This window comes from Uloborus diversus, chromosome 1, assembly GCF_026930045.1.
Source record: "Uloborus diversus isolate 005 chromosome 1, Udiv.v.3.1, whole genome shotgun sequence".
NCBI lineage: Eukaryota > Metazoa > Arthropoda > Arachnida > Araneae > Uloboridae > Uloborus > Uloborus diversus.
In genome coordinates this window covers 120438080-120508015 of record NC_072731.1, presented here as the reverse complement: position 1 = coordinate 120508015, position 69936 = coordinate 120438080, and the positions used below count along the sequence as shown (strand labels likewise).

At 32.7% G+C, this 69936-nt stretch overlaps 1 protein-coding gene across 1 annotated transcript; it reads left to right on the top strand.

Moving 5' to 3' along the window:
• Nucleotides 1–10138: 10138 nt before the first annotated feature.
• On the top strand, nucleotides 10139–32042 carry LOC129234565 (ectopic P granules protein 5 homolog). The gene is made up of 13 exons (XM_054868589.1): nucleotides 10139–10221; nucleotides 13572–13680; nucleotides 13780–13933; nucleotides 17808–17939; nucleotides 19512–19657; nucleotides 19946–20094; nucleotides 21190–21330; nucleotides 24221–24385; nucleotides 25716–25832; nucleotides 29416–29681; nucleotides 30859–30999; nucleotides 31583–31694; nucleotides 32034–32042. The coding sequence occupies exons 2-13, from the start codon at nucleotides 13617–13619 to the stop codon at nucleotides 32040–32042; spliced, it is 1596 nt and encodes a 531-aa protein (XP_054724564.1). The 5' UTR covers nucleotides 10139–10221; nucleotides 13572–13616.
• Nucleotides 32043–69936: the final 37894 nt, after the last annotated feature.

Here is a 69936-nt window from a genome sequence, read left to right as displayed (position 1 = left end):
AAACCCAGCTCCGTAAGTATTATTTTTTTTAAATAATTGGTACAATGCTTTGTTTACATTAATGAAATATATGTATATTGTGTGAACATGGGCCAAATTCAATAATTCAATAAAACAGTTTGTCCCATTTCCATGGTCATTTGTTTGAAATACGTCTTTTTCTATGAATAATATACTTGCTTCAGCATATTTTCCGCCATGTACAGATGTGAATACTGTAGTGGTAATAATGCAAGTTACGCAGTGATTTTAAAAGTCAAATAGAGGTAGCTATTATAAGCTGCATTTTATAATATTTGACACTTGAAAAGTTTTTGCACTCAAATATTAATTTTCTGATTTAACATACACTTGTTGTATAGATGAATTATTTAAAAAAAATATTTTCTTTTAAAGTTACGAAAAGTGACACATACAAGTACAACAAACTTTGGGAAAATTGGAACTCAATGACGACTTTGTAAACAATATACTTTAATTGAGAAAATTAAACGCAATTAACATTGCTACTAAGGCCGAATGGGAAATTTCAAAGGGTTAAACCCTTTCCATTGGAGCAATAATTAAACAAAAAAATATAACTTTACTTTTAATTTAGTGGAAATAAGCTAATGCGTATGTTTCTGAAACATATCTTACCCCTTTATAGCTGAATAAAATTAAGCTGCAGAAATTTAATAGTGAAAGAACGGTTGAATCAATCTGGCAAAACCAAGCATCTAGAGTAATATTTGTATTTCTTTTATGTAAAATATTAATACCTAAATTAAAGGTAAATGGCTTTACTTTTAATTCAGGTAAAAATCAGAGTTGCTGCATGTTTTCTGTATTATACCTTATTTTTTCACAGCTAAATAAAATTTTAGTTAGAGAAGTTCAATAATGAAAGACTGGTTGAAGAACATATTCATCTGGCAAAGCTAAACATCTTAATATTTTTTTTGTGTGTGTGTAAGGAGATTTTCGATGAATTTTGTCTTATTGCTACACTGTAGTAGTAAAATGTAGTGAGAATAGAAAAAGGCCGAGAAAAGTATTCAGGGCCGTCATTTAAGAGGGAAGGGAAATCAGAAGAGAGCAAAAGCCCGCCAATCCTGATTTTCAAAAAAAAAAAAAAAGATGCATATTTACATATAAGTAAGCATAATTTTTGCGATTTCTCGATAAATTTGCGTTATGTATTCATTCTTTGACACCGCCTGAAAAATTCATAATTTCAGGCCTACGACTTCATTTTTAAGGAATTCCTGTTTAATTCATTGATTGTGATTTTTATTGAATAAACATTACTACAGTACACAAAATGATATTTGTTCACTTCTTTCAAAATGCTAAATTGTGTATAAAATAAAAAGCTTTGCAAAAAGAAGTTATCTGCAAAATTAGTGCATGTTTTTGTCTTCAATAAAGTACTTAATATGTTTTATCAAACATTTTAAAAATTTATATTTGTTTCATTTCTTTATTATTGCTCATTCATTTATTAATGCTTATTTATTTATTTATTTTTTTAAATACAATTTTTAGTTTTTTGTCATTGTCACCAGGGATAGGAATTTCTTTAGAACTAATTCTTTTATATAAAAAAAGTAGTCGAAAACTTTGTACTGCATAGTGAATAAAATATGACAACATATATAAAGTACAAATTGAGAATGGAAAAAGGTTAAAAAACCAGCAAACAGCTGTTTCGGCACTCTAAAATACAAGTGCCATCATCAGTGCATTAAAAACGAAAACAGGTTCACCCGACTAAAACACAGTCGAGGCGAACAATGGAATGAGAGACGAGTTGTAAAAGATATGAGAGCAGTACCGGAAAGGATGACGTCAAGGTTACGTCAGAGCTACAAAGGACAGTTGCACTCAGGAGAAAACGTCACGGACAAAATATAAATCAAATAACGGACTTCCAAACATTAGGAAAAGGGGGAGTGCTAGACAAATCATGGATGATTAAATTAGCATTTTTCCATATGTAATATGACTCCCAAAAATCTAAATCATGAATGGACGAACACTCGTGAATAACTTTGGCGGAAGAAAAAATAAAATTGTGACCAGAGGACTAACAATGTTGAGCAATAGAGGAGCGTTTGAGATCCTGTTTTTTGACGTAATTTTCGTGTTCTTTTATCCGGAATTTGAGGGATCGTCGAGTCTGCTCAATGTAGGCCAATTTGCACTGGCAGGAAACACTGTAAATGCCCCATTTGTCAAGGTTGTGAACAGGGTGTTTAAGCTGTGAAAATTTTAATTTATTAACAGGAGAAAAAGTGACGGAAAAATGAAACTTTTTTAAGATTTTGGCAATGTGTAGACTGATTTTAGGAAAAAAGGGTAAGACAACGGAACTCGAATAGTTCACAGGAGCAAGTGTTTGATTTTTGTTAGTTGATTTAAGTTAGTTTCCTAAAATCAGTCTACAAATTGCCAAAATCTTAAAAAAGTTTCATTTTTCCGTCACTTTTTCTCCTGTTAATAAATTAAAATTTTCACAGCTTAAACACCCTGTTCACAACCTTGACAAATGGGGCATTTACAGTGTTTCCTGCCAGTGCAAATTGGCCTACATTGGGCAGACTCGACGATCCCTCAAATTCCGGATAAAAGAACACGAAAATTACGTCAAAAAACAGGATCTCAAACGCTCCTCTATTGCTCAACATTGTTGGTCCTCTGGTCATAATTTTATTTTTTCTTCCGCCAAAGTTATTCACGAGTGTTCGTCCATTCATGATTTAGATTTTTGGGAGTCATATTACATATGGAAAAATGCTAATTTAATCGTCAATGATTTGTCTAGCACTCCCCCTTTTCCTAATGTTTGGAAGTCTGTTATTTGATTTATTTTTTGTCCGTGACGTTTTCTCCTGAGTGCAACTGTCCTCTGTAGCTTTGACGTAACCTTGACGTCATCGTTTCCGGTACTGCTCTCATATCTTTTACAACTGGTCTCTCATTCCATTGTTCGCCTCGACTGTGTTTTAGTCAGGTGAACCTGTCTTCGTTTTTAATGCACTGATGATGGCACTTGTATTTTAGAGTGCCGAAACAGCTGTTTGCTGGTTTTTTAACCTTTTTCCATTCTCAATTTGTACTTTATATACGTTGTCATATTTTATTCACTAATTCTTTTATAGTTTCTGAGAAATCCTAGTTTCAGGTCTGATTGCTACAAAGAAAAATAGAAATGATGCTTCTTTTAAAAATTGTATTAATTTAATTGTCTAAAAACTGAGTACACATTTTAAAATAGAAATAATGTCGTAACCCACAGGTTGGGAACCGTTGTCTAATTCAGGCCACCTATCTTTATATTCCTTAATTTTACCAAAACTTTTTGCAGAAAGCAGGATTAATTTTCATTTTTTTCTCATTAGCGAACGCATTGCTTCCTTGGTGCTGTGCCACCATGCTGTTTATAAAATCAACGACTCCACTGCTTGAACAAGATATAAAACACATTTTTTAGTCTGATTTCAATGAAATATTTTTTTTTATGAGAAAAAAGAAGTAAAATGTCCTTACTGTAAAATTAAACCCCAAGTAAACAGTTATTTTTATTTAGTAATGTAATAAGCACAGCGCCATCTGTTGCTGGAATTTGTTATTAAAAATGAAATAAACCCGTTAGATTTTGACATTTTTTGTTCTCTGTTTGCAAAAAAATGTGCAAGTTTGGGTGTGAGAACATTGCATTTTCTTGTTAAGGACACTCATGGGATGGTAAATTAAAAAAAATTGTGTAGTTACAAGATATGGTAAACGACTTGACACAATACAGATTTCGTCCTGTGGTCTGAAAGCAACTGTTTCATCAAATAATCGCGATTTAGAATATTGTAGACTGAGATAAAAGTAAAATAAAAAATAAATTTGCAGCAAAAAAAAATAAAAATGACAGATGCAGATTTTGGACATTGGCGGATTTTTGGTCCATGGATTTGTGGCGCTCCACTGCGCCTGCTTAATTCTAATTCAAAATGTAAAAGCACTATTAAAAACTTGAATTTGAATGAAAGATTATGAAATGCAGAGCTAAATTAACATTCATTTGGCTGGAAAAGAAGAGTTAGAATGGGGACAATTGGACAAAGAAACATTTCCATCGTCATGAAGCGATAAGGAGGAAGTATGATAGCCAGTATTCTTCCCTGGAAATTAGTGTAAACAACCCTCCAATATTGAATAAAAGATGATGCAAACCCTGAGGCAAGGAGTAAGGAAGTGATTCTGGGAATTCAGCAGTGACTTATCAGTAGTGTTGTCAAAGTGAAAGGTTCTTGGAGGAACAATCTCTACAATGCCCAGGCCATTTATTTATTTCTTGTGGTAACTGATAATGGATGAAATGCTTTTCTCATAGTCAGCTCAATGGCAATCCGATTTGGAAATACAGGGAGAGGGGCGGATTCGCCATTTTCACTTAGAAGAAAGACATTGTAGGAAAACAAGGGGAGGGGACACGGGCTCTCTTCCTTTTCCATGTAAGAATCAAAAAGGTACCAGTTCATGAAGGAAAAGTTAATCAGGGCGCTGTTTTACCAATAAAGTGGCAAGTTGGGCGCGTTAAAAGAATCAAAGTTCAATTTGGGTGCGGCGCCCTTCTGCCCGAGCCTGGGGGAGGGTTTGATGATGTAGTGAAGGAGCTTTAGCTTTTAGTGTTTTTTTAAGGTTAATAAATGTTTATAATTTTACAAGAGATGTCATTTTTGAACCTTCCCCGCACAGACCCCAAACCAAATTGTTGCATTCCTGCTACTGAAAATAATTATTTATCAACAATTAAGAAATGATTATAATGTATTTCTCTCCTTTTGTAATTTAAATTAAGTAATTTTTATTTATAATAAAATTTTCTGCAATATACTGAAAGAAACTCGTAAAAACTGAGACCCATAATTTAATACAAATTCTCTCATCTATGCTCTAAAAAGATTACAATGTATTTTGCTCCTTTTGTAATTAAAATGAACAAAATCATTTTTGTTCAACCAATGATGATATCTGTGCCAATGATGATAACAATTTCTGAAATATACTGAAAGAAACTCGTAAAATCTGAGGCATGATATTCAAATCCAAATTCATCATAAAGGCTGTAAAACCGTTATGGAGTCATTCCTGTTTTTTCCTATTATCAACTTCCGAATATCTCCGATTTGGATGAAATTTCGTAGAGGTGTAGACGTGACCTTTGAAATTAATGTATGCAAGTTTTCAGCTTCCAAAATCTAAATCCTGAGTATCTAGGATTCCTCAAATAAAGGTCTCCAAAATGGCAGAGCAACTTTGTGAAAGTATTTAAATGCATGACAATTTAAAACAGAACTGCCACTACATATCCGTAGTTATCCTTTTGTAGATGATTCACTCAAATATATATACTGTATATTCAATCATAATAGTCATAGGAATAAATTATCTAGTATTGAATGTTGCTCTTGGCAGTCTCACGGTCACGTATGTGTACTGTGTCACAAAAATGTCAACAAATGCCGGAAATGTCACAAAACTGGACATAATAAATACTAATGAAGAGAAAAAAAACAGCACAAAATGAAAATGTTGTTTGAAGTGAATCAAAAATATTTGAATATTGAATTCTACATCATGAAAATGGCTGCTTCAGAACAATTTACTGTGTGTTTTCCATTATTTTTTTACTTTCGTAATACTTTTTGATTTCTCATTTCTTTCTACATGGGTCAGAATAACCAAAAGACTTTGAAAAATCTTTTCAAAAGAATGAAGAACAAAAAAATCATACAAACGAACAAAAATTTCTGTTATTTACTATACTTAGAAGCAAGTGGCTGCAGCGTCCCCTATAGTTTGTTGGAGTTGCGAATTTACGACCGGCTTGCTTATTCAAGCTCTAAATAGTACAGTGCAATTAGACATAAACCTCAACATCCAAAGTAAAAGTTTCCCGCCAACTCCAAATTGTTGTATACTGTACACATATTGTTTGGTAAAAAGTTACACCGTTTGGAGCGTCAGGTTTCTGGGGAGTGGGAGGGGAAGTTGGTAAATTAGTAGGTTTTATCAGTTTTTCTTATAATATTTAGGAAACTATGGTGTTTAGCGTGAAAAGTGCAGTATACAAGATAATCTACGCTAAATTACGAACAAAACGGTCTGATGCATCATTTTGTTAAGTGAACGATCCCAGAGTTACGGCGGATGTAAACTTCGAAGGTTTTTGCATTTTTAAGACTCTTTGAAAAAATGAGATTTTAACTAATACGTCAATAAAAATAACTAAACAATTTTTTTAAAAAGTAATACTGTACAATCGTGTTTTAATCTAAAAGAAGCTCAGAAGCACCACACGTGGTTAGAAACGTAGAAATACTGGGAACGAGAACCGGTTTACTACAAGCATGAACTGTGATAAAGCACTTGAAGTTGGAGTACTAGCTTTAAAAGAGATCGAGAACAAAACATTCAGTGATAAGAAAGATAAGAAAGTTAGCTGTTTAGTCTCTAGCCTCTATTACCAAATCTATGACAATTAAAAACACCACTGTATATGTATGAGCCTTAATACTCTCTTGCATCGGATGGTGTGTACTGTAAGAAAATGTGGATGACTTTAAGAAATGTTTCAATTTGAATTATGTGCATATCCTCCATCATTGTTCGGCGAATCTGGCTTGATGAGGAAGGGGAGCAAATCTTCAATGGTATCTGTTTTGATTCCAGATTCAAATGAATCATCCCTCACCCTAGGTTTACAGAAAGTGTCCTACATCCTTGATGGAGACAACACTACTTCTTTGTGTTGTCTGGCGAGGCCCGGCTACTTTCAGACAGATTTGCGAGCAACATATAGGTGACATAATTGCTCATTATGGGCTAGCAACTGTTGTTTTTGATGGATACGAGCTAGGAACCACAAAAGATGAAGAACACTTACGCAGATCATGTTCTATCACTAACATTGAAGTGAAAGTTGAAGACTCAATCGATATAACTATCGACTAAAGGGAATTTTTAGCTAATGCTAAGAACAAAATGGGCCTTATTTTTCTCCTTCCACTTGCAAAGAGGTGGTTGCACAGTTCATCAAGCATCGGGTGAAGTTGACATATTAATAGATTTCACAGCGATTGATAAAGTTAAGCATGGAGTTGAAGCTTGTGTGATTGATGATAACACAGACTTACTAGTCTTGTTGACTGTTCACACACCATCAGAAAACAAATTGAAATTGATGGTGCCAAAAAAGGCAATCAACAGGAAAAGGTGTACGCTATTTCGGACATTCAGCGAGGCATTGGAGATATAAAAGGTGTACTCTTAGCAATATACGCCTTCACAGGATATGACTCTGTATCATCCATCTACAAGAAGGGAAAAATTTCACCATATAGGTAAGGCCAACAACGCTCTTCGTACGAAGCTTCTAATCCTTAACGATCCCAAAGATGACTCCAGTGCAGTGGCTGAACCATGAAAGCATTTCCTTCTCGCCATGTTTGGAGCCAAGGTCACTGAAGATCTAGATAGCTTTCGCTACCAGTGTTACTTGCAGGCTATTCCAAAGCAGCCCATACGTTCGTTATTCAAGTTGGCTACACTCCACTCCACTTCAGCAGCTTCCAAGCACGATTCATATAGAACCTACCACCAGGTCCAGCAGTGGATGGATGAGAAAAAGAATCCGCTCCAGTGGGGCTGGAAGAAGATTGGTGAATACCTGAGACCAATTACAACAATGCAGCTCCACAGGAATTTCTTTCCTTCATAGTGTGCGTTGCGTATAGTGTCGAGTGCAGAAATATTGGTCTAAACTGCTCAAGCATGTGCAGTAATTGCTCAGGTCCAGGATGTAATAACATGGACACTAATATCATAGACGAAGATCTAGAAGTGGACGGTGCTATGTTTGAAGAGGACCGAATTGAATACTGATAAATACTTAACATCAATATGTCGCATAAAACGTTCAACATTTAAATTAAATATTAGTATTGAACTTAGTTTTCGAACTCCAAAAAGTTTGATAAAATATGGTTGCAATATACTTCCAAATATGCCTATTTTCTAAAGAAAAAAACTTCAAAAGCTGCACTTATAAAAATGTTACCATTAAAAATAATATAATTACAAATCATAATTGTTATACATATTTATATTTTAAAATCATCTGTGTTGAAAATATATTCATTCTTATTGCGGCATTGTCCAAAGAATGTTCAAGTTTCTCCGTGCCGCAGATTTATATAGCCATGGCCCATGAAAGCCTTTTTTCCCTTAAAAGTAGAGCCCCTTGAGTAGGTGGTGAGGTTGTCGTTCCCTCAAGGGCTTATTACAAACGTGCCACCGGCCCATAAAATCGCAATTTGCTTTTACAAAACACAATTCTTTAAAAAAATTAGTTTCCTTAGTAATAATGAATATTTTTTCCGATAAATCTAAAAAAATATGAAAATTTTCTATTTTTAATCTCTGTAACTCTGGAATTGCTCACTTAAAATAATGCTTAAGACCATTTTGTTCGTAATTTAGTGTAGATTATATTGTATATTCAACTTTTTGTGCTAAACACTAGTTTTTTAAATATTTTCGAAAACCTGATAAAAACTACTAATTTTCCAACTTCTCCCCTCCCTCCCCCAAAACTCGACGCTGAAAATGGTGTAACTTTTTACCAAACAATATGTGAACTGTATAGGACAATTTGGAGTTGGAAGTAAACTTTTACTTTGGATGTTGAGGTTAGGCCTTTTTTAGTCTATTTGCACTGTACTATATGGCGTTTAGCTTAAATTAGCCATAGTTAATTTCCTTTTTGTTAGCACCATTAGAAAGAGTGGATTTCCTCCTACCATAATAAGCTTGTTCAGTCCTGGTGTTCTATCAGATAAGGATTTAAAAAGGCAAAGCTTATGATGGTTTTTTTTTTTTTTGTCAATATCATGAAGTCTGCTGTTACTAAAAGTGTAATTGAGGGGCTGACATGGGAAATATTGTAAGTCACAAAAAGTAAATTTTACAAGGGAAGTAAAAAACGGTTGACTGAGTGTAGTAGACTACATGCAAGTGCCATTGTCTGTCCCTTGTAGGAACTAAATCATTTTGCCGATTTACTTACTGCCATTCACTTTCATGCCATTGGCATGATCGTTTAGTTTTTTCCATGAAAAAATAAAAAACTAGAAAATTTGTGTCTCAGTCATTTCTACATCAGCCCCTCAATTGCTATTATAGTTATATAGCTTACTTTGGTCTATGTGGCATAGCCACTACATGTTTTATAATTGGCAATTCAACGCAAAGATGTCACACCTGTTATTGGGAGATCACCGTCATATTTTTGTTTTTTCTAGAACAAGATATTTGTTCTGTTCCTATCATATTTAATTTGCAAGATAAAATTTTCAAGGCAGAATAAGAAATTGTTTCTGACCAATAAGAGATGCAAACCAGTGCTTTTGCCTTTCCATCCATTATACATTGTATAATAAACTTTTCTCATAAATGACAGATATTTTTTCAAGCTCATTTTGTTATCCTTATCTGAAAAAACATATTCAAAGAAAAAACAGATTCTGATAGGAAAAATCTGTTCTTTTTAATGCCGTTAGTGAAAAAATAAATAAATAAAGGTATCAAATTGAGAGAAAACAAGCTATTTTTAATGGTAAGGGTTTTGATAATTACTTTGGTTAGAATATCTTTTACAGTTTATGCTCTGCAACTGTAAACCATTATAAAACAAGTATTTTGACAATAGAATTAAGAAGGTCAAGCTTTTCAATAACAAAATGATGCATGTGCATTACTCCAGAAGTTAAAGTGTAACTAAAGAGAATGTACAATATTTAACTGATTTTATTATTCTTATGAAATAAGTCTTTTATTTCAATAGAATAAAAAATCTATGTTTTTTATATAGATTAGTCAAAATAAAATTTTATTTAAATTTGAATGCTTTTGAATGATTTAGTGTGATTTTCATCACAATTGCTTGCTCCCCTTTTAACCTCATCATTGCAGTAAGTAGGAAGGAAAATGTTTCTATGACATTTGCTCTCTATTTGACCTTTACAAATAGTCACTCATAAATAGTTTTTTTCCCTTTCTTATTTATTTATTTATTTATTTATTTTCAGTGATCGTGATCATTTTTTGAGAAATGTGAGAGTTAATCAATTCTCTGACTGTTTGGATGCTGCATTCATTGTACTAGACTCAGAAGGAGAGGAGGTATGTTCTTTTCTTAGTAAAATTTTCAATACATTTTCTTATTCATTGTTGTTTAGCTGAAACAAACTAGAGTAATATTATGTAGTAAGTTACCTCCCTAAGCCAGGGCTAAGGCAGAAATACTTAAATACACCGCCAGCTCAGTTATTCCATCCGAGGACTGCAGTTTTGTGCTTTTTAGCACTCATCAGCCTGGAATAGGAACTACCTGAGCTGGAGGGAAAAAACCTCTTAAAGGAGCCAAGAGAGCCAAACAAACTGGTACCTAATGTTGAATTAGCACACCAGACGAGTGACCTGAGGTTCAGCTCAAAGATTGATGGCAAAGCATGGTATTTTGTAGTATTTAAGGCGGTAACTTACTACAAAATGCCATGCTTTGCCATCAATCTTTGAGTTGAACCACACCATTGCTGCGATCACTCATCTGGTGTGCTAATTACACATTAGCTACCAGTATGTTTGGCTCTCTTGACTCCCTTAAGAGGTTTTTCGCCTCCAGCTCAAGTCATTCCTGTTCCGGGCTGATGAGGGCTGAAAAGCACGAAGCAGTCCTCAGACTGCAAAAGCAAATTGCTTTAAAAGCAGTCCATGGATGGAATGACTGAGCTGGCAGTGTATTTGATTACATTAATATTAGCTTGGTAATGGTTACTTTTAAAAATGCCTTATATTTTTCTGGAGCGGATTTTAGGAGCTTTCAAGGTGTAATCATTGAAGATTTTTCAATGGATTTATAAATTTAAAAAAGAAATCACTTTACCTTAAAAACAATTTTTTTCCACTGTAAGTAAATATCAGGGCTGCCACTGTCGACTATAGATGACTATTTTGCCATCATTGTAAAAAACTGACTATTTTAGTGAAAAGGTGGCTTATGTACATAAAAATTCCTTTTGATTTTCCCCCTAGAGTGTAAAATTTAAAAATTTAAATTTTGCTTATGATTTTAACTCTTACTTTTCAGTGGGGGGGGGGATGTTTTACTGCATTTATTTTTTAAAAATCATAAATGAGCATTTTAAAACTCAGGAAACGGAAGTACAAATGATTATAATTTATTTCTCTATTTTGTAATTGAAATTAAGTAATTTTTATTTAACCAATGATGATAAAATTTTCTGAAACGAACCGAAAAAAACTCGTAAAACTTGAGACTCATAACTGAATACAAGTTCTCTCAGCTATGCTCTAAAAATATTGCAATGTATTTCTCTTCTTTTGTAATTAAAATGAATTTATTTTTGTTCAACCGATGATGACATCTGTGCCAATGATGATAAAAATTTCTGAAATATACTGAAAGAAACTCGTAAAATCTGAGGCATGTTATTCAAATCCAAATTCATCATAAAGGCTGTAAAACTGTTATTAAATCATTCCTGTTTTTCATGTTATTCACTTTCAAATATCTTCGATTTGGATGAAATTTCATAGAGGTGTAGACATGACCTTTTAAATTAATTTATGCAAGTTTTCAGCTTCCAAGATCCAAATCCTGAGGATCTAGGATTTCTCAAAACCAGGTCTCCAAAATGGCAAGAGCAACTTTGTGAAAGTAATTGCCCTGTTTATGCTTCTCTTGCAGAAAATTTTATATCACTGTATGCCTGAAACTTAGTTAGCTTAAAGTATAGTAAAACGCCTCCGAATGAGCACCCCTCTTATGCGCATAATTTTAATTCCCTGATTCCAGGGACAATAACATTATTGAACATCTGTCCTGGGGATACCCCTCTATTGTGAACAAAAAAATTTGTCCTGTTAGTGTCCGCATTAGAGGGCTTTTACTGTTCTTCTAGTCGTTAATATTTTCTAGCATTTTTTAAAGTTTAAGCACATTAGTTTTTGTGTAACACATCTAAACTCTTGTCAAAACTTGGTGCTTTTGTTTTTTTCCCTAGTGTGTAAAATTTAAAAATAAAAATTTAAATTTTGCCTGTGATTTAAATTTTTACTTTCCAGGAGGAAGGGGGGCATTTTACTGCATTTATTTTTTTGAAAAGTTAGGTAAAGTGAAGTGTAATAAAAATATTCACAATTAGGAATATTCATATTTTTGTAGGAAAAATTTTGATTTTGTGATCTTAATTCTTGTAATGGGTTAGTTTTTGCAATCACGATTTTTACAAAAAGTTAGCTTTGAATGCTATTATTTTTATGCACTGTTGTTTGCATTCTGAATGAATGTCAATAAAATGTTGCTTTTTAATTTCTTGTAATCTTATTACATTCATTTTTTGAAAATATCCAAATGAGGCATTTTTATTTCCTTTTACACAATCCGTCTTTTGCTGTTGTTTTTCAGACAATGAGAAATTATACCAGAAAATGTTGGTATTTGTTTTGTTATTGTTCCTTTTAAAGGATTGCACTGAATATTGGAGAATGTTTGTTAAAGTCTATTTGTTTTTGTTTAGGGAGAGTTTCTTTATATTTGCCCCCTTTACAGGTCTAGCTCTCTTGCTTACCTATCACACAGCCATTCTATATATTAAAGTATTGCATTAAAACTGATGCTGAATCTATGGTTTGTGAAGCTGACCCATGCAACCTGTTTTGTTCAGTGTTACAAATCGAAAGCCGAGAGGCAAAGTTTCAAATCAAGAACCACCAATGTCACAAATTTGCAACCAATTATTCAGAAATTATGTTCTGGAAATGAGATGCAATTAATAAAATTAACATCTAGTAATTATAACTGCAATCCTTAGTTTGTAATTTTCTTTCCTTTTCCATATGTTCCCATGTTGCTATAAATTTTTTTAAATATTTTGAATTTTTGTATGTGTTCTTGCATGCGAGAATCATTTTAATGCAAGTGACCCTCAGGTAAAAGAGGTTGAGCACCATTGCATTAATATGACATAAATGCTATTCTTTAAAAAAAGGGAGAGTATTTTAGTAACTATCTTCTGTGCATCTGGTTACTGTTTTGGCTACAATTTTCATATTTCAGGCTAATAGAACTATTATTTTTAGTAGCAGAGCTCAGTGGCAGCCCTAAAATTTGTTACAGTAAAAATGATAGTCTAAAATCTACAAATATCTGAAATTTTGAGTAAAATTTTTCAAAATTAATTGGTTGTTTTCTCCTGATGTATTCTAAAAGTGTTTTGTCGTACATTGCTGTTTTACAAAGAAATAAATGTAATATTCTTTCTTTTTTTTTTTTGTTTGTTCTAGTGACTTCTAGGCTCGGTTTATTTTTGAAAAATCTATTAAAATATATGCACTATGTATCTTTTTTCTATTAACCAACTGACGCAATTTTTGATAAGTGTTTCCATTTCACTTTGCTAATTTCTTGAAATTTGTTGATTGCTTGTTTTCTTTTTTCTACTCTTCAGGAAGAATCTCATGAAGTTGTAAAAAATTGGTCTGATGAAGATGTTATGTCACTATTGCAACAGGTTTCAATAACAAGGATATATAATCATATTCTTTTATTAAATGAAGGTATGCAGTAATTATTCTGGAATAATAATAAAATTTAAATGCTCTAAGTTGTGTTCTTGTGTGTTTTTTGTAATGATTGAATTTACATATACGTTATAGGTGGCACTGTTAGTGTGAAACTAATTTCAGAGAGGGACATGTTGAAGTTTTTTGCATATTCTACTGCTCTTATAAATGTTCTTTTCATGGGTCTAGAAAACTACTGCGAAGAAAATACTATTAGCTCTTATGATTATATTTGTCATCTTCTCAGGTTTGTGCTCTGGTTTATTTTCTTTACATTTGATTCCAAAACTTTCATTATTGTGTTTGTTATTTTTAGATTTGTCATGAAACATGTAATTGATTCGCTTTGACAAATGCTTTCATCAATTGAATTTTCAGACGTTTACAAGTTACCATTATTCTTTATATTGTATACTGTTAATGCATAGACTGCAAGTTAAAACTTATTACAGCTTTAAAAAGTTTTTTTAATTATTTTTAAATGAATTATTATCACCCTCCCCATTAGTTATTTGCAATGATTTCAATAAGTGAACTAAAAATATCTTGTGCCAAAAAAATTAATATCTTCAAAAAATATAGTATGGTATGAAACTGTAATGAAACGAAAAGGAGTGTACTTTGAGAGATGCTGGAAATACATCATGAATATAGATAAAGATTGTTAAAATAGGCCCAATAGGCATTTGGTAAATGTTAAATTTGCAGTTATTAAAAGTAATTTTGCTTCCAAGTTGCTGCAAGAGTAAGTAATTGTTATGACTAAATTATCTGCAGTAAAAATTGTGTACCATTTAGAGGGGGGAGGGGGAGGCACTGACAATCATGGGTGGATTTATGGGGAGCAGAGGGGGGCAATGCCCCATCCCCCAGTTTTAGGAGGACTTTATATAGTAACAACACATCTTCCGAAAATTTTTTAAAAAATCATTATTATTTTTCTTTTTTGACTATTTCAGAAGGGCACGGGTGAATTTATAGGAGGGGGGCATAGGGGGTAATGCCCCCAAGTTTTGGGAGGACTTTAAATAGTAACAACACATGCAAAATCTTAAAACAAAAAATCATTTTTATTTTTTTATTTTTTTGAACAGTTCAATGAAAATGAAGAGCATAGTGAATGTCCTTTTCTGATGGGAGAAAAGAAAAAAAAAAGAACATTAAATACAAATAGTACAGCTGTCACTGGGGTGCTGAAAATATGCCTAAATTCACTATTTTGAACTGAGAACCATTTGGGCAAGTATACAAATGAAACTAGGCTAAACGAGCTATGCATTCAGCTGCAACACTTACAATAATTGACGATTATTTTTAAATTAGAACCTAAAATAAAGAAAACCCCCTTCCCCATTTGCGTTAACAGAATGATCTGCTCGTTATGATTTGTTTTCTTTCTTTTTAGAATGTTTGTTTTCAATTTGCTTGATTTCAAAACTAGATATTTTGTGTTGTTACAGACGAAAGATTTTGAGGAACTTTCTGGATTCACACGTCCAGATTGGTAAAATTGTAAAAATCCTTTAACCGTAAAAACTGACGAACTTTCGTAAAAATTACAAAAATCTGCAGGTAATAGGGCCGGATTTGCCTATAAGATAAACAAGCTATAGCTTCGGGCCACTACTTTGAAGTGGTTCACAACAAATTGCATGATTTGTTCCTTAAAAAATGGAAAGTGATTGAAAAAAATAATTTCATCTTCAAGTGCTTGAAAACCTTGAATATTTGGAAAAGAGTGGCTACAAACCTTAAATTTTAAATTTCTAACAAATGGTAGGGGGAGGAATGCCAAAATATATCAAATTTAGCTCCTTGCTACATTGTGCATCAAAAGCGTAAAAATCATGATGCTACGTTTGTAACATGTTACTTGAAATAAATTTTTGTGACTCCCATGTTTCATATCTTGCTATTTATTTAATCCCGAATGCAGTATTTTAGAAATTCTTTTGTATTGATTGCTTTTATCTTGCTTCTACTGCATATTGTTAATCCATTTAACCCAGAAAAAATGATACACAACCTCTATTCCTTTTCGTTTTCTGCACTGCATGTTTTTTTAAGAAAAAGGTTGTTGTAATGAGAGAATTCTATAGTTTATTTTTTCTTTTAAACTTAAAATAGCTGTTTTTTTTTCTTCAAAAGTTTGAATAATACTGCACAACTGTATAATCTAGTACTTAATTTCAGAGACTGGAAAGTGCAAATGAGGTGCCTTAAATTATTAAATGTTCTAAAATCCTTGAAAAGAATTGGAGCAGCATAATCTACTAGGGCTCTTGTACCAAAACACCCAATCTAACCAACCAAACCTTGAAAATAATTAGACAAGTCTTTGAAACTCCTAAGCAAAGTGTGCTTCGATTTTATTTCTTATCAAGTGTATGAATTATGAATTGATCTAATAAGTAGTATGTTACTCTCATGTTACATATTTTCTAAACCTGTACACCATTTCTTTTAAAGTATTAACTTACATCGCAAAGCACATTTAAATCATAAAACTTAAAAAATAAACTATTTGTCTATTTTTTCCCCGAGATTTTTGTCTATCCAATTAACCCTTATAAGGCTTCAAAATGCAGAATTTTATATCCATTTTACAAAATTTCCCCCGGACCCCCTAAAATTGGAGATATTTTTTATCCCACTTAAAAGGGAGCCCTGCGTCATTCTCTTGATGCCAGTCACCTCTCTTAAGGTCAATTCAAAAAGGACAGCATGAAAACACACATTAATGAAAAACGACACACACACAAAAAAAGAGTAAAAGCATGACCATCGCAGGAAAACAGACCAAAAACATGGGGCAATTTAAAGTGTTGCTCAAAAAAAAATCCTGCCCCCCCAGGAACTCAGTCCTAAATCCGCCTATGCTGACAATTGGTAGAAAACCTTTGCCATTGATGTGCACAATTAGGTTAACATACCAAGAGGAGTGATGTTTCCCAAATATATCGGATATTGGTAGGCATGTGTAATTTAAGTTGCATTGTCAAATCAAAAAGAGCTAAATGATTTCTAAGTTGCAAGTTATGGCATTACATCATCGAATGGTAAATTAAATTCTTTCATCTAATTGAATAATTTAGTTATTATCTATTAAGTAACGTTTCAATTCCATCCTCCCCCCTTCCAACTCTGTAATAGCAGCTTCATTAGTGCATAAATCAATTAGCAAAACAAATAGATTATCATCATTTTCAACACAATTAGGTTTACTTTTTACTTTAACATCATTTTCATCAATCACAGTTTCACCTTGTATCAAAACATTCAGTCCAACAATTACATCTCACAAGAACAGTAAAACCAATTATCCGAATCAATTGGGGCTGAACCCTATTCAGGTAGTCAAAAGTTCGGTATATATGAATAATATATAAAAAATTGGATTTTTCGGTAAAAAGTGTCAAATTTAATCAATTACTATATGTATGTTGAAAATGATAGAGAAAAAAAATCTATTTAAAAAACGGAGATTGTCATTAATTAAAAAGAAATGTAGAACTGTTCACTCTGAGCATACTTACAAAAGCTGTACATTAATGTACAACACTTACAAGAATAATATGCACAATAGTACTGTAAATGAAAGTTATTTCTTGATGAACCCCTGGTCAAAGTAAGCTGTTTGACTAATTTTCTGGGGTGAACGATAATAGTGCTCATAGATACAATCATTATTTTGTGAATTGCATTAAGTTGTCGCCTTAATTTTGTTTCCTGAAATTCTGAAAGCTATTCAGGTAATTAGCAATTTGGATAGTCGGAGTTCGGATACTTTGAGTTCTTACTGTACTATCATTGTTTACTACAACAATACATCACACTTTAAATTATCCATCTGAATTTTTCCTTATGTGTTTTTTAAAACACAAAGTTAAGTTTGTAAAAATTTGAAATTTTTTAAATTTTAGTATAAGCTTGAATAGAATTGAATTTATACAACCTGTTCAAATAGGTCTTGCTGGTTTTTCTTAATTTTTTTACCCGTTTATTAATTATTCTTGCACATTCAGTGTATAAATTTGTTGTAAACTTTTCATGTAACACCTGATTAAGCTATTTATTTAATGAGATGAAGGTATTTCATCTGTATATTTTTTTAATTTTAGGCACACAGTTGGCTATGTTTCCGATTATTGGCAGAATTACATCAAGAGTAATGGCAGTATTAAACCAGCTTTTCAAGCAGAGTATGACAGATTCCTTTTCCATGCTGTGTACAAAATCTTTCACTTTCAAAAGTAAGAATAAACCTTTTTTTTTGCCTATGTTTTTTCCCTTTTAGTTCTTTTGAACTTACCTTTTGAAATCACCGATGATGTTGCGCACTAGTAGTTTGTTTGATATGGTTTTAAAAAACACTCCAAAAATGAACTGTAAAATTGAATAGTTGTGAAATCAAATGCATTTTAATAAAAAAAAAAAACTTTTGGAAAACAGTGCTAGCTGTGAGAAGATATTACAACAGGTTACTTTCATAGTAATAAAAATAAATGCTAATGTTCTTATTTATTTCGAGTTCTTTTAAAACATTTGTTGCTCTTTATCTTCTGAGTATTGTACATAGCAAAAAAACTGCAATTTTAGCTGCTTGAATTATGAATTTCTGGAGTAAAACTTTTCTCATGAATTCAGTTTTTTAATTTTAATTTTTTAAAGTGATGAATTTTTAATGATTTTAAATGAATGCTCATATGCATGTTTAGTTATGTATGTAAAACTCCCACTTATCACAATGCTAACATTTTCATGCAAATTGTGCAAAGCTGATGTTTAAAACCACATTGAACAGGTGACTTCAAATATGGGATGAAAGATCACAAGCAAAAGATAATAAAAAAGTAAAATTTGTCCTTACCTTCTCTGAAGGTAAGCAGATTCAATGAAACTTTGCCACTTGTTGAAGTTGCAGAATGATGCAGAAAACTCTTCATTTGAACGTTTTCTTAATTTTTGTACATTAGGATAAAAATTCAGTTTCAACGAAATATTTCGTATAATTTGCCATTTTCAAACAATCATAAAAAAATATTTCTTAGGTTTTCCATTTGATTGTATCCCTGTGTTGTTGTTGTTACTTATGTCACTCGGGAACCCGAGCCTGAGTAGCAATGCTACTCGATTTTAAGGCAGAGGGGTTACGGCTTCCGTTTTAATCTAGCGCCTATTTCTAGGTGGAAGTCAGATATGGCTCATTGTATCCCTGTTGTTCATTCACGTAACACTTTCCAGGGCTTTTGGGTCTAGGTTAGTTATTTGATAATATCAGCCTATCAATGTATTGATACATACATTTAGGATATTCTTATTCAAAATTTAAATGTTTACTTTTGCTATATTTCATCAATTTCTTCTTTTTCTTTTTATGAATCGTTTACCCTTTTGAATTGATAGGTTGGCCTGCATGTACAATTTAGTTTTGGAAAAAAAAAAGTGTGATACAATTTTATTGCCTTTTCAAAAGTAAATTTTGGGGAGTTTTTCCGTCTAGGTCACTTTGTACTTTTTAAAACTTAATTTGGGTGAAGTAGTTGATTTAGTTAAGCAACTTCTTTTCTATGAACAAGTGATAAAATACTGCTCAAAGCATGAAAATATTTATTCTTTCATTTTTGTAAATATGTCTGTGATTGTAATTTTCTTTGTTTTTGTTGTATATTGTGGTGCATACATTAAATTAAATGCAGATGAAAATAAATATAAATTCTTTGCTTCCTAAGTAGAGAACCGTTTCCTCCCTCTTTTGAATGTTGAAATTGTTGTGTATCAACTATGCAGAGAACCCCTTCTAATTTTTATTTATTTTCTGTTAGGCTTGGAATATGGAAGTGCCTTTCAAAATTACCTCTCAACTCTGTGTCAAGAAAAATGTTTTGGAATATATTATGGCTTTTTCATCACTCTGACGGGACTGAAGAGGAAATTTATTCAGCAAAGGATGCAGACAGAAGATTGCTTGGTAAACCAATCATAAATCGGTCTCTTTTTTTGTAAATGAGATAAGTTAAAATATTTCTCAAACCATGAAAATATTCATTCCTTCATTTTATTGGAGATTATCTTTCAAGTCATCTACTCCAAAAGAGTCTTAAGATTCATAGTTTTCATTTTTTATTTGAATATTTTTAGATGTTTTTTTTTTTCTTTTTTTGTTAGGTAGATCAATTTGTATTGCTATATCTGATGTATTAGCTATGATATTTCACTAATATTTGTTTATTTTATATATGTTTTTTTTTTTCGTTAGATGTTTCTGAACAAATGAGATTTTTCCAAATGATGAAGATGTATGAGGAGAAAAATGCTTTTCACATTTTGAATTTGTATGAAAAAATAGCTCTTTCCTGTAATGGTGATGAGGAGATAATCAACTTTTTAATTCATGAGATTTGTGAAGTAAGTTTAATGTTTTTATGAATACCAGTCTAATAATTCTTGATATTAAGAGTTAAGAAAGATAAATTTGTTGTAGATCTAGACTCTTTAGTTTGTTAAAAAGAAAGTACTGCTTGCAAATTTCATTGCTATTCCCTACTATTAATGTTGAATATTCTTACCTAAACATTATCGGTCTTCATTATAGGCTTAGAAAGTATAGCATATCCTAAATTGGAAATTGCAATAATTATTACTGTTACTCTTAAGGTAAACCATTTTTCAGCATACATGTGGTGGCAGCTTATGCTAGTGGTTAAATATAAAAATATGATCTGATTTTTGAAGTATCATGACCTTGTGCTCTTTTTTGCATTTAGCTGTGAGTATGCGTGCCAGACGTCCCAGCTTTTCGAGAAAATCTGGGTGTCTCGGCCAGTTTACTTCATGTCCCGATAAAGCATAAATTTGATTATAAGTGACCATTAAAGTAAAAATAATGAGCTGTGAAGGATTATTTAGGATAATTACTTTGTCGTTTGAAACTTTGACATGTCAAATTAATATCGAGTTAACTTGTGAATATTTTTACAAAAAAATTGAAACCAAAAAGACTTCCAAAAAAAAAAAAAGATCCTTGAAAAGTACATGTAAATACTGTTCAAATATTTATTCTTCATTCAAAGTTTTTCTTCTTACTTAAGTAACTTTAAAATATTAACTTGTAAAAAATGAAATGTTTGAATTTACCTGCTTGTATCCTTTATTATTAACCCTGGTTTGAGTTCATAATTAGTAAACATTTATTCATAGTATTGAGAATGAATTACCTTCTGAAACACTCTAAAAACCAGCCAAGAGTGGGAGTACCCTCTTGGAGAGGGGAGAGGCTGACATTCTGATGTCCCTGCTGAGTGTTTCAGAAATCTGGCAAATTTAGCTATGAGTATCAGAAAAATTACATTAATAATCAAAGCTATATGCTCTTTATCCTGATTTTGAACAAGCAAAAAGTTCCTTTTAAAATCCAAATACTAAAACATTTATTTTTGTGCATTATGAGTCAAATATTTGTTCATTTTACTGCAATTGCTAATGCTGGACTTCCCATTTCAGGTTTCGTTTTTTGAAACCTGTTCAAGAGACAAGTTCTGCAAGGAGGCCATTGTTGCTATATCGCATATAGTAAAGACATATCCTCAACTTGCATCCTTTCTATTGAAAGAATTTGATGGAAAAGATGATGAAGTAAATAGTGTAAGTTTACTTTGTAGCTATCACTTTTTCACTTTTTTAAATGTAATGTTGTGAGAAAAAAATACAGCAAAAAATCCTCTACTGTTGCCATAAAGGAAAAGGATAAGAAGCTATATTAATAAAACAGAAAGTAGACCTTGACATTACTAAGTTACACTTTGAGTATGTTTTGCTTTTAGAAATCTCTAGCTGCAATAATTTGGCCTTTTTAGTATTCATCTTATTCATTTGTCTATTTTTGTAGGATAAGACATTTACTATATGGTATAGTAACAATTGTATTTGGTACTTTAAAATGTGCACATACATGGAAAGGGCATAAATACTACAGTCTAGTGCTGGACGATATAGCGATATACCGCTGAGCACCGGTTTCATAACCATATCATGAAAACCGGTTTTTTGAAAACTGAACCCATGATATATCACGGCCGGCAGTATATCGTAAACGAAACCGGTGTCTTCGAATTTCGAATTCACCTACGCTGGAATCGGATGCACGAAACCGGTTGAATTGCGATCTCTCCGACGGACGTCCGACTTGCCTGAAGATCGGCGATCGGCGATTCCCCTCCGAGACCTGCTGATTCCGAAGACTACGCTCCCCCCCCCCCGCTCTCTCCACCGCATGATCGCTTCCCGTCGCGCCGCGAACGGAGGAGTGTTACGTCATCGGTACATCTGGCATGGACCACGCTTGCGCTGCTTCGAGGGTGGATAGGGGTGGGAGAGGACACGCCTAACGATACCGGTATTTGGTAGCAAGCTTCGTTGTTTCGAATTTTGGAGGATATTCGAAGATTCGAATTTCGAACTTGTCGAAGCTGCTGAAACCGGTTTTTTCACCTTCGCGAGCTTCTCTGAATTTATCACTAAGCTTTTATTTGGAACCGTTCATTTGGTTTTCTGGCGCTTTATTAGTTTTCTTTTCTCTGTTCTCCTTACTTTGTTATCGTTATTGTTACATATTTTAAAATAATTATCGTTGTTTATTGTTCCTGTTGTTCTTTTTTTAACTTTCTTCTTAGTTTATGCTTAGACCGTTTGGTGCAATTTATATCACTATAAGTTATGTGTAGTTAAAACTTATTCTGACAGGGGTACTCACAGGGAGGGGAGGAGGGGGGTATAGCACGACTTGCGCCATCAAAAAAAAATAATTTTGGACCAGGGGGGGGGGATAATTTTTTTATTTATTTAATTTTTTGATTTATTTTTAATTTAAATTATTTATTTTGTTCTGTTTATATTTTATTTTATTTATTTAGTTTGTAGATGTGTGTCATTGGCGTAGCACACAGAACTTTTCTGATAAAATAATAATAATAAATCAATAATATATATAAAAATATTTTAAAAAAATAAATAAAAAGGAGATCTAAAAAATAAAAAAGTGAGGGAGTTGAGAAAACGGGAGGGGGGGGGGGGCGATTGGCACCCCTGTATTCTGATGTGATTGGCATCTGAATAGTATTTTTTAAATTATAGAAATTGTCTATAATAATGCCAAAATCTTTGATGCAAATGATCCCAAGGTGTGTGTTGTAACGCTCTTGTACTGTACCTATAAAGGTTGGGAAATTCTTCAAAACTCTGGTTTCGAATTGAAAAAAGTAATTATTAGTATAATCCTGTAAAAAATGAGGGCCTGATTTTGATATGTATTTCATAAAAGTGTGGGGAAGGGATGCCATAAGTCCTTCTCTATATATATACAGCTGATTATACCGATATATCGATATATCATGATGTTTACTTTCTGATATATCGCGATATGCAAATCCAGATATCATCCTGCCCTACTACAGTCAATGCATTTTATGTATAAGACTAACAAAAGGTATCGGACTCATATAATTATATTAACTAGCATAAAATACTGTTGTTCTGTCAATTTATGTTCTTCTTAAACATTAAATGTGTTTGATATTTTTTAAAAGTCTGCAAAAACTTCACATTGCTTACATACTGATGGAAAACCTTTACAGTCACTCAACTTAAAAAATATCCTTGTTTTAGAATTATTATAAAAATTTCATGTTAAGATTATTTAAAACCACCCTGCGGTTGGGCAGTCCCAAGGTTACATGTTAAATTTTCACGTAAATTGTCTGGAAGGAAGCAGGATATCTTGCACTCCTAAAAGTTATGTATTTGAAAGAGCTTTTTTTTTTTCTGCACAAAATGAGGTCTGCTTTAGGTTTCTTATTTAATTTAAACTTGTATGACTTATAATCCCTTCTAAGCCTAAGTCCTGAACTAAACTTATTCAATATTTGAATTTCTTCATTATTCGCTGCCTAGCAGACAATTTATCTTTTTGTGAACCAAATCAAGTGGTTAAAAATGAAACACACCAAGTCCAAAAGCAGGTTTTTTATTAGAGTATTTCATCAATAAAGCTACTTTGTTTGAGTGTTTAATGAGATAGGGGGAAAAAAAGAATCAGGTAGGACTTGTTGGGGAAACCCTGTTTTGGTGTTATGAAGATTGAGAAGCCATTGATAATTTTGACTAAGTGTGTTTCACTTGTAAACCCATGGTGTAAGATTGCAATGCAATAATCTTCGAAGAGTGGCAAACATCAGTAATCGGGAGCAAAGACCTCTAGTGTGAAAAAAAAGTCTAAAAATTTTAATTTTATTGTAGGAATGGGTTATAGATTTTACACTATCAAAAATGAAAATAATGATTTAGATTTTCTGAAAATCTAAGTTTTATTTCTTTTTCCATGGCTGTAAATAATGAACTTCTGACTAGTTAATAATATTCATGCATTTTATTAATACGAGTTTGTATTGATAAAAATTATATACATTTTAATATCTTATAAAACTGATGTTTTTTCCAGCAATCTGCTTCTTTTTATTAAGTTTGATTTCATTTTTAGTGTGCTCTGAAACTTTTTAAAGAAATAAACTTATTGAGATGGAAACCTGACAAGAAGGACTTAGCAGTACTTTCTGAGTGGTTGCTTTCAAGTACACTTTCTCAACCTCAAAATCATTTGGCTCGACTTATAATTATAAAGTTAAATTGGAATTATGACGCAATGGTAAGTTGTCCAAGAGATCTTCAATAAATTTTAGAGCAGCTTTTTTAAAAATCAATATTATGTTTATTGTTTCAAGTTTGTAAACTTCAGAATTCTAAATTGTAAGTAAACGTAAGTTCAGCATATTACGGACTAAATTATTTATTTTCATTCTTTTTTTTTCAGTTAAATCTGTACTTTTACTTTAGTGCAATGTTAAATGATAATGAAAAGAAGTATAGTGTCAAATAAATTACACTTGCAGTTATTTTTTTGTAATCTATCACATTTTATGTTTTTTTAATCTATCAAATTTTAAATAACAACGCATAGATGAATTCAATTAATACAAGCATGGTCATGTTTAATGGACAATTAATGCAAAGAAGTATATTTTAAAGCAAACTCTGGTTGCTTTAAAAAAAGGACAACAAATTACCAATAGCTTTTGTTTTTTAATGTGAAGTGTACTCTTTCTTTCCTTTTTTTGTTTTTAAATTTCAAGTTATTGCTTGGTTGTGTAAAAAAAAAAAAAAAAAAAAAAAAAAAAAAAAAAAAAAAAAAAAAAAAGAGGCTAAAGTTTTTATTGCTCCTCTTTCAGAAGTTGTAATTTATTTTTTCCTGACATGGTAGATAAATTATGTTTTTTTAAAAATAATGTTAGATGTAGCATGTTTTATTTTATTAATAATTTGCACCATAGGTGTTAAAATAATATAAATGTTTCTACTTTATCGAATCATTTCCCCCATATAGAATAGACCAACCAGTGAATGAAGATCCCTAGAAAATGAACACCTAGTAGTTTTTTGAAAAAAAAAAACTTTTTAGAGCATTTTTTGAATATGAACAGGTAGTAGTAACTTCTTTACAACCAGAAAGAAAATGACTGGAAAATACTGTGATCACTGGTTGGAGTGTTCATTTATTGTGCTGGGGCACTTTTTTCCATTTCTCCCCCCCCCCCCCTCCCTTCCAAAAAAAAAAAAGACCTGATACAGAATTATAAAAACTCTCCCAATTTTTCAGAAATAATTACATACATCATCTAAAATGTTTTTACCAACATGTGCCAAATGCCATACTTTTTAACCATGCTATGAATTTTTTTAATGAAATTGCACTTAAGTGTTCATTCACTGGTTTGTCTACCTTATCTGTTCAGAGTTGCACTTTACACCAGTCCAATGGTATTATAATAGCTGCTGGATGCCATGATTTTTTAAATGTTATGGTAGTTGTGTAGATTCAGAACCTTAGGTTCGAGCTGTTTTGACTTACTTTGAAATTACATGTAAAAGTATTTCTTTATGAAATACTTCTAGAAAAATTTTTGTGTTTTTATTTTTAGGGATCTCTAATTTTACCTCTACAGATGCATCAAGAGGTTGCCGTTCTTCTCGTAAAGGCTTATTTAAAATTTGACGCTGATGGAAACAGATGGATAGTATCTAGAGGTTTAGATCAGGTAGAGTACTCTTTCTTAAACTCCATATGTCTAAGCATATTATTAAGGTATAGCTGAGGTTAAGGTTTGTTTAGTGACCTAGAACAAATATGTTTTAATGTAACAGATTTAAAGACAAAAAAAAAAAAAAAAAAAAAACTATTTCTTTGTACCTATGGTAAAAAATCATTGTGTGATATTTAAACACTTTTTCTTAAACTCCGTTTGTGCTAGCATATTAATAAGGTATAGTTGAGATTAAGGTTTATTTAGTGACCAAGAGCAAAATTGTTTTAATCTAACAGATTTAAAGAAAAAATATGTACAGTACAAAATTTCCAAGAAAAGAGATGAAAAACGTCAAGCAATTGTCCCTCAAACTGGTGTTACTACAAAAATTGCCAAAGAAAAACGACTATTAAAACTTGCTTCTGTGCAAAAATTTCGACATATCAAGGGTTTCGAAAAATAAATTTCGAGAGAACTATGGAAAAGACAAAGGGTTTTTTTTATAGAAAATGCATAGGAACTTTTTTTTTGAGACATCATGGGTTTCGAGATATCAAGGTTTGACTGTATTTCTTTGTACATATTTAATGATGAAAAATCATTGTGTGACACATTGTTGGCCACAACTTAAACCTTTTTAAATGTATTTTTATTTATTTATTTATTTCAAGGAAGCACACAGAGAAACTTAAGTGCATATCATATTAATTATGAGTTCATTTCATTTGATTGTATGATAAACCTATGTTGGAAGAATAAGTTGCAAAGCATTAATTTATCAAGCACTGATGTGTTTTAATACTTTAGATGCTTCTTTATATGAAAAAGGAGTCACATTTTACCCTAAATCCAGTCTTTCTAACGTCAACAGCAAGAGTGTGTGTAATCCATAAATTTTGGGTTAACAACATATTCTAAAACCAAAAAAATATTTAAAACAAAAACTTTAGAGATTTTTTTTCATGGTTTTTATATGCATATCCAAAAATTTCACACTATCTTCAAAAAAATTTACTTGAGTGCATTATCACCCCCTGGTGAGCAGTAACATTTTCTTTAAATAGGCGAAGAATGTTGTCTTTCCATGTGAACTAGAAAAAAAAAAAGTTAAACAAAATTGAGAAGTTCATGTTTTGAAATTTTTATAGTTAATATTATTTTTAGATGTAATTATTACAATAAAACCCCCCTCTAATGCGGACACTTAACGGGACAATTTTGTTTGTCCACAATAGAGGGGTGTCCGCAGGACAGGGGTTTAATAAAGTTATTTGCATTGGAACAGGGATGCCCACAGGGGGGGGAGGGATTATAGCGCAAGTTGCGCCATAAAAATTTTTGGGCGGGATTTTTTTTCTGAAGTTTTGAATTTCTTTAGAACATGAAATTTTTTATTTTTGGAAGGAAAAAATATTTAAACTTATTCAACAAGAAATAAATGCATAAGTAATACTTTTTTCACGTACTCTTTCCAAAATTTAATTCCCGTGTCTCTTTTCAATAAAAGGAACATCAGAGACGGGATGGAGTTGGTGCCCATTTCAAAGCTTGATCAGACAGTTTGCTTTCTATTTAATTTATTATAAATCTTCCGGAAGTAGCACAATTCTGCATGATGAATACGTGTGACAGTGATGAGAGGGAGAGCGATCAAAAATGACTAAAATAAAAAGTTTTCTCCTCTTAACTTATTGTTTGTGATAATTCTGATCACTATGCACTGGTCTTTCATTGATTCATTTGCCCTTGACAGTCGTTAAGAACTAGTTTTGAAGTTTGAGAATAACATATTTTTAATCCCTCTAATCAACAATTACTATAGTTTTTTTGTAAACTAGTTGATGTTTATGTAGAATTTTTCATTTTACTTTACTATCATCTTCTCTACCATTTTTAAACTGATTGGTTCACTTTATCGTTAGATGATTTTTATTTAAACTTTCAGTGATGTTGGTTTTCGCTGATGGAAGCATAGAAGGTATCTGATATGCATAGAAGGATATTTAATTCGTTAAAATTCTTGAGTTCTGATTTTCCATGTGTGCTGAAAAGCTGAATCCATTTTTAAGGATTTCCGAAGAATAGCTGTCACAGGGTATCTGTGTGCTATCCATCGTTTTTGACTATGTAACTTCAATTTTGGAAAACTTTCAGGAGAGCGCCCTTCACTGTAATGCCCGAATAACACCATCTTTATCATCAAGAATCATCTAAAACTGAGTTTCTAGAACTGCATTGAAAAATTTATAAGAGAGAGCCCCTCTCTCCTTAACACAATCAAAGGCAATTCTAGAATAGCGTTTTTGGAGTATCAATTTCGAAAAACTGCCTGTTGAATGGCACTGGAACTCACCTTCCACTAACATTATTAAGATCTATCAAATCTGCGTTTTCACATAAAGCTGCAAATTCAAAAATTTAAGTGGAGTGCCCCTCTCCCTTCCCCCACTCTTTCAACATTATTTAAGATCGTCTTAAATTTCATTTTCAGGGTTTCAATTTCGAGAACATTCCGGGAGGGCTTCCGAAGACTCTTTTCCTTAAAGTCACTACGATAAAAAAAAAAGGTCGGCTACAATTGTAATTTTAGAGGATCAATTTCAGAAAACTGCCTGTCCCCTAACCATAGATAGCCTAAAATAGGGTTTTTAAGACTTTTGTCGCGAAAATTTTCGGGGGGCGAGCGCCCGAATCTCTTTTTTTCCCCTTGCATTACCACAGATAGTCAAAAACTGCGTCTAAGAACTACAATTTTAAAAACTTATTGGAGGAGAGCCCCCGAACCTGCCCCTCTCCCTAACACAACGGTAGACTATCTACAATTGTGTTTTTGCAGTTCCAATATTGAAAAATTACCGGAAAGAGGCCATCGAACCTTTTATCCCCCAAGCATCACCAGAGATCGTCTAAAACTGGTTTTAAAACTACAATCTCGAAACTTTTCCGGGGGAGACACCCCCCGACTCCCTAGCTAAGTGACTATTGTATTTCCATTTCAAGGTTCATATTGCATACATCTAGTAATGACTTCATCCCTAAACAGAAAGTTGAATCCATTTTCCCTGTAATTATTCATACGTTTGGAAAAAAAAAAGATGCAGCAAAACTCGGGTCTCCAAAACTTGTTTACTCAAGGTCAATGTTGTAAATTTTGTTAAGGCGAAACAATGCAATAATATTTAAGTTCAAATGGTATTTGTCAGCGCTACCCCGCCCCCTCCCGTGAATTCGAAGAAAGTACACATTTTAAAAACTGATGTTTAACCCCATTCGAAAGCGAGAAAATTTTTGGGAGGGGGGGGATTTGCGCCATTGGGCTTGGGGGGGGGATGGGCACCCCTGCATTGGAATCGGGGAATTAAAAAAGTCCATATAAAAGGGGTCTCCGTTAGGAGGGGTTTTAATGTATTTTAGAATCAATGATTGTTGGGGGGAGGGGGTTGCATAATATTGAAAAATTCTCAGTTAGCGCACTGTGTGGGCTTCCCCCACACCCCCAGAGAATATGCGGTACATTGTTTATTATTATTATTATTATTTATTTATTAATTTTTTTTTTTGGTTATTTGTTTCACTTTTTTCATTTCTTTCATAGATGCTTCAGTTTGCATCCATTGAAACTCATGTGAAGGAAGATGAAGGCTTTATTCATTGGGTGTGGGAAACATTGTTCTCTTTGAAACTGCATGTTTTAGACAAAACTTTCCCTTCTTGGGTACAGATATATGATGGCTTCATAGATACTGGCAACATTCCAGATCTTCTTGAAGATGTTTTTCTAACACCTCTGCAACATGCATTTGAAGCTAAGCATCCTGCTGCATGCTATGTTGTTCTTGCAATGACACGTATTGGTCATAGGTAAGTACATTAATATTGTTGTTTGGCTTTCAATGTTATAATGATATCAAATCTGCTAAGCTCTGCTTATATTTGCATGTCTTGCTTTATAGGTGACATGTTTGATTGTAACACCTATTTCTTAAGTTTTCAGTTTGAAGTGACAGATTGGCCACTAAATTTGTTAACCAATGAAACTGGAATAGATTCTTTTAACTGTAAAAGCGAATAGAATTTTTCAATTCCTTGTTCCAACATTTGAAAAAAATCTCTGAAGTCGAGTCAGATAAAAAAGCTCAGAAAATAAATTGCATAATTTTTCTAGGAAACTTAATTATCATTGTAAATAGAGATTTATGTGCTTTAGTGCAGTAGAACTCTGATTATCCAAACTCCTATTATTCGAACAACTTTCAAACTTTCAGAAAAAAAAATTAAGATGAACGTACTGGGATTTGCAAACTAATGATTGCTTATGCGCTGTACTCTCCAGGAGGCTAGCCGACCAGTTTATTTTGCAAGCAATGACCTTTCTTTCGAGTATGGTATGTAGTAATATTCAGCACTTGAAAGTATGCTTAACGTGTAAAAGTGTTGCCTTTTCATTTGAGTAATTAAAAGCTCTTTTTCTTTGAAAAATAGTTTTTTTTCTTCCTCCCACTTTCAACATACATACAATAGTCAAATGAAATTGACCCCTGTTTTACGAAAAATCCAGTGATCTGAATTTATGATTATCCAAGTGGGGTTCGGCCCCAATTGATTTGATAATTAAAGCTCTACTGTATTTTCATTAATTTTGTAATTAAACCACTAACACAGCCAGAAATACCTTCTAGAGGGTTTTTTAAATCAAAAATACCTTCTGGTGTAGGTTTTTTTGATGAAAAACACCTGCTGGAAGGTATTTTTTTGGTGAAAATACTTTTTGAAGAGGAGTTTTTGATAAAAAATATCTTCTGAAGGGATTGATTTGATCAAAACAGCCCTTTCATATGCATAAACTACTGTATTAGAATTTGTAATTATGTTAAAACCAATGGCTCTGGTGGGGGTGGGGGTGTTTCACCCCCAAACCCTTAGCTCCACCACTGAATTAAACACTTCATAAAAGCTGTCAAATAGCTGTTGATGGAAAATGTATCTAATTTTTCAAATACATTTCATTTAGTCAAAACTATTCTCTTTCTCAACATAGTGTTGAAGACTTGATGAAACAAGGCTTACAGTGCTTATCAATTCTGGTGCAGCATCAACAATACCCAGCAGCTATTCGTTCATTGTATTATATGCTTCCATTTTTTGTAAAAAAGTCTGATCATTTGCTGTTGGAAACAGAGTAAGTGGCTTTTTTCCACTTTTTGTTAACAATAAAATTGTCATAAATTTGAATTAAGCACATTGTTAATAAATATTGCGTTGTTCAGTTTGATTGAAAATGCATTACTTATTGTTTCTGAATGATTAAAAGTTTTTTGTAACTTAATTGTATTTTATGAAGTTTTAATTAGTGTATGTATCTTCTCACATGAATTTTTTGAATAATGTTTCTCAAATTGGTTATTTTTTTTTTTTTTTTTTGTAAATGATTTTTTTTTTGAACATCTAAGCTCCAAAGAAAGTTTACTGTTTGGACATAATTTTGTCTGTGTTAAGTTGATATTAGTAAAAAGCAAATATTATTCATCAGTGCTTTAAATAAGTGGCAGTACTGTTAATATGATTAATATGGTTGTCCCAAACTTGTTTTTTTAAATATTCATGAATCAGATTGGAGCTATTCCATAATTGGTTTATATTGTTGACTCTGCTGTGTTTTACTTTGTTTTTATTAACTTTTGATAACGAAACTCTTTAACGAAAATGCAATGAGTTATGGTTAAATTTTTCTTATGTTTTATTAAATTTAGAATTAATTTCAGGTTTTTAAAATCTATGAATTATCTCATAACAGCTGATATGAGTGTGTTGTCAAGTATTACCGGTGGTGCTGTGAAGGGTATTGTACTTCAGAAATTAGCTGCTATGATTAAGGTTTGTTAAATCCATGACAGTAATTAGTGTTTATTTAGTTCTGTCAAAAACATCAAAATTTTATTTCAAACAATTTCTTTACTGCAGTGCATGTTGAATGATGTGTAAAAAATATTTTAAAGTGCTTTGATTTAGTTGTGCAATAAAACTTTAGTAAAATTTGTTGAATGCTTAAAAATATTTGAAAGAAAAAAAGGTAATTTGAAACAATATGCACTACTTTAGTTCTGCAATTGATGCAACAGTTATAGGAAAACCAGAAAATGGATTACATAAAAATGTTGTTAAATTAGTAAACGGTATAAAAATTGCAATGATAAATTCATTTTTCTCAAGCAGCTGAATTAAACTAACCGAAGTATGTTTAATTTCTTTTATTATGAAGGAGATTAAATGCTTGATTTGATCCAAGCCCCTCCCTCCTGTTTCTGCGCCAAGTAAATTTGGCAATGGTATTAATTCATCAATATCTATCTTTTTCGTTTTTTCTATACCTATTTTCAGTTGCGTTTTGTGTCTTTAACCTTTTTATGCCAAAATTGTTGTACTTAAAGATGTTACATAAAATAGATACAGCAAACCGTCCGGCGGAAGCGACTACGCTGTAGTAACACATCCAATTAGCGAGCAAAATGAACTTTGGCCGATAAGCAATTGAGATTAAAAAGCACGGTACATCTAGGACAAAAAGGAAATCCCATATCCTGTACGAAAAAGGATTCAACTCCTCAGCAGAAAAACAACACAGTTAAAAAACACGATACACCTAGGACAAAAAGGAAATCCCGCACTCCGTATGAAAAATTTAACTATAGAAAAGCTAACGTTTGAGAAAAGGAAAAAAACCTCTAGAATTAAAAAAAATATACCTCCTCCCCCCCTTCTGATGTCAAATAATCAGTAATCATATTTTTAAATTAAAATGCATGAACACCCTTTAAAAACCTAAATGCAAAATAAACAAATAATCCGCAACTCCATTTTTTTATCGCCAAATTCCCCAAGCGACTTTCAAATCAAAAAGAAAATCAATTAACATTTGTACAATGAATTTTTACAAAAGTGACAACAGCGCAATAACAAATCAAGAATCCACTGGTTCTACTATTAGAATGTAACTATACGGAAGATGACGTCACTTCGGAAACAAAAATGAAGTTTAGCCTTGAAAATTGGCTCAATTATGATCGCAATTAGAATCGCTTATATCTCCTCTTCTAATTAATCGAGAGAAATAGAACAAACATCATCTTGTTCGGAAAGGAAAGTTCTTTCCAACGACATATAATGTTAGAGGGTGGGGGGGATTTTTTACCCCTAATTAGGCAAAAAATGAAATTTCAACTTAATTAGTTAATTATTAAAAAACTAATTAGAAAGTTAGAGAATTTGGGCTTCGACCCCCGGTTGTACATTCAAATTTTGTGCCAAGTTTCAGGGCTGTAGGTGCTATGGGGTCTTCTGACCATCGGGTACATACAAAGAAAGAAAGAAACAAAGAAACACCGTCACCTTTATAAATATAGATTAATACCTGTTATAAAACAGCCGATGGAATGCTTGGCACAATCTTTTCTAGTACATCAAATATAATTCATCTCAGAATTAATAAAGTAATGTTTTAGATTATAATCTGTTTTAGATTTAGACCTCGACATCAAATACTTGCAAAGCAAACTAATTGATGTCAACTTCTGTGGTAACTATGATAGGATGATGCAATGTCTTAATATAAATGCCTCTTCTAAATCTGATACTGTTTTTGTCTAGTTCATTCAATACAAATGTGTAAGGGATCATCTATGTGTGGATTTTGTAATAAAAGTAGTTTTACATATTTAAGCTTGCACTTACTTTGGTCTGAACAAAACTACCACTTTTTTTTTTTCATATATAAATCTGGATGAGCCTTAATTTTAGAATAGTTTCTAAAAAATAGTTATTTTTCTTATAAACTTGAAACAAATTCCATCTTGTATACTTTTTACAGACTTGAAAAAGATAAAGTTTGCAAAACTGCAGGTTATTCCTCCATTAAATATTGGCACACTTATAAAAAAATAAAATGAGAAAAGTCGAATCTTAAAAAATATGCATCTAAATTTGCAGAATCATTTTCCATAATATTTTTGTGTTTAAAATGAAAAGTGATTGAATAGTCCCATGTCTACATACAGTAAACAGAGTCATTTTTATTTTATTATTCGACAAGATTATAGTTATGTATTAAATATTGTATTTAAATGTAGTTGGGGTTGAGTGAGTGACTTGTATTTTTTTTTTCTTCTTTTAATACATCTTTACTGATTCTTTGCAGCACCAAATTTTACAAGCTTGGAATCTAACTGTTGAATGCGCTGTTCCTCTCATAAGCCTGTGGATTAAAATCCTTTTAAAGTTGTCTGCACCTGACAAGAGCTCTTCTTTTACATTCAAAGATTCTGCTAAGCAAGTGTATTTCCTTTTGGATGTGGTTGCAAAGATATCATTCATGGATTACTACGCTAGAAATAGTACTTTGGATCTAATATACTCTTTTGGAAAAGTGAGTATTCTTAAAAAATTTAAAATTTACTATGTTGTTTTCAATATTTCTCATAAATTTTGTAGCATATTTTCATAAAATATTGTGCTGTACACCAACAGAGATTTTGAAAGGCAGAGGCATTAAAGAGCTTACCCCATGGTGTTACACATTTTAGGGCCGTTGTAACAGATTTGTGTGTGTTTATAGTTCAAAGGAGATTGTTACAAATCTAACTGAAGTATTTTTGAGGAGGATAGAGTTAAAATATTGAGAAAGCAAGAAAAAATATTGTTGACCCTGTAAAAGTCTGGAATTAAGTCATTAAAAATCAGTTTTAATGACCACCTGTAAGTAGTGTGTTTCCAAGCAATAAATCATTTTAACAATTTTAAAAACTTAAGAAGGTTGTAGGTTACAAATAGATAGTATGCTAAGTGCTGAAACTGTAACATGCCGTATTGGCATTCAACATTTGATGTTTCACCCTCATTCATTTAAGATTGATTTCAACTTTTACTAAGTGATGCTAAGAATTTAAAGTCTTGTCAGTTTTAATGACTAAACACAAATTATGAAAGTGATAATTAACAAATAAGTTAATTTCTGAGTTTTGTTGCAATGTCATATTTTTATGTACATTCTAATTCTTATAAAATTACGTCAATATAATATGCCACATAGTTAGGTGTATATAAAAAATATTTTCAAGTATACCATGGTATGTTTCTTTTCCAGCCATTGGTGTCTTCAAGTAATACTGTTCAGCCATCTTTGTGGGAGAGACTATTCAGCTCTAATACTGAAATGTGTGGTATACTGAACAAACAAACATTACCTGACTACCCATGGCTGGCATGGTATGTAATTTCAGTGGAAATTAAGCAGAAAAGTGCTTCAGAATTATGGAATCTGGTTCAGGAAGACATGACAAAAGATAAATCTGCCACCTTAGCAGTTGCCATGAAGGTAGGTATATGTTTGTTTTTCCTCTTTCTCTCTCTGTAATGTGGCTGCAATAGACTGCACTGGGGATCAAATTATGCCTTGAGTATTCAAAGCCAAACAAATACCCAAGGGATCCATACATGCTCCATAGTTGTACAATATTGGCACTGACAATTGTCTGCATCTTGAAAATCCACCGATTGGTCACCGCATGTCAGAACTCTGGACCAGTGGCAGCTCGTGGGAGGAGCCAGAGGCGGCCCGGACCCCCTCACTTTTTTCCGACAATAATTTGTTACTTTTTTAAAAATTTATTTTGCTTTTTTTGTGCGTACTTGCTTAAAAAAAATAAATAGAAATAAAATGGATTGTGCCGTATTTTCTTGTGTATAATCCGCGGATTATTTGTTAAAAAAGTATAAATTTAATGAGGTGCGGATTATACGCTGCCGTGCATTATCTGTCCTTTTTTTCTCTTTAGCACCAAAGCATATAACCTCAATATTTACAGCATTATTCGCCGAGACCGTTTAAACCTGCCTGTATGTTGTTAATTTTACATAGCTTGAGTGTTCTTCTTACGCCATTCAGGATATGTAAAATAAACAACATACAGTGAAAAGAAGAATCTTTCACTTGCACAAGATTAGACCGTTTGCTTCATTCTTGACTCTTTGTCTTCAAGTAATTAGTGTACTATAATGACAATTTAGAGAAGAAATCGTTGTTTTTTAGGGGTTTTTTTACTTTCTTTTACAAAAAGGGAAGTATTGTATTCACAAAAAAAATTTCACTCAAAAATCGGCTTAATTTCCATTTTTCTCAACCCTAAATGAATGTTGAGTTTTTTTTCCGACCCCATCACGTGTGGATATATGCCTAGGCACGTACGGACACCCGAAATATCCATTTTGAGGACCCCCGAGTTAATTACAACGAGTTTTCTCGTGACTTCCGTATGCATGCATGTATGAGCGTATGTATCTCGCATAACTCAAAAACGGTATGTCATAGAAAGTTGAAGTTTAGTACGTAGACTCCTAGTGGGGCCTAGTTGTGCACTTTCCCTTTTGGTTGCATTCGGATGTTCCTAAGGGGGTCATTTTCCCATTTTTGGGGTTAAATCGTTAATTTCAATGTAAACTCAAGTTGTGTTATGATTAGTAGAACACTTGGCAAAATATCGCCAGTCTTTTGGTCTTCAAGTTTTGTCGCCAACTTGGTGATAAAATTTGGCGATTTTTTTTTTCTTTTTCTTTTTTTAAAATTTGGTTTCAATTTGGCCATTGTTGGTGATATTTAGAGACTAAACAATTGAATCACATTAAAATTGCCAGTAATGGCGAAATGACATTAAATTGGAGTAAAAGGAAGTCATGTGATGCACACATCAGCTCATTTTATACTAGTTTTGAATATACCTTGAAAGCAATTACTTCTTCACATTTTAATTTAGTTGCTAAAATTGTATGTTAAATCAAAACATTACTTTTTTGCACCACATTATCCGCGGATTGTTTAAACATTTTTTTCCCCTTCAGGCCAGTTTTAGGACTTCAATTTTGAAAAAAAAATCCAAGGGGGAGTTCTAGAACTTCGTCCCATTAAAATCTTCAAAGTTTGTCTACAGTTTTGTTTTTTAACTGCGATTTCAAAAAATTGGAATTGATTTCTCTTTATTTTTCAAAAAAAAAGATCAGGGAGAGTCCTGGAGCTCCATCCCTTACCAGAACGTCTATCAATGTGGCCTATAAACGCGTTTTAAATCTTTAATCTACAAATTTCCACGGAGTCCCCTGTACCGCTCTTTCCTTTAACATCACCGAAGACCGTCTAAAATTGTGTTTTAAAATTGAATCACTTTTAAATTCAAGTGAGGGAATTGATGAGCAAATCAAACAATCAATTTGATGAGATTTTTTTCCTATTATGCTCCCCTTTCCTCCCCTTAAAAATTATATTCTAGCTGCGCCACTGTTATATGTTGCATTACGTATATGCATATATCATTACATGATTTGTATGTGTTTTTTTTTATTATTCAAAAAAATAAATAAATAAATAAATAAATAAATACAAAAAGACACCCCATTGTTACACAGAAACTATTACTTGATTTAAATTAGTGCTTGTATAGTTTCGTGACAAGTTATCAATAATATGAAGAAAATAAAAACAATTCAATATTTTTTTTTCTTTGTCTGCATAAAAAAATGAAGTAATTTTACTCATTCAAAATAATTTATTATTAAGAGATTAAAAATACTAGTACTATTTAAAATATTAGATTAATATTGCTGTTTAAAATTCACTTATTTTTTTTGAAAAGTCAGGGGCGAAAGTGCCCCCTTGCAAGTACGTAGCATACATAGTACGTCCCTTGCAGCCCCTTATTGGTGCTGCAAGGGAGACGTACTGCAGTGCCGGAAACGTACTGGATATAAATGTGAGATTAATCATTTACGTGATATATTTTGTAGCTTTTCTCTCTCTGATTAATTAAATTTTATTTTTGCAAGTCAGGGGGTGAAAGTGCACCACTCTGCCGGCAATCATGGACATAAACATGGTGTTAATATCTTTCATGATTTACTTAGTAGTTTAGGTATTTTGTAGCTTGTTCTGTGCTTAAAATGAATTTAATTTTTTTTATTTAGCACAAATTACCAGTGGGGGGGGGGGGGGACGATTGTGAACTAATGATCTGGCTCCTCACTTTTTCAAGGCACGAGCTGCAACTGCTCTGGACCATGGGGCAAAAGGCCAACTCCTTACCGCCGTATGACCCAGACCCATAGATATGTGTATATTGTTACAAATTCTGTAAATAGTAATTATTTTTATGATTAAGTTGTTGTAATCTGGCTAAATTTGACGTTTATTCCATTATCTTTCATCTAAAATTGTCTTAGTATTGTAACCTGTAAATAATTTCTTGTAATGAATACACAACCCCCTTACATTCGAATGAAGTATATAATCCCTCCATTTCTGAACGATAAGATTTGTGAATCGAATAAAAAGAAAATATGAGAAAGTTGTAGAATTTTGTCGAACTTTCCAAAGCAGTATAAATGCTGTGTGGCATTTGAATGGGAGAGTTAGTTTTTTGCTTGTGAATCATATCAGCTGTGCGCTGGAGAGCATGAATTTAGCTCTGTGTGCAAGGGTGCTCATATAGGAGCGTAAGGGGGGGGGGGCGGAGCCCCTCCCCCTTGGGAAATTAGAACTTCCTTGCTCTTAGTACTTTTTTCTCTGCAAAAATATAAAAATATTTCTTCTCCAGCCATTAATGAATAAATAATTAAAAATGTCAAATTTTAATGACTCTAATCTGTCCTGAAATCCGCCTCCATGGGGAAAATATCCTGCTAAACCATGGTTAAAATTTCTGAGGGCCCCCCCCCTTACAATTTTGCATATGGGGGCCCATGTCTGTGTGTATTAGCCTTCGAGCTGTGTTTTGCGTATTTTGATGTAAATACGTGTGTGATTGTTGAGTTTACGGAGTTAATTGATATTTGTTTAATTGCTGATGATTGATTTAGCAGTTGTAACTACATTACTGTAAATAAATCTTCCGTGTTTTCTCAAGAATTGTGTCGTCATGAAAGAAAGTTTGAATGCGTAACAATATGTTATGAATATAATGTTATAATCTACTGATTACCTGTAGAAACAGTAGTTTAGATGCATACATTTTTGGAGCATACATTTAAAGCACTTTTGTTTTATATCTCGTACAAAGGTATGCCTAATTATTCTTTTTTGCTAGTGCTGTTATTTTGAAAAATCAACTCTTCTGTTTCCCACAGAGTGCATCTAACCAGAGTAGTAAATATCTTGCTTGACCCTGTGAATAATCAAATCCAGTGTAGTAATAGTAGTGAATGATTGAGTTAGGATTATGATTATAAAAAATATTAAAAAGTATGAGAGCTTAAAAACTGAATCACTTCTTACAGTAGATATTGAAATAGTTAAAACTGAAAGCATGTTGGCTGAAGGAACTCAATATAAATAAAAACATTCACAAAATTAAGCTGTAAAACTTTAGAAATCTGGTCCACAATCAGAAGTTAAAAACCAGTTGAAATTTTACAAATAACTCCTGGACTTATTAAAGTTTTGATATACTGTAAAATTTAAAAGTAAAAATGGGGGGGGGGGGAATGACATACTCCATAGTTGTATGAACAATTGTGAAGTAAGCTTTTGTTAGTAAGCTCTGATTTTTAGCATAACATTAGATAGGTTAGTATTTACTTTTTATGCCTTTTTTAAAAGCTGTAAATCAAATTAAATGCTCTCTAAAAAGTGCATTTCCCCCTAAATCAACAGCATTTATCAGTATTTCTTACATTAACCAGTAAGCAAAATGCCCTAATAATTCATTGTACATTATAATGAATGTTTAAATAGCAAGATACAAATTGCTACCTTAATTTTGTGTCAAAGCACAGTGATATTACAAATACAGTAAAATCCTGCTACAGTGAAACATTCAAACGAAATAAATTTTCAGTCCTGATTTTATTTTTATTACATCATTTGAATTCCATTACCAATAAAATTCCCATTATGATGAACAAAATTTGCAAACCCTTGAAGTTCCTCGTAACGGGACTTCAGTGTACATGTATTTTTTTGTTTTATGAATGCATAGAATATTTTTTATGAGTTTGTCTCTTAGTATCAGCAGTATACCTAAGTACATGATGTCTGTGATGTAAATGTTAAATGTATCTGTGATGTATCTTCGTAGCAGAATAAAATGTGTTCCATTGCATTTGTTTATTTATCTGATTTCCATTGTGCATTCTATAAATGTTTGGAAGAATTATTAGTGACAAAAACTTGCAGTTAAGACATTCAGTTTTGTGCTTTTAATATCAAACTATTTTGTTTTCAGAAAGCAGCAGCCTGTTTGAAAATAAATGCTCCACCTCTAGAAAGTTTGCCAATTTATCGTTGGGCATTGCAAATTATGAGTAGTTCACCATCACATCCTTCTCTTCCATTAATGTGGCAGCAGTTTTTTTTATATTATTTTGAAAGACGAAAGCTTCAAGAGTAAGTACTTGCTGTTCATTATTTAACTCCAAAGCTGTATATTTTAAATGTAACCTAAGTATAACAATAATAAATGAAGCTGACAAATAACGTATATGCAGCAGTTATGAGCGCCAGGGTTCGTACGGGTTATGGAAATCCTGGAAAGTCATGGGAAAAAAAATAAGCAAATTTCAGACCTGGAAAAGTCATGGAAAATTGAAATTTTCAGTCTAGGTCATGGAAATTTATTTTCAGTCATGGAAAAATGTTCTGGGAAAAAGTAACAGTAGCGAAAAAGAGCATTAGAAATCTTGATTGATTTAGTATTGTGCACCATGAAAGCTATTTAAACTGAAAAATTGAACTATCTCAAAAAACATTGCATCCAAGTTCGTTTCCATCACTCCTAAATCTTTATTTCAAAATTTATCAAAGTTTATCTCAATTTGTTGAAGGTTTTGGACAATCTTTAGTCATGCGATAGAATACAGAAATAGGGGAATTCTAATGTTTAAAAACAGTAGTGTCCAATATACGGCCCGCAAAACTTATCCATGCGACCCAGTGGTACGTTCAGTGTCATTATTATGTCCTGAAATTTCCGAACCTGTTAATTTATATGCATTTGGAAATGTACAAATAAGTAAACAAGTACATTTAAATCAAAAGATTTATTGATGAATTTTTTATTTTTATTTTTTAAATATCTGGTTTAGAAACATGAATTTACTAAAGAATGTGGCTTTATTTTCAAGAACCAAAAAAAATTGTCAAGTTGACACTAAAAGGCAACTTTTGAAGCAAATTTATTGAAATTTAGTAATGATTCATTCAACCTTTTCCCCAATCATTATCATTCTGCCTGTTTATAAAAAAAAATAGTGACATTTAAGCATCATTCACTGTAGTTTTACTTAACTTAAACTTATATGATGAAAACAGGTAAGAATTATTCAGTTTTTTAGGTGTACACTGATATTTTTTCAATTAGGTAGTGGCATTCACATAGAAGTTTTGCTAATGCTCATTTCCAAAAAAGAAAAAAAAATGGCAAGTTTGATATTAAATAGTACTATTCTCTTCATGTAACAAGGTCATGAAAATTTTCATGAAATCATGAAAAAGTCCTGGAAAAGTCATGGAATTTGTTCATCCAAATAGAGTATGAACCCTGGAGCGCTTTTCAGCATTACATTTTTAAAAACTTCATATGACGCCCCCCCCCCCCATGAAAAGTTTCTTGCTATGCCACTGCAAGCAGTCTGAAAAGGTAGAATCCCTCTCTGAAAACATAGAAAAACTGTTCTGTTTCCAAACACTTGTCATTGCACCGGTGTGACCTATCTCTGTTTCTAGAGGTACTCTTACATTTATTGTTAAGTATGCCATTCACCCCCCTCCGCTCCTGCAAAATTTGGCTACTAACTTTGATTTTCAAAAGTTAACAGCTCTGTGTCGGCTAAAAATATTCAATAGTATTTTTGTTGCGCTTGAAAATGCATTTTGTTGTTGATATAGGGGCTTTATATGACTGTTGAATAAAATTCTGCACCATAGTAAAAGTAAAAATATTTAACGAATACCTCAGTATTTTGTTAGAAGTGAATTAAAATTAACTAATTACTACAAATAATATGCATCTTTTCTGTTTTACTCTTTATATTGTTTTTATTGCTTCATGAACCTCAGCCTGTAAACTAGAGTGTTAAAAATGTTGGTCCCTTTGGGAATATCTTTTGTGCAAATAGTCAAATACAATCAACTTTGTTCAGTCTACTTTGAGTTCTGAATTCATTTTCTTTTCTTCAAGAAGTATGATTTTCCAATCAGAATTTTAAAATTAGTATTTATTTTAATGTATATTAGGACCCTTATCAAAGCTTTGTTTTAATAATTTTTTAAAGAATATTTTAACTAATGCAGTAAGACACCTAACTCTTTTTTTGCCTTGTGTGCATGATGCCTTAGTAATTGCAAGTATTTTTTTTCCTCAGGTTGTACCACTCTTAGTATACTTTTGTTTTCAACTTTATACTTCGACCGTTTTTCATTTTGCATATTTTGTACTTATATATGTTACTTTATTTTTTAATTCAGACTCAATTTGTTTTAGTCAACATTTAGGCCAGAGTATTGGCAATATTTATTTCAAAAGTGGAGCACAGCTAGCAGTTCTTAATAAAATGAAAGTGCGACTTAAAGAATCTGAGGAATATTACAACAGTTTAGTTGAAAATCAGAGTACAGGTGGTAAGTTTTTCATTTTTCCTGTTTGACTCTTAAACTTGTGTATTTTTTCACTTATTCCTAATTTACAGAATAGTATTGGTTATTTGTGATTTATGTGTAATGAAAATACTTGGAACATTGCATATACCAAGTATACCAAGATGAAAGGACTCCGCCTCATTTAATACTTCAGGCATGTGTTTTTATTTCTGGTTACGTTTGCTAGTAGTTTTTATCAGCAAATTGCTTCACTTTATCTCGAGAAGTAACTACTAGTGTACTTTAATTGCGACAAAACAATGGTTTTAGTAAATTGAAGTGGTTCTCCGTGTGGTGACCAGAGCAGAATAGTCCCAACATAGTCCATGCATGTCGTTAAAGGCAGCTAAAATAGATACTATATCTAAGGTGTGAGACAACATGCTGATGGATGGATGGCATCTGGGTTGAATGATGTCTAAACGGTCTCCTTGAGGAACCGGGCGAAACCTCTTTGTAATCTGCCTTACACTCGTACAGGGTGGTTATATAGGTGTTGACCTTTTACCACCGCCCAGTTCCCAGCTCCTTTGGAGCTGGATACTGGCTCGAAGGAGAGAACCACCAACCTTGCTGCTGGAGGAGGTGAGGGTGCAGGTCTGCAGTCCACCAACTAGTGAGGGAGCATATCTGCAACCCACCGGCACTGCAATAGGAGGGCATGGGGTACTCATTTTTGCACAAAAATGCAACAGGCGCAGGCAGGAGAGGAGAGGCTGTTACAGAAGGCGAAAGCCACTGGTCCAGCCATTCCTGAGAAGGTAGGAAAAACTAAGCATCCTCGATTGGAGGTTTCAACTCCATCCCCTGCACAAACTTCTGCATCTTAAAGAGTAAGGACTGGTCAACCACAGTCCTATGCTCAAGTAGTGCGAATGTTTAAGATGGCAGTTGTGAGAGTGAGAAACCTTCCCGCCATAGAGGTTTTCTCGCGATGACATCGAACATATTCAGCTTGTCTTTCTAAGGAGGACAGACCTGATTCTCCCTGAGGATCACATGCCAGAAATGCAATAGGCTTCTTAACAAAAATAGTATTAGGAAGGCTTTTGCTCTTCTTACTGGATTTTACACCTTAAAGCGGCACCTTGCTATAAAGGGTGTCAGTAATGATTCAATTTGCAGAGGTTAACTCTTTAAGGAGAAAACTATTACTCACACCCTTTGTGATTGTGAAGTATTTTCTGCCTACAGGTTTGAACACCTTGATCATCATTTGCTTGAACCATGCAAGATTCATGATATTCCTATTAGGTGTTTGCTGAATTCTGCTTCAGCTACTAGTCTGTTTTGAGACTTTTGTTTGGTTACTAGTACAATAGACCTCTGGTCGCAGTGCTTGGTTTAGTTGAGCCCTCCTTCCATTCATTTCATTTATTCAAATGAAGGTGGTTCAAGAAAAAAGTTTTAATTATCTATACTTGGCAGACTCCTCTTGTACATGAATAGTCTAGAAGAGACTGTTCTAATGAGGATCTTGCCTTTGTTTGAGACATGATTCTACAAACTACCATCTCCAGACTGACCACCTGAAATGCCTTAGGTATGAACTGGATTCCAAAGTGTTTTTCTTCTGTATTAACAGGGTTCGCAGATATATATATCAGTCAATATATATCATTATATATATCATGATATATATCCAATATTTATTTTGAAAATATGATATTTTGATATTTTTAATATTTAATTTTTCAACTACAGTATTTTTAATATAAAAATTGTATTAATCATAGTAATATTGTTCATTTATTATTAAAAATAACCAAAATAGTTATGTATGATTTTTTTATGATGTATTAATACAACATTAATACAGAAAAGTAATATAATATTCATTTTCTGTATTATATTCATTTTTATTATTAGTAATGTAACAATTTCAATTCCTATTAAAAGTGTGCCTAATTAAATTTGAAATGTTGGTCAGAAAAAAAAAAAAAATGTCTCATGACTGCACCGACTAATGCATCTTTTTTATTTCTGAATAATATAACTGAAAAAGTAGCTAACAGAAGAAAAATAAGTAAAACAAATAGTGCTAAATTAACTCCATTAAAATTGATAAAAATATAAAATGAAATATTGAGTATAAGTAATAAAACAAATCTTAATTTTAAGCCTACATATTGTATTAATAATGGAAGAAAATAAAGAATGATTTGAGGATGCATTTACTATTTTAAAGACTTTAGTTTGTGCTGATTGAAAATATCATGATATTTTCGAACCCTGTATATTAAATGCAACACCAAGCAGGCTTCTCCTAGTCCTATTTTGGCTTGTCTGGATCTAGATAAGGAGGACCTCTTAAACTCTCTCTAGCATAGAGCAGAAAAAAAGATTGAATCAGTGTGCTTTTTTTGTGATGAAAAAGAAGACCAATTTATTATTTATTTCCCCCCCTATTTTCCTCATTAAAACCACAAGAAAAAAAATGCCGCAGACGTAGTATTTTGTTTGCTTCAATGATCATGGATGTTAGCTTTACAAAAATCTTTTTTTCTGCCGCCTCAATTTCTTGTTAAAATCAAAGCAATTTTTGAATCCAAAAATGGATTTTTTAAAAAATGATTTTAAAATTTTGAATTTGCTATAAAACAACTGACCATTTTCCTTTATTTTCCCCGTGGTGTTCAATTATATATTTATTAAAGTTTGAAATTTGTATTTGAATACATGAACACGTTTTTTTCCTGCTCTAGGTGGGTGGTGTGCACAAATAAAAACATCACCCTCTGAAAAAAAAACTCAAAATAATTTTTTTCCCTCTAACTTTTTGTATCCGGATGATCAATTAAACCCACTCATTGTGTGTGTGTCTGTGTTTTTTTTGCTATATTTAAAAAATTTTAATGACTCGCACTGGAAATAAATATCTCGTTAGTTTGATTTTTTGAAGACCTCTGGCTCATGAACCTGGTCTTGTCAAGAGCCAGGCCAGGTTAGATTAATAACTATGTATAAGAAAAGTAAACAAAGTTATGTTGCCTAGCCACCATAATTCAATATTTTTTCAATATACTGCAAAGCCTGTTGCATGTGGTATTAAAATATGAAATAGTATTTATGAAATAGTAGTCACTACAGAGAGTAGTTGAGTTCAGAAAATTTTGGAATAGTGAGAAATCTAACCACTTTTGGATATTTATAAATAGCTTTTGAATAAGATATAGAAAATTGCAGCAATATTTTTGATAAAGGCTTTTCTTACATCAAATATTATAAAATTCATTCCGCCTAAAACTTTTGGAAATTCTTTTCTGAAACACTGATTTTTTTTTGGTTTTCTTCCTTTTATTTTCAAATAACACTTCTTAACAGTTGTCTGTTAAATTATCAAAACTTTCTTAAATTTTAATTTTTGATACAAATTGTACAGAAAATGTACTGGTGAGAAATTGTATATTTTCCCCATCCCTAAAATTTTTTAAACCTTTATGTGTTTAATTAAGTGAAATTTTTTCAGTGTGAAATTGTAATAAATAGTTCTGAAGTTTTGTGGGCTCTCATTTTCTGAGAATTTTAAAATCAAATTATTTTTCTTTAAGTTAAATAAATTTTGTTATTATATGCTGTCGAGTTCTGATTTGTTATCTTGTAGCTCTCAAACATGTTGTGTGCGCTAGTGAAACAGGAAAAGACGAAATTGTTGAAGAATCTAAGCATCACTTAAATTTGTTAAAGTAAGTATAAGCATTAAAGTTTTTTTAAGTCATTTTAATCATAGTTATAATAATAGAATTTGATTTTTCATTAACTTTTGTGGGCTAAAACGCGAGCATTATAGTAGGGTGTTTTTATGAACAATTCTTAGGAAACTAAAAGAAAATATGCCCAACTTGGTATTACAGTATTGCTTTCTAAAAATTCTTAAAATTTGTATCTTTAAAATAATTTACTGTGATTGATATTAATGATTTCTCACAAATAAAAATTTGCTGGACAGAACAGTGTCTGCACAGAGATTAAATGCAACTGTTATATTTAAATGCATTCATAATACAACTCTTATTCTGAAAACCAGAAATTAAAAAGTAATCATATTTAAATAGATACTGATTTAGAAAAAGTTTCACTGTGCTATGAATTTTCAGAAAAACTCAGAAATTTGGAAGAAATAACTAAATCCTCCCTTTCTTTTTTTATTTTGAAGAGTTCCCCCTTTTTTCCTCCGCAGAAAAATTGAAGAATTTGAAATTTCTAGTATAAATTAATGTGTTCAGAAATCTATAATATTTATATTCCAGTGCCTTTTATTAATTTTTTAATGTTTAGTACAATTGCGAGATAGTTTAATTTCCCTGTGCTGCAAAGCATCATTTGTTACTTTTCTCCCTAATTCTGAATATGTGTTCCCTGAATTACATTTAACATAAATTAGTGGAAATAATTGCATTGAAATTTTAGCATATGTTCATTAGGGTGGAGTAAAAGTATAGGCAAAAAATTTTTTTTTCGAGATTCAACTTCTAATAGCGCGGAAAAGTTGTGCTTTGGTTCCACAAAGAAAGGGCTAAAATATTTTTGCTCTACCTTTCCATCTTGAGGGTCCGCTTTGACCTTGAAGTTTACAAAATTTACTCTTTTCCTAAAATTCCACTTTTAATGCAAGTAATTTTTATTTTAGATGTTCAATTTTTGGTGGAGGGAAAAAATTGTGACTGGGTATCATAAAGAATAGGGAAAAACTATTTTAATTTTACTTTTTAGTTCTGTGGGTCGCTTTGACCTTGCATTTCAAAAACTTGCTTTTATTTTGTAGTGAATTAATTGCAACTTCGTTTTTTTATGTACTTAATTTAATAAGTTAAAAAATTGTTATTTGGTACTATAAACTTAAAATTCATATATTTATATCCTAAATTTCATTTTAAATATCTGCTTTTACTTTTTTTTCTTGAAATATCTTATTTTTTTAACTACAGTTTTTATAGGTCATTTCTCTTTTCCGTAAATCAACTATAAATGTCATGAAAGAATTCCAATATCACTATATGAGGGAAAACACTTTTATCTTGCCTATTTATTTACTTCAAGGGAGGCCCTTGAAAGCCTTTACTTTTAGTCTCTGCGTATAGGGGTACTTCGCCTCCCTCTCATTCTTAGCATGAGGAACGAATTCGTCCAAAACCATGTGGCACCTGTTTCGCATGTCATCTGAGAAAAAATAAGCAATCACATTGCTTAGCTGAGATTATCTCTTGCCTACATAGTCGAACAATTGTTTTTCTCGAATGAGTGTATGTGAGCAGTTGAGTGTTGATTTGTTAGTCGAGTTGTAAGGAAAATGGCTACTAGTAGCAAAATTAAAACGAGAACTAAATTAAAGTGTCCTGTGCTTGGAATACCCAAAAAGTTGAGTAAGCTAGTTTTGCCGATGTATGAAGACATGATTAGATATTATTTGCATGTTAGGAACCATTTAAAGACAGATGAAATAACGAAAGAAGCCACGGTGCCTGAAATCTCAGAGGCAGTATCTTTACAAATCGAAGAACTGTGGAGGAAATCTTCAATACCTATAGTTACTCACACTCATGATCTTCAACTCATTCGTTCATACAATACCAAGTACAAAGAATTATTAAAATCTATACGAAAACAGAAAAATGAACGTCATCTTGTCAAAATAAAAGCATTCGCTGAGGATGCAAAACAAAAATTGTTTGATATCTTGTCTTGTAAATGTAAATTTTCCTCTTGTAGTTGTGAAAAGTCCCCCAAAGTTCCTGTGGAAGAACAGGCGTTTCTTCATGACCAGAAAAATGATCATGAGCACTGTTGACTTAACTGCAACAAAAAGACTTTGACGGAAAGCAGTGAGAAAATCAAAAGACAATGATCGCCTTTCTAAAGTTGCAAAACAAACTGAAAATGAAATACCTATGATTTTAGAATCAACATCAAATTCATCAGAAATGGACATAAATGACGAAATTTTCCAGGCTTCTACTTCAAATTTTAGAGCAAAAGTGAAGGAGAAACCATGTTCCAGGAAGCTACCACCCAACTCTCAACAAATGCGAGTTCCTTTACCAACAGGCTAGGGAAATGGCTAGAGAATGTGACCAATACGGTGTTTCAGACAGAGCTGCGGCATCAATAGCAAGTGCTGTTCTTCAAGATGTGGGTTTGATTACAGAACAAGATTCTTCATGCGTGATTGATCGCAGCAAAATCATTCGAGAGAAACAGAAGAAAAGGAGAAAGGTACTGGTACAAGAGAGACGGAAACTTCGAGAAGTCTTCTTGCTTTGTATTTCAATAGCAGAAAGGATAAAACGTTACAACTTGCAAGCTTAGATGGTAAAAAATACCGTAAAACAGTAGTTGAAGAGCATGTTACTTTGCTTCAAGAACCTGGATCTAAGTACCTTAGCCATGTGACTCCAGCCAGTGGCACAGCGATAAACATCACCAGAAGTATTACTGACTATATAACAAGCAATAACATTTTAGTTGATAATTGTGTAGCTTTTGGATGTGATGGAACCAACGTAAATACTGGAAGAAAGGGAGGTGTAATACGGCTTCTGGAAGTTCATTTCAAGAAACCGTTGCAATGGTTAGTATGCCAACTTTATTCTAACGAACTTCCCTTACGACATCTTTTGAAACACTTGATGGTAAAACAGAAGGTCCACGCGCATTTTGTGGAATCATTGTAAAGCGTTGGATGGATGTGAAGAGTTGCCAGTTGTAACGTTTCAACCGATTCAGGTTAATCTTCCGAATATAAACAGAAATGAGTTGAGCACTGATCAACAGTACTTATTTGATATTTGTAAAGTTGTAGCTAGCGGTCAGTGCTCTGAAAATTTGTCTAAACGAGAACCTGAAACATTAGTACACTCACGGTGGTTAATGACGGCAAATAGAACTTTACGGCTGTACATGACAACTGACAGTCCGCCGCAGAACTTATACACATTAGCAGAATATGTTATGAAAGTGTATGCACCAATGTGGTTTACCATTAGGATTAACCACTCTTGCAAAGATGGTTCTAAAAACCTCTTTGAAACAATCAAAAAATCACGTTATCTCTCTTCTGAATTAAAAGCTGTAATCGATCCTGTGAGTCAGCGCAATGGTTACTTTGGGAATCCGGAAAAAATATTGATAGCGATGATCACAGATGATTGACACTGTGTCAGAGAACTTGGTTTGCGTCGAATTATGAATGCAAGATCTATGACACCGATTGGATTGCGAAAATTTGCAATTCCAGAGTTTAATTTTGATGCTGAAGACTACCATGAACTCATCGATTGGCAAAATTGGGAACACACGGAGCCGCCACTTACAAGTGGAATTCTAGATAAGGATTTGAAAAAAATGGTGCTTGATGGCATACCTTCTGAATTGTTTGATTTCCATAGCCTCCCATGTCACACTCAAGCAGGGGAACGATGCGTTAAATTAGTCACAGAAGCATCGTCTATGGTTTGTAGTGTAAGCAAGAGAGAAGGATTAATTCAAGTAAGAGTAGAATCCAGAAAACTTATGCCGCAATATAACACTAAGTCTGAATATTGTCAGTCATATAACTGATCTCCAAGCCAACTTTTCCGCCAAACTATGTGTCATTGTTTGTAGTGTGCGGATTATAGTTTGAATTTGAAGGAACAGCAATTTGAGAATTCATTTAGTAACTTCTTTAGTTTTGCTGTGTAATTTCTGTGACTGTAAAAAAATGGATTGATAATTTCATACTTTTATGTTTAAATTTTGTAATCTATCATATGTAAAAATCACATTTTGGTGCAAAGTCACATTTGTCAAGCAGAGAATCTTTTACATCAAAAATGCTTTTACTTGTTAGTTTTTTATAATTTTTAGTTTTATATAAATAATAATTGATGCACATTAAAGCTAATCTTTTTAAAGGAATAACTTTTAATACATTTTTCTCAGTGTGCTAAGTATTGTAATGTTACTTAATTTTAACTCGATATTGGGTGATTTTAAGGTATATGATATTTAGTATTATTTTATTATTTAAATATTTGAGTTTTTTATGTAATTTACACAAACGGTCAACTTTGAAGTGCTTTGTCATCATATTGGAAAAATTTTGGCTTTAATGGAATCATTAGAATTTGTATCAATTTTGATGCAATAATGGTTAATTTCAAGGTCCGAGTTGACCCTCAAAATATTTTTTGTTATAAAAATGCTTTTGCATAACAAAATATCTATACAGGAGAAAACTTTTCAGCACTATTACTTAGCTTTAATCAAATTTTGATTTTTTATGAAACTATTACAACTTTAGTCAGTTTAGATGAAATAATGATCAATTTCAAGATGCGAGCGGACCCTCAAGATATTATTTGTCATAAAACTGTTTTTGCATGACAAAATATCTATACAAAAGGCAACTTTTCCGCGCAATTGCTTAGCTTTTAAAAATTTTTGATTTTTGAGGAAATTTTTATAACTTTTGTCAGTTTTGATGCAATGATGGTCAATTTCAAAGCAAAAGCGGACCCTCAAGATATTTTTTGTTTTAAAAATGCTTTTGCATGACTAAATATCTGTACAAAACACAACTTTTCCGCACTATTACTTAGCTTTTATCCGATTTTAATTTTTTCACTCCACCCTAATGTTCATGCTTCAAAAGTAAAATTTGAACCACATAATGAAATGATAATCTGAGAAATATTTAAGTATTATGTATTATGACCTCCTACCTATTAGATGCATTAGTATAACGAACTGAAAAAACAGAGTTGAGGGAAGAAGTCAAAATAGCACTTAAGTCAGGAATGCAGGTGTCAAAAGTTGACCATCATCAATATTTTTCAAAAAAATGCAGTAGTTAGAACTAAGGGTCATATGAAGTATCCCAAAAGGATTTGGCAGGAAAATGTCCCCCCCCCCTCCAGTTCCATTGAAATTCTGCCATTTTGATAAGAAATCAGCAAAATACTCCATTTGAAATGGACACTATTTCAAAAGTATTTAAATTATGTGAATAATTATTTTTTCTACAAATATATAAGGACCTGTATACCATCTAGAACAGTTTTTGAAAATTTAGTTTGGTTCATTGATCAAGAAAAAAAAAATTAGATGAAAAAAACTGCATTCTTACCAAATGCATGTTTTTTCTCTATGAAAATAATTTGTTTTTTTCTTTACTAAACATAGATGGCAGTTGGAAACCTTAGATGGGGGGGGGGCAATATTGGTTATGCTTTTATGGTAGTTTTATAGTATATTTTATTGTAATCTTTAAATGCATAAAGCCCGGGAAATCAAATTTGATATTTTGTATTACTTTCAAAAAATGAACATTTTCAAACTCTTTAAGCTTAAAATGGATTTAAAGTAATAGAAAACTTGTATTTTCTGCAAAACAAACTTAATATTTTTTATTTCAAAACAACAAAAAACACCCTTCTACTTTTTTCTACATAGCAAGAGAGTGATTTAAATATGCTACAAAAAAAGTTTGACGCAGATTGTAGTAGGTACTCGGGAGAAATGACTTATTTAATCTCCCAATTGAAAAAGCATAAAAACTGACTTTAGATAAAGAGTGGCAACACTCAACTATTCACAGAATACTTTCTGTCATTCACACTGAAAAGATAAAAGTATTAGCATGAAATTGATACCAAATTCAGCTTAATTGGTTGAAAAATAAAGAAATTAGAGAGATTTTCTAATAAAATTTAGAAAAAAATTATTTTCTAAAAACAGTGACTCCAAAAACTGATCAAAAATCGAATTTTTGAAAAAATTCTCCAAACCGTAATTTTCATTCAAAAAATCTAAAAATATTAATTTGGGCTTTTCTCACAGATATCTATTTGTAAAAAAATAACGGACAAAATCGGAGACATGACGGCACATAGCATTAGGCGATTTGACGTGAAATGACCCAATTGTAATTCAAAACAAAAGTTGTAGTATTAAAAATCTTAACATCATCATTATGAATCGACATTGGCTAATTATCTTTTGCCAATTAATCAGTAATTGGTTTTGCGTAATGATGATAAATAAAATCTCATCATCCAATTTGCTTGTTGGTGCATTCCTAGTAACAGTAATACTATTGGTTCTTCATTTTCCCCAATCAAACTGTTTGTATATTTTGTTATCATTAACAAACAATTGTCATTGTAAAGATCAGAACTCACTTTTCATTGGTCATCGTAGTTTTTATTTATTTTTTATTTATTTATTTATTTATTTTTGTAAAACTTTACTAGCTATCCTTCAAAGAGATTTTTATTTATTATTCATTTTTTTTTTTAGTTTATTCCTAGTTTGCATGTGTTTTTTTTCTTTCTATAGTAATTTTGTCTCACGTTTTTTACATTTATTAAAATTCTAATATTACTTATACTTTGTTTAGATTATTTAGAGCTTTTAAGGTATGGATTGATGATGAAGCCTTGCATTCTTCAACACTTTGTTACTCGGCATTACAGCCTGTCTATTATTCAGAAAAGTTGAGACTGATTCTCGAAAATGATCAGGTAATTTTATGAAAATGTTGCAGAGTTAACAAAAATTAAAGAAAAAAAGTTTATACTGAAAATTGTTTTTAATGGAGAGAGAAAGAGAGAGAATTTTTAGTTAGGACCATTTGAGGCAGCTAAATGCCCTTTTTCAGTGTTCAAGAAATAAAAAATGGGTCTACACGAAGAAATAATTGCTGTTATTTAGACATTTAAATATATATATATATATTTGTTTGAAAGTACATGCAACACAAAAGAAGTTTTTGTTAAATTTGAGTTAAATGCAGAGCCAAAGCTGATGACAAATATTTATTTAAAATTCAAAACACAAATGTCACATTTTCAATGCAACATTTAATTTTTTTTTAAACTTTAATAAACATCAATCTGTTGTTTCATCATATGAGTTTTAACGTTTGAGACTTTTTGCTACTTTTTACCTCTGTTTTGAACTTTGTAAGATTAGCAGCAGAACTGTCATGTGACAGATAAGCATGTTAACATTTATCGTAAATGTTTCAGGCTTTAAGCTAAGTTCAAAAAATCTTTAGCGTAATAATTAAAATTCGGGGAAACGTTTTAGTAAAATACTGAAATGTTGTGCATTAACTTATCTTTCTAAATGCCTCAGAGTGCTTCATCTCCAGTTGAAAATGAAATTCAAATTTCATCTATGACTTTTTAAACTTACAACTACAGCAGTTTAAAAAAAAAATTGAACGTTAAATAAAAAATCTTGGATTATGCTTAACATTAAGAAAACACATGCTAGGTTTTTAGAACGTTGCAGTTCCCTCCTCCTAAAAATGCAGTTTTTTTTTTGGGGGGGGGGACATAATGTTAGATAAGACAAACTATTGGTGAACTAAATAGTAATTTAAACATTTTAGCTAAGATTTAAAAACCATTAAGTTACTTACTTTCTCTCTTGAATCTTACATTGTTTTTTTTTAAATGAATTTATTTGCTTGAGTAAAAAAGCGAAAATGCTTTGCTTTATTTTCGCAGTAGAAATAGTGTTTTCACATTTTGTGAAAAATGGAACCATTATATCAGAATATCAATTATTTTACTTTAAAAACCTGCTTGATGAACTAATCTTATTTTTTCAATTTCTGCTTAAAATATTTCATGTACTTGCATGTAGACATTTGTATTTGTGGCATTTTGGTATGAACGTTTTCCTTAAATGAGAAGTACAGTATAACCTCGATTTAACAATTGTCAAGGGACTGGAAAAAGTTTCGTTAAATCAAGGATTTCGTTAAATCAAGGATATTGTTAAATCAAGGAGCATAGACACTTAATACAGTCAAATCGGAACCAGTGAACTGTATCATTAGCTTGAGAAAATTGTTTAATCGAAATCATACTGTAAGTATATGTTTTTTATAGTTAAGTTCCTTGTTTTTAGTTTAAAACTTTAAGTTTACTGTAAAAAACTAGAGTAGATAGTGGATGAAGTGAAAAAATAATATTTTGTATCAAGTTTCTTTTTTTTTTTTTTTCGTGGTAGAAAAATCCAGATAGCCAAGTTCTAAGGTGAACCAAAATAAACTTCAAAGTTTAAAGAAACATTTGATTTGAAGTTGATGAAACACATCAAATTTAACCAATATATCATGTGGCCACAGTTTTACATTATACAACAAAACTAAGTTAGAAATTACCTTTTCTTAGTTTTGAAAAATCAAAGCAGAGAGAGATATGTGGGTCATTCAATAACTAAAGAGACGAATTGGAGTGGGGAAAAGACTGCTGGTGGTACAAGAATGATACGTTTGGGATCTTAAGTTGGCATCACTAGGATGAATTCTAATCAGCTAATTGATCAACATTTTTCTGTTTATAACCTCAAAATTAAGTTAAACAAAGTCGAGTCTCCCTGAAAAGTAGTCTACATTGGTTGAACAACGTTGGTGTTTGTTCTATTCAATTTTCTTTTTTGTTCTGATATTTGGCTAAAGTAATAAGTATTAATCGTTTTCTTGGTCTTATCGATATGTGTTTTCTATTCTGTAGTACTCTAAGCCGAAACAAACCTAAATTATTTCAATTTTTCTTTCGGTACATCGCTTTAAGTCCTTAAAGGCATAGGGCCACATAACCTCAAAAATGACCGAACTATTCGATTTTTTTATTGTTTATTTTAAAACTTCAGATTGTTTCAAACTTTATGAAGAGAGTTTCAACGCTCTAGTTTAATTAATCAAAAAGTTATTGGCCTTAGGTCACTCACACTAGGTGCGCTTTTTCTCGATTTCGAATGGGGTGGGGTATCTTGTCTTTAAAATTAAATTGCTTACCTTGAATTTTCAAAAATGCCCAAGTGGATATTTTTCTAAAACAATTTCAACTTTGAAGTGGAAGAAAAGTTCGAAATGAAGCAACTGCAAAAAGGGCTATCTTATATTGTTCAGCATTACTAACTGCATTCCTCTCCATTGTATCTGAATAAATATTATTGAGAAAACTTTATACAGCGGAGCCCACCCGCTAAATTAAGGCAGGAGCCGCCACTGAGCTCTATCAAAAAGTTTTGAAATTTGGAATAAAACTGAAATTATTTTAAGAATGCCCGTACAATAATAGTGCATACAACAAATAATAGCAATACAAATGTAAATTGAAATCTAAAACTAAATTGATGAAGTTAGTCTCATCAGCAACAGTGAAACTCCATCATATAGTCATCTCTCCAACCATAGGATGCAGTTCAATTTACATTTTTATTGCTGTTATTAATTTGCTATTTGCACTATTGTTGTTCCTGTATTACACTAGTTACTTGGCTTATTAGTTTAGCTGCTAAGTGCTAAATCTATAGGCTTTTGGTTTGCTCTTGTTGTAAGTTTTAATATGTTAATATGTTTAGTATTTTATATAATATATATATATATATATATATATGCTTTTTTCATTGAACAGAGAACTTGGTTTGAACTTGTATCTATTGATTCAATAAAAGATGAATTGAATTCAAAATTGCATACATGGCAAAGTAAACCTATGAACTTGGAGGATAATAACAACAGCTCAAACACGGAATCATGTGAGTTACTTTACTTATGATTTAAATTTATCTAGTTCTGCTTTCATGAGTTAAAACTCCAGTGTTTTTTTTTTTTTTTTTTTTTTATCAGTTATTGACTGTATTTCACGACATTTGAAAGAATATGACCATGTGAAACTATTGGAGTCTGATTCATCATTTGATGTGCCTTCGCAAGAAATTACTGAAACGTTTTTGACATCATGGAAAGTTTTAGTTCAGTTGATTGAGAATGATCAACTTATAATCTTTGACAAAGCAAAGTTCGTATTCACCTGTTATTTTAATCTTTATAAAATAATTAAAATATAATGATTTCTTTTTATTTCAATCCACCCAGAATTGATGTGGTTAAACCTCCTTTAATTGCCATTTTATCAAAAAAAAATTAAATAACAAAATACAGACTGTGAAAGTGAAAAAATAAGTATGCAGTCTATTTTACTGATCTGAGTACACAAATAATTCAGTTTACTTTTATGTTTGCTAATAACATATAGTACAAGAGGGATGAACTTGCAGTGCAAAAAAGACTTGATGTCTTTTTTTGCCTGACAAAGATATCACATATGATTACTCGTTGATTCTACTTCAAAATGGTTAAAGAGAATCAACTTCAAATTCTACTTGATACCATTTTTCCATATGATGCTTATCATTTAAATATTTTTAAATATGAAAAAGAGAAGATGGGTCAAACCTCCCCCATTTTCCCTACTTGTAGCATTTTTTTTTTTTTTTTACTTTCTCGTGAAACTCTTTGTACAGAGTATTTCTAAAAGAATTACCTGTTTGAAAATTTGTTTATTATGAAAACTATTGAATGTTATATGTGTATGATTAATTTTTTTATTGCATGGCTAATTATAAAATTTCTTTACATAAAAAATTAAAGGCACTCAATATGATCGATTTTTAATTCACAGTAATTCATCCCAAACTTTTGCAAGCATATCTATGTCCACTAGTCCGATGATTGTTGTTGTGTATATATACAGCTCAGTGAATGTAGCTGGAAAAGAATGTACATAATCAGTCTTTTATAAACCCCCTACTAAATAAATTGCAATCTGAAAGGTCTGATAAACCTGGGGGTCATTGATACACTCAGGAACATTGAAAATAGCACCCCAAGAGGGAAACATTGGATTGAAATAAAATTTAATATACAGAATAATATAGGTGAGAGGTACACTTTATCCCAAATTCTAGACAATTAAACAAATACAGGCAAGAAATGAGATAAATACAGTGCTAGTTCAACAGCGTGTTGGACCCCCTTTTGCTGCAATACAAGCTGCAACACGGTCCGGCATTGAACTAATTAAAGGTCTGATGTTGTCCTGATGCAGATGGATGCACAAATTTTGAACAGCCACTTCTAAGTCTTGCACAGAGTAGCACAGTGGCATCTGCCATTTCAGCTGATCCCATACATGCTCTCTAGGGGACAAATCGGGTAGTCTCAATAGGGCCTAAGAAGTCTTGAGCAACTGTAGCTATATGCGGCCGAGCATTATCTTGCTGAAGAATTGCCCCTAGGGGACCATTTAGAAACGATCCTACATGTGGTTGCAGAATTTCATTAACATAATGCTGACCCATTAAGGTTCCACATACCAGAACTAGAGTGGACTGGCTATCATTGGTTATGGCCCCCCAGACCATTATACCTGTGGTGCGAGCAGTATGTCGTGCAATAGAATGGGTGGAATGGTACCTTTCTGCAGGGTGCCTCCACACTCGTGCGCAGTTGTCATCTTACCCCAAAACGAACCAGGATTCATCACTGAGCCTTTCACCACTCATCACCTTTTGCCACTCAATGACATCCTACATCGCACCATTGTAGATTGAGTTGCCTGTGTTTTGGTGTTAAATGGAGTACACGAAAAGGACACTTGGACTGCAGATTCACTTCCGCTAGACGTCTAGAAATGGTTCGAGAAACAACTGCTACCCCTAAGTCTGCTTGAATGGTGGACCAAGTCACTGTGAGAATTACGACCACTTGCGGGACGATCCTTCGATCCTCTCTCCTCGTCGTCTTCCTGGTCACTCCAGACCCGGTTTTTCGCACATAAGTACCATTTCGTGTCCACTGCCTCCAACAGTTTCTAACGGAACACTCCAAATGATCCACCTGGGTAGTAGGGCTCGACCGATGGCATTTTTTGGCCGATGGGCCGATGCCGATTGTTGGCCGATTGTTCAAGGATGGCCGATGGCCGATAGTTTTCCTCCAAATGGCCGATTGCCGATGGCCGATGCCTTTGGCCGATGGCAAAAAAAATAAATAAATAAATAAAACAGAAATAAATTGATAAAATTATCAGGGATTTAAAGGATCTTTGATTCATTTCACTTTAATTCCTTTCTACGAATAAAGAATTGTAATCACAAAAAAAAAAAAAAAAACAGATTTTGACCTAAATTTCTATTTTACGATCACCCAATTTAAACTTCACAAGACTTTTCGAAACATTTGTACATGCATATGTACCTAAGAACATATAGATGATCGAAATATCCATTTTGAACGTCTCCTCAGTTAATTATCGCAAATTCTCTTGTGATCTCTTCATGCGCGTAAACTTGCGTCACTCAAAAACGTTATGAAATAGTAAGTTGAAAACTCATACGTACGTAGAATGATCTAAAAGTTTGAGCACAAGTTGTATAAAACCTTACCCTGAATAGTTCACATTACCGAAGCACATCTATCTACAAAATAGTCACCTCGAACGACTATGCACTTCTGCCAACGTTCGTATAGCTTTTAGAAGAACTCCTGAAAGACATTTTTCGCAACCTCCTGTAAGGCCTCTTGTGCTGCTGCTTTAACTTCATCATGGGGAAGAAGGCGACTTTCATGTTGAGGATGCACGGTTCGATTGGTCAATACTCTGATATGACAAACAAATAACATAACGTTTCGTCGGACTTAGCTCCGTGTGACTTTTACCTGTTCCCAGCAAAAAAAAACATTTGCATGGACGCCGCTTTCTTCCGTCAGAAGAAGATAAAGCTGCGTTATAGAAGGCTCATCGAAAAATGGCTTCCAGGAGTGTTTCCAAAAGTTATATGAACACTGGCAGAAGTACATAGTCCCTCAAGGTAACCCTTTGAAGGTGGATGTGCTTCGGTAATGTGAACTATTCTGGGTAAGGTTTTATGCAGCTTGTCCCCGAGCTTTTGGATCGTACTACGTACAATCTTTATAGGGTGTAGCTATGCTTCTCCTTTTTTTGACTTTTTGACTGCTGTATGATGAAAGAGAAAGAACAACAGCCAAAAAAAAAAAAAAAAAAAGAAAAGAAAAAGAAAAGAAAGGAAGAAAGAAAAACAAAGAGATTGTTTAATAACCAATTGATTTGTTTGTTTGTTTTTTAATTGAATATTTACTAAGATTTCAGTAATATCGTACTAATCTATGGATTTAGGTACATTAAACATAGTTAAAAAACATTAAATTATGTTGATTAATCATTAAAAAAAATAAGAATAAAACTATGAAACCGTCAACAAATTATGCAATTAAAGTGGAAAGATTGCACGTAGACATTTTTTATTCATCAAATTAAACAAAAAATGTAACAGATAAATTACAATATTAAATCATAATGGGAATATTTTTATACTTATTTAAAATTTATGAATAGAAAAGTTTGCATTTTTCATAAAAGCTATAACAGTGACATAAATTTTGCTGAAAAAATAGCCATGAAGAGAGCGATGTTTTTAAAACGCAGCTATAATAAACAAACTCAATATTTACACCAAGTTAATAACTGAATACATACATATACTACTTAATCTGATGTTTGCACACATAATATTGAACAATTTCATTGTTTAAACTTTTATGAAGCTTTACAAATAAGTTCAAATTAAACTTTTCAATTTAACAACAATTTTCTGAAATTTAAAAAATTGCATAATAGAAAATCCTTGAAACTTTTCTATAAAAAACGAAAATAACTTATTTATTGATTTTATATAAATACAGAAAAATAGTTACTGACAACAAAAGAAATCGATCGCTATTAATGATGAAAAGATGGCGCATTACGAAATATAGGTGAAACAAGTATGAGAAATATGCAAAATGACATTTCTTGACCAAAATAAATAATTGCTAAATATTTAAGAAGTGCTTGAAACCTCGAGAGAGGGTTAGGGGGGGGGGTCACTCTCTGATTATGGAGTAATTCACACTTCAGCCCCAACCTCCACTTAAATATTTTAGTAAAGAACCGCTAAAACCAACACCTCGGAAGAGTTTCTGAATCTATTTCAGCACTTCCGAAGAAAAAATTCAAAAGTTCCTTCGATTTCCGAATTATGTCACCATTCAAAACGTCTTTAATCAATTTCTTACATTAATGCTCTAAATTCTTTCTAAACAATAGATAAAGTTTGAAAGAAAAATCTCTAATTTTATGAATGGTGTTACTTTTAAACGACTCAGAAGTACAACTAGAGTTTAATTTCAGAAATTGAGGGAGTAGGAGGAGGAGCACGCAAGTGTTCTTGGAAATTCAAAAAATAGTCGTAAAAAATAGAGTTCAAAATAATCATAAACATTAAGCGGAAAAACCCTTTCAAAACTTGCACCCGAGTTTGTTTTGACGTGCAGTGGCGGATTTAAAATATAGCAAATGTTGCAATTTCGCGAGAGGCCCCATAACCATAGGGGCACCGTAGGAGTTACAAAAATGCTTATGATAAATGTTTTACAACTTGTGTGATAGAGAAATAGGGCCCCATAATGTATTTCGACGGGCCTCAAACTTATAACTCCGCCGAAGCGATACAGAAAAGACTGCATTAGTGTGATTTATATTACAAATATCGAAAAATTAAAAATTACCGTCGGCTCAACGGGAATCTAAAAAAATGACACAAAAACCGGTTTCGCCATCTCATATTTCTTTCCATAGTCTCCAATTCGGCAATATACCACCAAATGATCGTCAGTCTGAGACGCTATATTAGTTTAGCCACAAAAAATGAGTAAAGAGGCTTTTCAGAATACCCGATCGAAAACAAAAAGGAAAGTGCACAACTGGAACGTACGCACAACCCACATGCGAAAATTTATCCTTCTACAGCTTAGCATTTGTGAGTTATGACTTATGAGAGATACATACGTATATCCAGCTGCAAGAAACAAAGCAATAATTAACTTGTTTGGTACCTGAATGCAGTATTAAAAACTCTGTCAAACGGGACTCAAATAGAAATTCGTACTGAAATTTAAGTAACCAATTTTATATGAAAAAAATAACTCCCTTTACTTCGTAATAAAAAGTAAAACATCAAAGGTACTTTTTTTCCGAAAACATCGGCCAATTCCATCGGCTTTTCGATGTTTTTTAAGGCCGATGGGCCGATGTTTCCTGCAAGTTAGCATCGGCCGCCGATGCCGATGCCGATGGCTAAATTGTTAAACCATCGGCGCCGATGCATCGGTCAAGTCCTACTGGGTAGCAACACGGCTCGTCGACCAACCTGCAATTTTCATGCTGATGATCAAACCTCTCTCAAAATCGCTTAACTGTGAGAAACGTTTTCTAACTTGCTTACCTGGCATCCTTCACTCATTAAGGGTCTCCAACAATCGGGATATAATCGTAACATTTTTATATCTTAAATTATGCACTGGTTTATATAGCACCTTTTCCCGATCGCACCGATACTGTGGGTAAACGGTCATGTGCATTGACACCAAACTTGAATCATTTGCATATTAGATATCACTCTTCTTATATGCAAAGTTTTGTGATTGTACTTTTCTTCTTAATAGGGCCGCTATTTTCAATGTTCCTGAATGTATTTAACTGGATTGCCAGTTCCGTTATGACCAATTCATTGTTGAAGAATTTGGTTTAAAAAAAATTACCTATACATATCCATGCTCCAGCCATATAATTGTTTCCATGGAATTAGAATATTTAAAGCTGAGTAGTCATTTATTTTTATTTAATGATTCTTTTTGGACTATCTTGTGTTTTATATCATGTTCAGTGGCACACAGGAGTGCCCTACCCCCTCATTGCGGAGGCACCCCCAAAAGCAAGAACCGCTTCCCCTCAAATGAAAAAAATACGTATACATTGTATATCTATCTATCTATCTATCTATCTATCTATCTATATATATATATATATATATATATATATATATATATATATATATATATATATATATATATATATAGCAGGGTTGTCCACTTGAGGGGGTCATGGCGCAGACTGCGCCATTGAAATTTTGATAGACATAGTATGTCAATCTAAGTGAAGGTTTATTATCATTTTATTATGTTAGATAACATTTTACATATTTGCAGTTTTCATATCATTGTTCCTTAACGAACGCTAGAATCCGTGACGTAACTAGTCTTGGAATAGAGAACGGCACGTGTAGTGGGCGTTGCCCATGACGTGACTAATTTAACGTCGATTCTTCTTGAACATGTGACGTCACGTGCACACGCTTCGGGCTTGGCCACTGAAGATCACGATCAGGTAGCATTGAAGTGAAGATATGCTAATGAGAGTCTGAATATAAGCAAAGCTGTTATCAGTTGATCTCTCTCTCACTTCTTGCACAGCCTAGACGCGTTGGCTCATGTCAGGCAAGCCAACTTGCTGTTTGTTCAGCAAGCTTAGGCTGTTACCTTTTTTTGTTTAATTGAAGTAGTATGACGTTTGTCCATTGAAGACTTCGTTCCTCATGAACGATAGTCAGGTCAATTGATAATTACTTATTAGTCTAGGTCAACGGGGTATTTGCAATAATGATATACTTATCCTTATTTACTTTTTGTCAAAGCCATATACTTTGTTTTTTATCTTTTAATAAATTAATTGATGTTTAATGAGCTATTCGTCTTCAATTATACTGATTCACGAACTCCAATTTCACTCTGCTAAATATATTACGTTGTTTGGGCAAGAGTTAGTTTCAATCATACCTTCCCATCCAACAAATTTTTAGGGGGAGGGGTGTTTTGAGGGCAGGAGCGCCGACTTGGAAAAATTATTGAGGGGGCTGGTCCAGTCATCACCGGGGGTTTATGGGGTTATGTAACCCCGTGGAGGTTACCCCCCCCCCCAAAGAAAGGTCGTTTTTTGTGCCTTGAAAATGCCAATTTACATACTTTCTGGTGTGTATAATTTAAACAAACAAATAGTATGTGACATGTGACATGGCGTTTTCAAAGTAAAACAATCCAAAAATTGGTATACAAATTTTTCTGATTCAACTAGATCATGCCACTTGTCTTAGTAAGATACATTTTTTTGTTCTATTTTATGGGGAGTCATGCAGTGCCGTAGCCAGTCATGGAAAAGGTACGGCGCTTGACTTGCATTGAAGGGCACTCCCAGAAACTCCGACTTAAAAAATATTGGGGGGGGGGGGGCATGCCGCAGGAAATTTTCTAAATGTGAGATGAAAAATAGTGAGTTTTAAAGTTTTTTTAAAGCATTTTAAAGTCATATAATCAACATTAGAACCCCGAAAAGTCGACAAGCCCGACACATATTTTTTGGCTTTGAAAAAAGGAAAAAATAAATACGAACACACACAGTATTTTTGTAAAAAGGTAATTTAATTTAAGCATGCTTTTTAAGACCAGTTGTTTTTTCATTAGTGATATCGGCTAACATATTCAAGTGTAAACGCAGTCTCTAAATGTCTAGGTCACTTTTGAAAAACTCAGTTGATTTTTCAAAATGTTTCACCTTTGTTTAATAAAAGCAAGCACTCTTGTTCAACTGCAATGACCTGTGTGCGTCCAGTTGATGTAAATCGCCCAACAATGCAAAATTGCACCATTTTACAAACCTCAATATATATTGCCTTGTAGTACACTCGAGTCCCGACCTACGCGAGGGATGCATTCCAAGACCCCTCGCGTAAGTCGAAATTTTGCGTTGTGGAAAAAGGTATGAGTAAAATTTTTTATAAACGTACCCATTTATTTTAGACACTTGTAAACACTCCGTCAAACTGTTAAAAACCATCTCTTAACTCTACTCTAACTTTACATTCCTGTTTCTTACATAAAGAACTGAATGTTACTTGTTTTTTAAAAATACCGTTTTATTCGACATAAAATACTGCTACGATGTACAAAATCAATGATCAATGGGAAAGAAAGAAAAAATAAACCGGTATACGGTAAGCACAGTATATAGTAAGAAAAGCAAATGCATCTTTAGGTGTACTGAACAGTCGATCCATTAATGATATTTGTACACAATACATGAGCAGTTTCCATTTTCATAAATATTTGCATTTTACTAAGACACTACTCGGTGAATTTTTACGGATTTCCTTTTCTTGACTTGTAATTGTATGTATGGAATATTCATTCATATCTAATTCTCGTGCTACCTTCAACGCATTTTTTAGTTGAGCTTCAGCTTTTCAAGAAGCTCTAGCTTTTCTTTAATTGTCAGAAACTTTCTCCTTTTATTTTCACAAACTTTAAATGAAACAGCACTCTTAGGTGTCATTATATTTCATTAACTTTCGCATTTAAAATGAAAAAGGAACTTCCACTCTCAGCGATGCTAAAAGAAAAAAGATCCATTCATGGAAAAAAAAAAAAAAAAAAAAAAATTAGTAGCCAAAGCCGATACGAACACACCACGATTCCCTCCCGAAAATTTTCGTGTTGCGGGTGCGGAATTCGCGTTAGGTCTGAATACTGGAGAAAAAATCGCGTTATAGCCATTTCGCAAAAGTAGCTGGAGTCAACTGTATTCCTTTTGGATTTTGAAAGTGTGCGGTGAGCTGCCTTCGTTGTTTTCACTTCTTTGGTATGCGTCGATTCCGAGGAAGGGAAGGATCATCATTTTGTGAAGGTTTTCTTTTAAACACAATTCCTAAAAGTATTCAAAATTATCACGCCTCCCATTTTATATACAAATCATGCTCTCATATATTTTTTCCGGGTCAGCAACACTTAGGTGAGCGTGCCGCAGCGCTGCCCACCGGCAACAGACTTGACCCGTAATTCGCGCACTATGACAAATTTTTACAGTACTTGCAGCACTGTTACACTATCATTATTCACACCACTCGTTTTCAGTTAACCTGCTTACACAACCGTAATAATTATTTGTTTTAACTCATTACTGAATGTATTTTACAAGGTAAACTATCTTCAAATAAGGAAAATAAAAGATAAATTTATGAGTTTAAAAGCATAATGTAATTAATAATTTTTTTGATTTATTGGGGGGGCTCTGCCCCCTCAAAAATATTTTTGAGGGGGCTCGGGCCCCCTCAGGCCCCATGGAGTCGGCGCCACTGTTTGAGGGGTACTCATTTGGAGGGGGACTCTTGCTTTGAGGGGTCTTTGCGATATTTAGGGGGTGCGCCCTGGCTTTTAGGGGGGTACCCCTGTATATATATATATATATATATATATAGAGAGAGAGAGAGAGAGAGAGAAACTTCTAAAAGAATTCAGGAATCGGTCGATCATTACTAGAGTATGAGCATAAGAAATAATCATGGTTTGGGGACGTCTCCAGAAAAATTTTGAGTGGTTTTAAAAACGAGTTTAAGATGACTTTTGGGGATGTTCTGGATTAAGGAAAGGCTCAGGCACCCTCCCTGGGAATGTCTCAAAACTGATGTCTTAAAGAGGCAATTTTAGACCATATGCTGGTGTTATGGTTACCTGTCGACGATCAATTTATCTCTTATCCCAATGTTTTGAAACTGAAGTTCTAAATGCAATTGTAGACTCTTCAACAAACACTTTCCCCTTACAACAAAGTTACAGGTGTCCCCAATGGAACAGAGGAGGAGGGGGGGAGCGTTTTTGTTTTCAAAATTGGAGTTTTAGAAATGAAATTTTCAGGCATTGTTCAATGATGGAAGAGGAAGAGGTTTGGAAGTTTTTCCGCTTGAAAATTTCAAAACTGTAGTTTTAAAAACACAATTTTTGTCATTCTTTAGTAATGTTACAAGGAGGAGATTCGGGTGCCCTTCCCAGAATTTTTTTAAACTTGAAGTCTTAAAAACAGAATTATGAACCATATTAGTTAATGCAGGGTGGCGACAGATCAGGGAACGTTATCACTCAGGGAAAAATCAGGAAATTTTGAAAAAATGACAAAAATTCAGGGAAAATCGATTAAATGAAGAAAAAATTTCTTTTTCTTTGCAAAATGATGTACTTTAATTCCCTACGAATTTTCCGCCAATTTGGTTAAAAAAGTAAAATTAATGAAGTGCGATCATACAATGCCGCATATTTGTGCATTTTTTTCTTTAATGTCAAAGTATTCAATCTTAGGATGAGCTTCCTAAGATTGCTTCTGTGTCTGTAAAGTTGTTTATCTTAGCAAGCTTAAATTTTCCTTCCATGCATTCCATGCTATGTAAAATAAACAACCCTACTGGTAAAGAGGAAGCCATCATTGATGCCTTTGCTCCCTCGCCATTGCTCATTGTCTTGAAGTAATTAGCATACTGTTGTCACGATTTCAAGAAAAAAATCTTTGTTTTTTAAATTAATGCTGATAAAATCTTAAAAGTTATCATTTGGCTTTTTAATTTTATTGCTAAAATTGAATGTTGACTGAAAATCAAATTTGTTTTTTGCCATGCTATTATTTGCTGTCACTTCAGATCAGAGGTGGCGATTAGAACTAAAAAGTGGAAGGGGGGAGCAAAAAAAAAAAAAAAAAAAAAACGACAACTAAAAGCCATAGTGCTACTTTTTGCGGCAGTAAAAAATGAAAAAAAAGAGGGGGAAGGGAGTGCAAAATCTTGCTAGGGCTGGTTTTGAGAGCAGATGAGTGGTAATTGATGTAAATCTATCTTAACTTATGTTTTTATTAAGATTTTGATGAATTTTGTACACAATAACTTTCCCCGAAGAAACACTTAGACATGAATTAGACTTGCATTTTTTACTCAAGTATTTTGAGATGTCAAACACTTAATACTTTCATTGAACAAGTATGGCTTGTTTAAGTTAATCAATTGATTTACTAATATCTAGACAATGAATACATAAACTGAAACTTACTGCTTGAGTTAAATACAAATACAATACAAATACAAATACAAATGTGACGACCAGCAACAGGCTCTGGGCCCAGCTAGGCTGGTCCTAGTCAATTAATTAGTCCCCAATGAAGATCAATCGCCCTCTTAAAGCTATCCACTCCCTTGCTCATTACCGCCTCTTCCGGTAAGCAATTCCAAGTGCCCACGACCCTGCTAAAGTTGTAGTTTTTCCTGATTTCCAAGTTAGCCTGAGATTTAAATAGCTTAAAACAATGACCCCTTGTCCTGCTTTCCCCGCAAAAATTTAATCCATTTACATCTTTCATTTTGATAAATTTAAATAACTGAATCATGTCCCCTCTGACTCTCCTTTGCTCCAGGCTATACATGTTAAGCCTATTAAGTCTGGTATCATAATCTAAAACTGAGAGTCCCCTTACTAATTTAGTTACCCTTCTTTGAACCCTTTCCAATACAAAAATATCTTTCTTCAGATAAGGCGACCAAAACTGAACAGCATACTCCAAATGAGGTCGTACTAAACTCCTATATAAAGGCAGAAGAACTTTCTTAGATTTGTTTGAAATAGATCTATTGATGAACCCAAGCATTTTGTTGGCTTTGTTACTAGCAGTACTGCACTGTTGACTAAACTTGAAGTCCTGATTTATAAGACACCCAGATCCATAACATTTTCTGCCTGATTTATGACTGAACCCTGTAAACGATATCTCATATGCTTATTTCCATGACCTAAGTGTAGCACTTGACATTTCCCTACATTAACTGCCATACCCCATTTATCTGCCCACTTAGTAATATGATCTAAATCCTCTTGCAGCTGTTTTACTTGTTCTTCATTTTCGACAATCCCCATAACTTTTACATCGTCAGCAAAACAATTCATGCTTCCAGAAATATTTTCATTGATGTCATTCATGAATATAATAAACAAAAGAGGCCCTAAAACTGATCCCTGAGGAACCCCACTTAAAACATCACTCCAATTAGAATGATTTCCTCTCACAACTACTCTTTGCTTCCTACCAGTAAGCCAATTTCTAACCCAAAGTAAAGTTTTTCCTCCTATTCCAATGTCAGCTAACTTGCTGAGAAGAGCAACATGCGGTACCTTGTCAAAAGCTTTTTGAAAATCAATATAAACAACATCCACACATTTTTTGTTATCTAAAGCTGAGGTAACCTTGTCGTAGAAATGCAATAAATTAGTAGTACAGGATTTACCTTTCCTGAAACCATACTGCAAACTAGTCAACAGACTATTAGTCTCTAAGAACTTCATGATCTTAATTTTGATCAAAGTTTCGAAAATCTTACAAATCACCGAAGTCAAACTTACAGGTCTATAATTCCCACCAATACCTTTAGACCCCTTCTTGAAGAGTGGCGTTATGTTAGCCAGCTTCCAGTCCTCTGGCACCGTCCCCGAGTTATAAGAAGCATTGAAAATATTCAAAATAACATCCATTAATTCCTCTGCACATTCAACTAAAATTTTTGGATAGATATTATCTGGTCCCGGAGCTTTAGTTGCTTTAATCTTTTTCAAATGAAATAAAACCTCCTCCCTGGAAAATACAAAATCCTCAAGCTGTATAATAGCTTGTGTCTTGTTAGTGTCAACTGTTGAGATACAGTTATCATTAAACACACTGGAAAAAAAGTTATTTAGAATATTTGCAATATCCCTATCGTTTTGGATTAAATTTCCATACTCATCAACCAAAGGCCCAATTTGACTGTTTCGAGCTTTCCCAGAATTAGCGTAAGCAAAAAACCTCTTAGGGTTCCCATCAATGTCATCTGCCAGCCTTTGCTCCAATTCCCTTTTCTGAATCCGTACCAAATACTTAAAATTTCGCCTTGCCTTACCATACTGGAGCCTCTCCGCACTCTGACCAGTTTCTTTAAACTTACGAAAAGTGGCTTGCTTATAATTAAGAGCTTCTTTAGTCTTCCTGGAGAACCACATAGGCCAAATATTGGTACTAACACCTTTTCTCCTAAATGGAACATAGTCCCCAACGGTTTTAGCAAGTTTATCCTTAAATTCCGTCCACTGCTGATCTACGTCGCTATTTTCCAACCCTGACGAAAAAACCTCTTTCAAGCTCTGCCTAAGTGCAACAAAATCGGTGTTTCTGAAATTGGGCACAAACCTAAAATTATCATCTTTGCACACTTCAAATTTAACCCGGAACCTAATGCTGTTATGATCACTATCTCCAATATGCTCCCCTACACTCAACCCCTGAACAAAACTACCAATGTCACAAAAAACAAGATCCAAAATGGCCTCCTCTCGAGTTCCCTGATTTACAACTTGATCTAAGAAACAGTCACCAATTACTTTTAAAAATTCCTCTTCTTTGCCATTACCAGGATAAAAATTATTCCAATCAATACCCGGAAAATTGAATTCCCCCATTACGGAAATAATGTTTAATAAACAGATATACAAAGTAAAAGAAATAATTATTTTCTGAAAATTTTGACGTTTCTGCTTTTTTTAAAAATAATTTCTGGTTTTGGATACTAAATTGGAAAAAAAAGACCCATTCAAGGGGGAGGGGTCGGTTGCCTTGCCCCCCCCCTCCCCTTCCGAATCCCTGCCACTGCTGCAGATTATATGAAGGGTTTTTCTTTTCAGACTTTAAAACTCTTACTTTAAAACCATATACGTAAAAAATTTGAAATTAATAATTGTTTTTGCATTTCAATGTTGTTTGTTACTAAAGTAATCTAAGATTTTTTTTCGACAACTAATGAAATAATTTGAAATTGAGTTGTGTACATAAGTAAATATTTTTATTATTTTTAATAGTTAAAATGCTGTATTCATTT

What these genes read in the sequence shown, in the direction of transcription:
- LOC129234565 (XM_054868589.1), top strand. Translation starts at nt 13,617, where the DNA reads ATGTCACTATTGCAACAGGTTTCAATAACAAGGATATATAATCATATT. An exon ending in TAATTCATGAGATTTGTGAA is followed by an intron (nt 20,095 to 21,189) that starts GTAAGTTTAATG and finishes TTCCCATTTCAG; the next exon opens with GTTTCGTTTTTTGAAACCTG. An exon ending in ATTGGAATTATGACGCAATG is followed by an intron (nt 24,386 to 25,715) that starts GTAAGTTGTCCA and finishes TTTTATTTTTAG; the next exon opens with GGATCTCTAATTTTACCTCT.